Source organism: Choloepus didactylus, chromosome 2, assembly GCF_015220235.1.
Source record: "Choloepus didactylus isolate mChoDid1 chromosome 2, mChoDid1.pri, whole genome shotgun sequence".
NCBI classification, from domain to species: domain Eukaryota; kingdom Metazoa; phylum Chordata; class Mammalia; order Pilosa; family Megalonychidae; genus Choloepus; species Choloepus didactylus.
Genome location: NC_051308.1, coordinates 195353955 through 195426043, shown reverse-complemented (window position 1 = coordinate 195426043; position 72089 = coordinate 195353955). Strand labels below are relative to the sequence as shown.

Sequence of the window (72089 nt, the reverse complement as noted above, 5' to 3'; positions counted from 1 at the left end):
CAAATAAATTCATCACCCTCCCCCCAGCGTGTGTCAGGACCCCTCAAATGAATGAGCCTTCCTGGCGATGTGGGACACAGATTCTGGGAATGAGCCTGACCCTGGCATCAAGGGATTGGGAATGACTTTTTGACCAAAAGGGGGAAAAGAAAGGCAACAAAATAAGGTTTCAGAGGCTGAAAGAATTCAAATAGAGTCAAGAGGCTATCCTGGAGGTTACTCCTATGTCAGCTTCACCTGGATATGCCAAATGACCACAGTATGGTAAACCCAAGTCAACAGTAGTCCCGAAAACCCTAAAGAATACCTGGATCCCTATCTGAGACTCTATAGAAATTTCACTCACCAAGTTTATTCTTCAGAAACTTAAATCCTTCAGAGAACTCCTATGCCAGCTAAGTCCCAAAACCCAGAGGCAGTAGCCTCTTCAAGGACATCAACCAGATGCGTCCCCTTTTCTCTAAAGTCGACACCCCTTTTCTACATAAACAAAAGTTAGGGTGGTCACTGCTTAGACATCCCTGAAGATCAAGAAACTGATTAAATTAGAGGAAGGTGCAGCAACAGACAAGAAGGAATTTAACAAAGGATTATGAATACTGAATCTCTGTATAATTTTCTTTTTCTTAGTTGCTAGGGTATTAGAATAGCTAGAAGGAAAGAATTGAAATGGTGGAACTGTAACCCATAGCGTCCTTTGAAATTTGTTACATAGCTACTTGTTAAATTGTAATTTGAAAGCTATCACCATTTTGTGTATATGTTATATTTCACAACAAGGAAATAACTGAAACTGTGGCGCTGTAACCCATAATATTCTTTGAAATTTGTTCTCTAGCTACTTGTTAAATTGCACTTGGAAAGTTATCACTTCTATGTATTTACATTATATTCTACAATTTAAAAAAAAGAATCAAGGCTACTGGGTTGCAGTTTGACAATTTCAGGTATTTAGGAAGGCATAGATTGTAGTGAAAGAAATACACATGAAAGTATTTTGAAAATGATAAAGTGTCATATCCATGTTGATTATTATATAAAGATCCTTAAAACTTTGACATGAAACAAAGGTTTTAGATTCCTCAGATGGTCAAATGTCACAGTAATCAGCTTGATTTGTGTCCAGTGGAGAGAATTCTGATTTCTGGTATCAACAGCAGGAAAGAAGAAACTGGATAAAAGTAATAAATTGTGCTTTCAAGCACAAAAGAAAGAAAGAAAGAAAGAAATCACGTTTGTAATGTCCCTCCACTATGTCTTAGTTCTTTAGCATTCATTATAACATTATATCATTCATTCATTTCACAAAAATTTGTTGACCACTCAGTGTGTGCCAAGCACTGTTCTAGGCACAGAATATACAAAGGTGAATGAAACAGACAAAACCTCTGCTTACATGGAGCTTATGAATCCTATGAGGGGAGACAAACAATGAAGTAAGCAAAATGAATAAGATAATTTCAGATATGATAAGCATATTTATGGAAATAACCCAACAAAATAATGAGTTATAAAGTGACTGGAGGAGGGGGCTATTTTAGAATGATTAATCAGTGACAGCCTCTCTGAGGAAGTGATATTTGAATTGAAACCTGATGGATGAGAAGGAGTCAGCCCATTTTAGAGATGAGGAAATTAAGGAGCTTAGAGGACAAGTGATCTCTCGGGGGAGACTATGGCAAAATGACCAACTCCAAAGCTTTCTCTATCTTGCAGTGTGTTTACACAGCAGTGGTTTGGGCACAGCTAAGGTCTGTGGGCAGGGTTCTCAGTGTCAACAAACTCACCCTGGGCACCAAGTTCTCCTTTGGTCTCATCAGTTATCACCCACTGCTGACCAGTCCCCTTTCAGGACCACATCTGTTAAATAAGGAAATTGACCTAAAATAAACTCCACGGTTTTCTAAAGTAAGCCAGTGTAGGATAATCAAAAGGACATAAGCTTTGGAATCAGACAGGTCTGAGTTCAAATCCAGCTTTCACCATCTGCTAGTTGTGTGACTGAATTTTTTTGATCACAGGTTATTCATCTGTAAAATGAGAATGATTATTACTTCATTGGCCCTTTGAGGGGGTTAAATTAAAAGTGTTAATAAATGTAAAATAAGTGGTTCGAGTAGGAGATTCAATAACATCAGTTACATTAGAGAACTAATAGCTCTTATAACTAAGTAGAACATCATGCTTGCCAATGATTTTCCCCTTCAAATACGTGTCCAGAGAACTGAAAAACAGTTCCTACTCACTCAGAATCTATAAAATAAATCAGGATACCTTTGTAATTTTGGAAGAACATCTCCTATTTTGTCTTCTTCAGAGCACTTGCTAAGGAAGGTTGATAAGGCTGCCCTGTGACCCTTCCCAAAGGTTCAGCCTCATGCTCCCCCTTATGTTCCAAGTGGGAACTGCATCCTCTCCACCCAGACCAGTGGCCGTGGTGCTGAAATCAGCCTAGGTACAGGGGCTGAAAGCAAGAATGGAAGGCAACTAACATTTGATAAGCATCTACTATATGCTAGGAACCTTATAAAGTGCCTTTCATAGAGTACCCATAGAGTACTCTCATCAACCATTTAACAGAAGAGGAAACTGAAGTTCAGCAAGTTTAAATAACTTTTCCAAGTATCCGTGGATAAGAGACAAACCAGGCCTACATGAAGGAAAGAATTGGAAAAATCAGTGGTGTAAATTGCACTATGACATAAAACCCAACCTCCTTAGCAAACCCTATCAGGTTCATGATTTCCTTTCTAGCTTTGTCTCCCACCAGGAATCCTGTGGGTCCTTATTGTCTGACCACACAGAATGACCCAGAGTTCCTGGAAACTGCTTTATTCCTCAGTGTTTTTGTACTGGCCTTGGCCTTTGCCTTGAGTGCCTTCCTCAGTACCCCTCCTTTATTTATCAGATTCCTTCCTACCCATCTGCCATTCCATCCTTCCTACTTGGAGAGAATCTAATCACTCCCTCTTTTTACTTCTTCTGGACCATTGACTTGCTGTTGGCTCATGGTGGCTAAAGTGCAAAGTCCAGGCTATTCTTTCATGCAACAATTTTTTATTGATGGTGCACCAGTCCCAGCTTCAGGTATTAAGCACTGGAAATACAATGTTGAGCAAAACAGACACAGTCCCTGTCCTCATAGAACTTACATTCTACTGGGGAAAGCAGCCATTAAACAAATAATCACATCAATAATTAGTTACCATTGTGATAATTGTTTTGAAGGAAATCAGTGGGGAGATATAAAAGAAAAAGCAGTTTTGGTGGGATGATCAGAGAAGGTTTCACAAAGTAACATAAAGGTGGGATTTCTAAAGAATGAGAATTAGGCAAAATCATGGTGGAAGAACATTCTAAGAAAAGGACCAGCATGTGTAAAGTCCAAGATGAATTTGCCAAATGGAAAAAAAAAGGCATGTGTGGCTAAAATATGTGAGAGAATGAGGGAGTGAAGTTGGATGCAATGAAGTTGGAGAGAGAGTTGGGTTACAACCATGTCATCCATTTAAACAAACTTAATGATTTTGGACTTTATCTTGAGAGTAGTGGGAGAGAGATAATAATGAATTTCAAGTAGGAAAATGCCATAAGCAGACTTATATTATAAAAAGAGCAATCACTGTGGGGAATGTTTAGAGAGAGGGGCAAGGATGCAAGCAAGGAGACCACCTAAATAGCTATTCATTTATTAAGTCATCCCAGAAATATTTATTGAATGCCTACTATGTGCCAGTTTCCACATTAAGCTTTGAGGATAGATACAGCAGTGAACAAGACAGACAAAAACCCTGACCTAATGGATCTTACATTGCAAAAGTCTAGGTGACATAGGCTGGTGGTTTAGACCATGGAGAGCAGAGGACAGATTAAAAATATTTAGAAGAGAGAATGAATAGTAATTGCTGATTAAGGAGTGAAAGGGGAGATGTCAAGGATGCTTCTCAGGTTTCTGTCATGTAAAACAGTGGAAGGTGGTGTTATTTACTTATTTGATAAAGAACACTGCTAGACAGAAAGAAAGGACCACCAGGATCCATTTCCTCTTTTTCAATAGCTGTGGTTTTGGGGGTCTTGAAACAATATACAAGAATATAGTAGTTTTGCCAGCAGTGAATCAGGAAGTTTGTGGCACATGGTATCCCATATGCATGGGGTTAGATCAAGCAATAGCCATGCAAGTCTGAATGCAAAAGAGAACTTTCAAAAACAAATTTACAGTAAAAAATTCCCCACTCATTTTCCAATTCCAATTCCCTTAATGGGAAGCATTTGGGTGGAGTTGTGAAGGCAGAGCCAGAGTAGAGCTGTTAGAAGGTTGAAGAGAAAATGAGAAGTGAGGAAAAGTTAACAGCATGGGTCAGGCTGAAGAGACACAGACAGTCCACCGATGGCTAGTTTTTAGATGAGAGATTTCAGTGCTTGTTTAAATTCTGATGGAGATTATCCAATAGAGGTAGAAAGAATGATGATATAAAATAGAGATAAAGGAACATTTATGACAAAAAATTTTTGAAGACAAGGAGGGGATGTCTCCAAAGCTCAATGGAAGGCTCTGAAAAAGTAGGGGCCACCTTCTTCACTGGTACAGGAGGGAAGGAGGACAGGATAAGACAGTCTATATTTACTGGTTGAAAGTAGAGGGAGTAACACCAGAAGATCTAGATAAGGACAGCATGTAATGGAAGATATTGATAAATTAAGTTGAAAGGACAAACAGGTGGTTGTGGTCAGAGAGTGGAATTTATGAATGCAAGATTTCAGGGGTAGAACAGTACTTCAACAAGGTGAGGCCATTGGAGTAGGAGGCTGAGAAAGAGTAGAGGTCATTGGTGATGAAGAAGTCAAATAAATGAGGGGCCAAGATGTTACATGATGTTTCAATTACAATGCCTTTGGTAGCAAGTAGCAGGAAGCTGAGCTTCAACTGGCTTAAATGATAAGGGATGTATTAGCTCACATATCTGGAAGTCCAAAACAAAGTGGTATTCAAGGCTGACAATCCACTGGCTCCAACTGTGTTTCTCTGAAGTTTTCCCTGTGTTTCCCTCCTCCATGTGTTGACTTTATTCTCAGTCTGTTGGCAAGTAAAAAACTATTCCCTGTGAGACCTCTCAGAATTTCTAAAATATTAATTTGAATTATAAATCATTCAAAGTGATGCACTGTTATCCAAACTTATTTAACCAAGGAATCCTTTCCTGAGGGGACTAGTGTTCCATGGAATACACTTTGGAAGATGCTGTTAAAACCTTGTTAAACAACAATTATTGACTACTATACCACTCACAGTTCTTAGTGGTAAGTCACGGAAACTTACTCTGGCTTATTTAAGGAAGACAGTAATTTATTAAATAACATTGAATAGGTCCTCAAATACCCAGGGAAGCTGGAGAACCAGGTCTGGAGTACACAATGCTGACATGCTGGGGATGATATCACTGCTGCTGCTTCTGAGCACTAAGCTTGTACTACCCACACCACTAGCCCCAACCCTGGGCACCCCTACTGGCACCAATGCCACTGCTGACCCAAGAAGTCAACCTCCCAGCAGTTATCTCTGCTGCCAGAGAACTTGGGGGAAAGTATATCAAACTGGCTGAGTGTAGGCCACGTGCCTATACTTTAGCTGCAAAGGGGGCTGGGAAAGCGATCATCCAGCTTCTAAAATGGAAAGGGGGCTGGGCCTCCCTCCAAAGTTTATAAGGTGAAATATTTCCTGAACCTAAGAAGTGATTTTAATGCTGTGACCAAAAGAGAATTTTAAATGTCCACATAGTCCACTACTTTGTTTGGCTACATGACCTATATCTTTGTTCCTTATATTTATACTTTAAAAACATAGCTAGGAGAGGCAGGGCAAGGCAGCAGCATAGAGAGGTGTGCAATTTTGTTAGTCCCCTAGAGCAACTAGTAAATAGCCAGGAACAACTAGAAAATAGTCTGGAACAACTGTCGGACGACATCTGTGACTGTACAACATTGTACACAAGTCAGGAATGGGTGGAATGGCTGATATCACAGAATAGAACTTAATGAAAATGTTCAAAACATTGATTGTGGTGATGAATGTACAACTATGTGATAATACTGTGAACAACTAACTGATTGTACACTTTGGATGATTGTATGGTATGTGAATATATCTCAATAAAATTGCATTTAAAAAAAAGTCTAAAATAAGGGCACCCAAACCAGGTAGGCCACCATATAGAAAATGAAAGGGACTTGCATAATTTGGAAAATGTACTAATCCAAGCAATTGACGGAAAGTGACCCAGTGAGTGATAAAAAAGTTTTTCTTAAACTTGTTCTCAAGGATGAGTGATCCAAAGAATTGGGAGACAAGTCATCAGAGTGGTTAGAAGGAGAGGTCAGAATCATACCTGGCTTCAAAACCTGCCTTTGCCACTGTTTGCTCTGTGAGTTTTGAAAAGTTATTTAATCAGAACCCAAGTTTCTCATGCATGAAATGGGGATAACAAAACCTACTGCATCCATTGAGAAAATTAACTAAGATGATGAATGTGAAGGGTTTGGCAGTACCTGGCACATCAAGCACTATAAATGAGAGTTGTTAAAACTGGAAAAAAAATTTGCCTAGAATAGACACACATATATTTCCTTGTTGCATCAGCTGAAAGGGCCTGGAAGCAACAACACCCAGCAGCAACAAGCACGCCGAGCACCCAGATTGTGGCTTCTACTGCCATTCTCCTCAACAAAAAGAACCAAAGCTCTTGGGAGAAATAGCTGATTCTAGGACTGGGGCAGATCTCATGCAAGATAAGCCTGGAGTATCCTGCAGTGCTAAAAAGCAAAGAAGTGCTCAGAAAAAAAGACACACACACACAATGATGGGGGTATATCAAAGGGGCACAGTCAACTGGAAAACCTCCCCATCAGCAAAGCTGCAACAATTTGAGCAACGAAATATATTAGTATTGGATTATGACCCAAAGTATAAAATAAATACCCATTTGTCCACACTGATACAATTAAATAACTGAATAAATAAATAAATAAGGCAGAAGAAACAAATCTCCTGTGCAGAAGATGGCCAAATAATTTATGTAGATATGTTGCACTCAAGAAGGTGGAGCATCCCAGGGGTGTAAATCTCCCTGGCAACATGGGACATGACTCCCAGAGATGAATCTGGGCATGGCATCATGGGACTAAGCAAGTCTTTTTGACCAAAAAGGGAGAAGCAAAATGAAACAAAATCAAGTTTCAGTGGTTGAGAGATTTCAAATAGAGTCAAGAGGTCATTCTAGAGGTTATTCTTATCCGTTTATACAGATATTCCTTTTTAGTTTTTAGTTTATTAGAATAGCTAGAAGTAAATACCTGAAACTGTCAAACTGCAATCCAGTAGCCTTGATTCTTGAAGACGATTGTATAACTATATAGTTTACATGGTGTGACCATGTGATTGTGAAAACCTTGTGGCTCACATTCCCTTTATCTAGTGTATGGACAAATGAGTAGAAAAATGGGGACAAAAATTGAATAATAGGGGAATGGGGGGGATGGGATGTTTTGGGTGTTCTTCTTTACTTGTATTTTCTTTTTATCTTTTTTTGGGGAGGGAGTAATGGAAATGTTCAAAAATTGATTTTGATGATGAATGCACAACTATATATGATGGTACTGTGAATAACTTTGTACACCGTGGATGATTGTAGGATACGTGAATATATGTCAATAAAACTGTATTTTAAAAAATCTAGTTAATATAATGCAACTGAAAATGCAACTACTACCCACTCACTGAAAGTGGTGCAACACAAAATCTTTTCATTTATTATTTACTACATCCATTTACAAATCTAGACCCTCTAAGTGATGACCATTTTCCCTCTAATTCCCTAAAAATCACATCTATATATTTGATATCTTCATCAGAAATCTCACCACTATAACCAGCAGGGTTCTTTTGCAAATAATAGAAACTATTCTAGCTATTTAAGCAGAAAATATTTAATACAGGGAATTAGTTGCTAAAAAAAGCATTGGAAGGGCTGGAGGAACAGACACGGGGCTTGGCTTCAAAGACTTTGACTCCCAGAACAGCACCGAGGACTGTCCTCAAAAGGAAAATGAAAACTTGACGTCAATCAGAAGGCAGGGAATCCGGATTCTGCTCTCCCAGGATTATATCACTTTAGCTACATCTGGGAATAAGGAAGTGATAGTCCTCCTGGAACACACTGTCAAAGCTGAAATCAGGTTATCAGGAAGCTGCTGCCAGAATTGTTGATTCCAGAGCCATACCATACCTAATGAATCACACCAACAAAATGGGGGATTTAGACTCTGCCACGTCTCTCCCTATACCTTCCAGTTCAGGCCTCCCATGATAGTGTCACTATAAAGTGAGTTCCCTGCTCAGAAGCCATACTGAGCACAATGCTATGGAGAAGGAGCCAGGTAAGTCCACAGATGGTGGTGCAAGCAGAAGTTTGGTGGGAGGGGAATCTGGTTGAGGTCAAATCACTGCTTCATCCATGATGGAAGGAATCCAGTGTAATCAAATGGACACTAAGTGCCTGGTTGGTCCCCCTGGATTGTGACAGCAAGTCCACAGACTCATTGTTAGTTGCTCTGCTGGCAAGTTAGGTCAGCCCTGGAGGGGCTGCATAACTGTAAGCAGTGACCCTGGTGGTATACTGCTTTTCATGGCCCAGAGGGGCATGGGAGAGCAGCCAAATTTTCCTGCTCAGTGAAGGGAGTGGAAGTGGTGCTAAGAGGAGTCGGTGAATATGCAGGGGCCTTGCTGACAGGGTAAAGGGGAGAGTAGACTGATATGAAAGAAAAATAGACATCTCAGCAGAAGCAAACATGGAAGGATGCACAGGGATCAGGTAGATGCCTGCAAGGGCAGTGCCTCCTATCTGATGTCATGATACTGTAAAACACTTAAAATTTAGATGCCACCCAGAGGAGGAAGTAGAAAAAATTCCTGAAGTTGACTGAGTTTAAACCTCAACTAACAAAAACCTCGGACCTGATGATAAAAAATTTCTGTCTTCATGCAGAATAGGGGTTTGAAAAAGAATTATTACTGGGAAATACAATTGTGTTCTTTTTTCGTAATTACATTACTTGGCTTGAAAATTTATACCTGCTACACTAGCTATTCTTCAATTGATTGACTGGAATACAAGTTGCCTGGTATAGAATAGTAGTTAGAAGCTGGATTCGGGAGACAAACTGCCTGCATTCAAATATCAGCTCTGATAACTTCTTACTTACATGTTGTTTGCCTCAGTTTTCTTATCTGTAAAGCAGGAATGATGAGGATGATGATGGTAGTTGAACCAAATTTATCATGTGGTAAGAATGAAGAGTTGATAGCAGCAGAGGGTTTAGAACAGTCCCTGGCACATAGTGCTAAGTAAGTGCTTGCGTCATCAAGTGAGGAATGTTTGAAATCAGTAGCCTTGAAACATCTTGGCTTGCATAATCTCCGAAAGAATTTTGGAAAACTATGTACTCCCTCACATACTTTAAAGTTGGCATCTAAAAGTTTCATCAGAAGTTTAATTGTGAAGGACATAATTTCTGGTGTACTTATAAATATTAACAATTAAAAATAAAATGGTTACATAACTTTAAAAAATGTATCCACCAGAATCTAAATACCACAGAAATGTGATACCCACCTTATCGACTGAAAAATGATAACATGCACACGCTCTTAACAGTTGCAAATTTTTATATCATTTTATTTCTTCTTAAACTTGTATTTCTTTCCTTCTACCAACAGAATTTTAACCCAATATAATGCATTTATTTGCTTGAAAGTCTCATCAATCACCATATCATACTTCTCTATATTAAAAGTGTTTTTAATTGGAATTAAAATGTTAAAATTTTCTGTGACTACAAGAAGAATCTAAATTATGCTGGACAATTTTTATACTCTATTTTACAAACACTTGACTTTTTTTTTTTTTCCCTTCAGCTGTTGCTGTGGCAATCAGTTGCATTTGTAGCTAAGGACACTTTTCTATACTACCCCCACCCCCACTTACTTTGGCTTTTCCTCCTCTGCTTCACTTTCCCCAGTCCTTCCTGCCCCTTCCTATTCCCTAGAAGCCCTTCCCAAAATATACAACCTGTACAGAGGACTTATCTCCGGTTCTGCTTTTTGAGGAAGCCAAGCTAAAACAAAAAAGTTAAAAATTTTCTTCCAGATTCAGTTATCATTACAAGAATTGGTGGCATGCCAATAAAAACAACAAACATGACAAATGTTGATAATTATTAAGCATTAAAAGTAAAATTTTACTGAAATGTATCTCTTAAAAACTCTGATTCATTGTAAACATAATTAATGGCACATTTTGTATTTGAATGTGGTTAAAAAGGGGAATTTTACATTGTATATATGTTACTAGAATAAAATTTTAAAAACACACACACACATATAGGACTATACATCACAAATAGTGAACCCTCATGTAAAACATGTACTACAGTTAACAGTACAAATAAAATAATATTCTTTCATCAATTGTAACAAATGCACCACACTAATGCAAGGTGTTAATAAAAAGGGGGAGTATATGGGAACTCTGTATTTTCTGCATGACTTTTCTCTAATAAAAAAAAAATCTGGTTCATGTATCTCGGACAACATGTTACTTAGGGCTAGAATGAGACAGGTTTCATCATTAAATCTACTTTTCATGTCAAAAGTAATTCTCAAAATATTAAAAACTTAGTTCTCAAACGGACTCTCAGCACATGCCCAAATTTTTGATTAACTCGTTAATGAGGACCAGCATGATGACAAACCAATTCAAAGGGGGATACAAGAAATTTACATATATACTGCCAGTGACAAAAAGGAATCCTGAAACAAAACTGCTAAATCAAATAAATAAATAACATTTGAGCTTATCTTCTTGGGACAGAAATAATTTTCATCTTACTAGTTTTCTACAATTTAGCACCTAACTCTATATAGAGTTGTAAAACGTCCAGACTCTAATTAATAATAAATAGTAAATCAAATTAAGTTATATTCTCCTAGAAAATCAGACACCCCTTAGGCAGGCTTGTTAGACAATGCTCTAAAATGACATTAAAAGTTTTGAACACTTTTCTTAACATTAGTTATTATTTTTCAAGATACGAATGCTTAGAAATGGTCACATAAATAGGTATATTGGAATAGAGGAGTTCTGTTATTGCAATAACATTAAATTCTTTGTATGCCAAAAATCAGTTATCTAAAATCAAAAATTATTTTAATGATATATCATTTGATAATTCAATTAGGTTCTCTTTCAGTCATGTTGTAAGCAAAGTAGATAACACCTAACTTGCAAAGGAATTCATTACCCATTCATTAGGATCATTCTTTTCTCAATTGCTGGAAAGTATACCAAAAAGACTTATCAAATATCTGTTAACTATATCCCAGACCTTTTCACTATTATTCGAGATACCTTGCATCACCCAAATTCCTCAGAAAAAGCTAAGCAAATATTTCTAATACAGTATGCTTTGATAAAATGCATTTCTCTGATCATTTTTATCAAACACTTCATTTAATTTATGGAAAAAGTGTTAAATATTACCTAATTGGCCAAGCCAAGTCTCTACTGTCAAATCAATCAGCTAATTCTTTCAGAAAAATTGGCTTCATTTTGGAGAATGGCAATAAGTGTTTTAAAATCAAATTATGTTACAAATTACATATAATAAAACACATTTAGTTTACAGTTCAGATGAGTTTTTGCAAATGTGTATACCTGTGTAACCATCACAGTCAACATTCCGATCGACACAGAAAGCTCCCTCTGTGCCTTTGCAGCCAATTCCCTTCCACCCCCCAATCCCAGGTAACCACTGATCTGGGTTCTCACACTGTAGTTAAGTTTTGTCTGTTTTAAAATGTCATGTATACTTTTTTGTCTGACTTCTTTTATTTAGCACGTTTTTGAGATTGGATGTATCAGTAGTTTGTTCCTTTTTATTCTGAGTAGTATCCCATTCTATGAATATACCACAATTCATCCATTTACTTGTTGATAGACATTTAGATTGTTTAGTTTATGGATATTATTAATAAAACTGTTATGAATATTCTCATACAAGTTTGTTTTGTTTTGTTTTTGTGTGTGTAGACCTGTTTCATGTAATCCACAGTCACATAATCCTGAGATTGTTAGGTAACATAGTAGTATATTTACCTTATAAAACACAGCCAAACTGTTTTCCAAAGTGGTTGTGTACCATCTTACACTCCAACCAGCAATATATGAGAGTTCTAGTTTACTCCAAATCCTTGCCTACACTTGGTACCATCAGTCTTTTTAATTTTAGTAATTCCAGTGGGTGTGAAATGGTATCTTATTTTGGTTTAAATCTGTATTTCTCTGACGCCTAATAAAATCACACATTTTCATGTGCTTATTGACCATTTGTGTATCATATTTCGTGAAGTATCTCTGTTCAAGTCTTTGCTCAGAGCAACATTGTAACTAACTTCATTTTTCAATTCAAATAAACATGTTACTATGAATCCCCATGATAGCTATCTTAGTCCCAAATTCTAAGATCGGTAGATGAGAGGTGAGTTGTCGCAAGTTTGTCACTGGATGACTTCACTTTTTTTCCTACACTCCCTGAGAACTCTCCCTCAGGGAAGAGACCTTCTTTAATAATAGCTGGGGAATGGAAGAGCAAATTTTCATCACTTCCATATGTCTGAATTCTACATGATTGAATTTGAAACATCCCCAAATGACCCAAACTACCCCATTTCTAATGCCAGGTTTTGCACTTGACAGAACTTGTGCATAAGACAGAGCAATGTACAAGACAAAAAGCCACTAATTAAGGAAGCTTAGTATTATGTCAGCTTCTCTTTGATGCCCCAGAGGTTTTTAAAATGCAGGGTGAGAAGTATGCCTTTTCTCTGTAAAGTGGGAAAACGTGAATAGAGAAAAGGTGGGAAAGAACTATCTTGATGATGTTTTCTGGAAAATAATTTTTAAGATCAAGATATGGAAATCAATCATCTTTAAGTTTCTGTGCCCATGTACCTCTTGTAGTCTTTATGTACTCCAGATTAAAACTTGTTTTAATCAGTCATGCCTTGGAATTTAAAGGAAGTAACGCAATGTGTGGTGGGAGAAGCCTGAGCTTTGGAGTCAGACAGTTGTGACTGGAATCCAGTACTTACTTAGTCTAGGAAATGAAGGTGTCACTTCCCTCTCTGAAGTTTCCTTTTCCATAAAATGAGACTAATAATACTTCATCCATAGACCACTGATGGGATTTAAAGAGGATATATAAGAACTTACCATAGAGCTTGGCAATTCACTTGGAAGTACACTGTTTTGGGTTCCTGGAACACAGGGCAGAGGAATCCACAGCTTCTGCCCTAAAGGAGCATGGTACTCCAATGGTGACCAAAGATGTGCAAATAGAAAACATCAATATAATGTGGTGCAGGACTATGCAGCACATTAGGGGATGCATTAAGAGATGGGACATTTTACCTTCATGAGAAAGGTCAGGGAAGACTCTCTGGAAGAGGTGGCTCAAAATGGGTAGTGCAGTACGAGTAGAAATAAAAGATATTTCAGGCAGAGGGAGCAGGCTGAGCAAAGACACAAAAGCATAAAAAAGTATGTTGTAAAGAGAACTTGGTGCAATTTGGTGCCACCATAACACAAAACGCAAAGAATGAATGGGTACAAATAAGATTGAAGGGGCAGGCAGCTTCTTAAAGGCCATGTTAAAGATCTTGACTTTATCCAGTGCTTCAGTTTCTTCATATGCTTAGAATTCTTCTTCTGTAAAATGAGGATTACAATAATATCTTTCTCACAGGGCCAGCAGGACTAAAGGGAAACTAAATGGGGGTAAAACACACAAAGTACTTAGAAGAGTGCCTGGGATAGACTGAGGTTCAAATATTTGCTATTTTTAATACTATTATCCTGAAAGTGGCAGGAAACTCCTGAAAGGCTTTAAGAAGGGGGCATGGTCAAATCTGCATTTTGGAAAAATCAGTCAGGGGGATGCAAGGAAGATTGATTGCAGGAGGAAAGAATATCGGAGGCAAATCGACAGGTTAAGAGACTGTCACAATAAATAGTCTAGGAAAGAGAAAAGGCCCACTCTGTGCTAAGATGGTGATAATAAGGATGAAGGGAATTTAAGGTATTTAAAAAGTAGAACAGATATGAGCCCTGGTGCCCATCTGAATGTGGGAGTTGGGTGAGAGGATCTAGGATGATCCTAGATTAGGCCCTCAAGGTTAGTTTTTTTTTCCTGAAGTGATCACCATTCCTCCCTCCATTTTCCAATAACAAAAAGGCCACCACACATTTCCTTTTTTAGTTTCATTAAAGTTTAATGGAACAATTACTTTTCTTTTTTTTTTTTGTTAACCCCGGTACAAAAATATACTGATGACTTGACAAAAACGGCTCCACATAGGGCTTTGACAGTTTGAGTTTCTTCAACAGTAACAAGGGAAAGCATGCTTCCGGCTGGGACTGCGTCCAAACGCACAGCCACTCCTGCACACACATGCGTGCAAACAGGGAAGCCCAAGCAGGCAACAGGAAGGAAGTTGCAGGAACTGGGGAAGAAGCCACAGATGATTCCCAGGAGTAAAAGAAAAAAAAACAGGTGGTATCCTCAGGAGAGGCTAGAACTACTGATTCACATTTAGGATTTTTTTTTTTTTTTTAATTGATAAGCTACTTCAGCAATTTTAACATTTTAGAAAAGAGGCTACTAGTCTGTTTTCACCACCAAGGTGAATAAAGCAGGAGGAAATGGAAAAAAGATTCAAATACTTAAATGTGAGTAGTAGACCTCCAAGTGGCTCTTAAAGTTTTGGTCGAAAGGGTTCATTCTTTACATTCAATGACATCAACATTTAGGTGAGGGGGGCAGGAAGTCCGTGAGAGAACTCCTTCCAGTGCAGAAGCAAGGTGTATTGGTCGTTTCAATGATTTTGTGTGATTCTTCAATATTCCCTTCACTGCTGCTTTCCTTCCAGAACCCAAAAACTTGGATGAAAGAAGGAATATATCCGTATTACAACTCATCTTCAAGATGCTTTTGTCTGAAGGCATCACCCGTCAGCCTTTCCTGGGCATCCTTCATTCCCTGAACAACTGTGAAATAAAGGTTGGGGGAAAAAGCATGAAGTAATCTTTAATACTTGACATTTGATTTCCAATGTAGACTTTTTAAATGTTTAAAATGAGAAATATAGGTGGGGCAAGATGGCGGACTGGTGAGCTGTATGTTTTAGTTACTTCTCCAGGAAAGTAGGTAGAAAGCCAGGAACTGCGTGGACTGGACACCACAGAGCAATCTGACTTTGGGCATACTTCATACAACACTCATGAAAACATGGAACTGCTGAGATCAGTGAAATCTGTAAGTTTTTGTGGCCAGGGGACCTGCACCCCTCCCTGCCAGGCTCAGTCCCATGGGAGGAGGGGCTGTCACCTCCGGGAAGGAGAAGGGAGAACTGCACTGGCAGCCCTTATCGGAAACTCATTCTACTGATCCAAACTCCAACCATAGATAGACTGAGACCAGACAACAGAGAATCTGAGAGCAGCCAGCCCAGCAGAGAGGAGACAGGCATAGAAAAAAACAACACGAAAAACTCCAAAATAAAAGCGGAGGATTTTTGGAGTTCTGGTGAACATAGAAAGGGGAAGGGCAGAGCTCAGGCCCTGAGGCTCATATGCAAATCCCGAAGAAAAGCTGATCTCTCTGCCCTGTGGACCTTTCCTTAATGGCCCTAATTGCTTTGTCTCTTAGCATTTCAATAACCCATTAAATTTCTGAGGACGGCCCTTTTTTTTTTTTTTTTTTTTTTTAATCCTTTTTTCTTTTTCTAAAACAATTACTCTAAGAAGCCCAATACAGAAAGCTTCAAAGACTTGCAATTTGGGCAGGTCAAGACAAGAGCAAAACTAAGAGAGCTCTGAGACAAAAGGCAATAATCCAGTGGCTGAGAAAATTCACTAAACACCACAACTTCCCAAGAAAAGGGGGGTGTCCGCTCACAGCCATCATCCTGGTGGACAGGAAACACTCCTGCCCATCGCCAGCCCCATAGCCCAGAGCTGCCCCAGACAACCCAGTGTGATGGAAGCGCTTCAAATAACACGCACACACCACAAAACTGGGTGTGGACATTAGCCTTCCCTGCAACCTCAGCTGATTGTCCCAGAGTTGGGAAGGTGGAGCAGTGTGAATTAACAAAGCCCCATTCAGCCATCATTTCAGCAGACTGGGAGCCTCCCTACACAGCCCAGCAGCCCAGAAGTGCCCTGGGGGGACGGCACTCACCTGTGACATAGCACAGTCATCCCTCAACAGAGGACCCCGGGTGCACAGCCTGTAAGAGGGGCCCACTTGCAAGTCTCAGGAGCCATACGCCAATACCAAGGACTTGTGGGTCAGTGGCAGAGACAAACTGTGGCAGGACTGAACTGAAGGATTAGACTATTGCAGCAGCTTTAAAACTCTAGGATCACCAGGGTGATTTGATTGTTAGAGCCACCCCCCCTCCCTGACTGCCCAGAAACACGCCCCATATACAGGGCAGGCAACACCAACTACACACGCAAGCTTGGTACACCAATTGGACCCCACAAGACTCACTCCCCCACTCACCAAAAAGGCTAAGCAGGGGAGAAGTGGCTTGTGGAGAACAGGTGGCTCGTGGACACCACCTGCTGGTTAGTTAGAGAAAGTGTACTCCACAAAAATTAGAGATAAGGATGTCAGTTGGTCTACAAATCCTAAAGGAACCCTATCAAGTTAAGCAAATGCCAAGAGGCCAAAAACAACAGAAAATTATGAAGCATTTGAAAAAACCAGACGATATGGATAACCCAAGCCCAAGCACCCAAATCAAAAGATCAGAAGAGACACAGCACCTAGAGCAGCTACTCAAAGAACTAAAGATGAACAATGAGACCATAGTACGGGATACAAAGGATACCAAGAAGACCCTAGAAAAGCATAAAGAAGACATTGCAAGACTAAATAAAAAAATAGACGATCTTATGGAAATTAAAGAAACTGTTGACCAAATTAAAAAGATTCTGGACACTCATAGTACAAGACTAGAGGAAGTTGAACAACGAATCAGTGACCTGGAAGATGACAGAATGGAAAATGAAAGCATAAAAGAAAGAATGGGGAAAAAAATTGAAAAAATCGAAATGGACCTCAGGGATATGATAGATAGCATGAAACATCCGAATATAAGACTCATTGGTGTTCAAGAAGGGGAAGAAAAGGGTAAAGGACTAGGAAGAGTATTCAAAGAAATTGTTGGGGAAAACTTCCCAAATCTTCTAAACAACATAAATACACAAATCATAAATGCTCAGCGAACTCCAAATAGAATAAATCCAAATAAACCCACTCCGAGACATATTCTGATCACACTGTCAAACACAGAAGAGAAGGAGCAAGTTCTGAAAGCAGCAAGAGAAAAGCAATTCACCACATACAAAGGAAACAGCATAAGACTAAGTAGTGACTACTCAGCAGCCACCATGGAGGCAAGAAGGCAGTGGCACGATATATTTAAAATTCTGAGTGAGAAAAATTTCCAGCCAAGAATACTTTATCCAGCAAAGCTCTCCTTCAAATTTGAGGGAGAGCTTAAATTTTTCACAGACAAACAAATGCTGAGAGAATTTGCTAACAAGAGACCTGCCCTACTGGAGACACTAAAGGGAGCCCTACAGACAGAGAAACAAAGACAGGACAGAGAGACTTGGAGAAAGGTTCAGTACTAAAGAGATTCGGTATGGGTACAATAAAGGATATTAATAGACAGAGGGGAAAAATATGACAACCATAAACCAAAGGATAAGATGGCTGATTCAAGAAATGCCTTCACGGTTATAACGTTGAATGTAAATGGATTAAACTCCCCAATTAAAAGATATAGATTCGCAGAATGGATCAAAAAAAATGAACCATCAATATGTTGCATACAAGAGACTCATCTTAGACACAGGGACACAAAGAAACTGAAAGTGAAAGGATGGAAAAAAATATTTCATGCAAGCTACAGCCAAAAGAAAGCAGGTGTAGCAATATTAATCTCAGATAAAATAGACTTTAAATGCAGGGATGTTTTGAGAGACAAAGAAGGCCACTACATCCTAATAAAAGGGGCAATTCAACAAGAAAAAATAACAATCGTAAATGTCTATGCACCCAATCAAGGTGCCACAAAATACATGAGAGAAACACTGGCAAAACTAAAGGAAGCAATTGATGTTTCCACAATAATTGTGGGAAACTTCAACACATCACTCTCTCCTATAGATAGATCAACCAGACAGAAGACCAATAAGGAAATTGAAAACCTAAACAATCTGATAAATGAATTAGATTTAACAGACATATACAGGACATTACATCCCAAATCACCAGGATACACATACTTTTCTAGTGCTCATGGAACTTTCTCCAGAATAGATCATGTGCTGGGACATAAAACAAGCCTCAATAAATTTAAAAAGATTGAAATTATTCAAAGCACACTCTCTGACCACAGTGGAATACAATTAGAAGTCAATAACCATCAGAGACTTAGAAAATTCACAAATACCTGGAGGTTAAACAACACACTCCTAAACAGTCAGTGGGTTAAAGAAGAAATAGCAAGAGAAATTGCTAAATATATAGAGACGAATGAAAATGAGAACACAACATACCAAAACCTATGGGATGCAGCAAAAGCAGTGCTGAGGGGGAAATTTATAGCACTAAACGCATATATTAAAAAGGAAGAAAGAGCCAAAATCAAAGAACTAATGGATCAACTGAAGAAGCTAGAAAATGAACAGCAAACCAATCCTAAACCAAGTAGAAGAAAAGAAATAACAAGGATTAAAGCAGAAATAAATGACATAGAGAACAAAAAAATAATAGAGAGGATAAATATCACCAAAAGTTGGTTCTTTGAGAAGATCAACAAGATTGACAAGCCCCTAGCTAGACTGACAAAATCAAAAAGAGAGAAGACCCATATAAACAAAATAATGAATGAAAAAGGTGACATAACTGCAGATCCTGAAGAAATTAAAAAAATTATAAGAGGATACTATGAACAACTGTATGGCAACAAACTGGATAATGTAGAAGAAATGGACAATTTCCTGGAAGCATATGAACAACCTAGACTGACCAGAGAAGAAATAGAAGACCTCAACCAACCCATCACAAGCAAAGAGATCCAATCAGTCATCAAAAAGCTTCCCACAAATAAATGCCCAGGGCCAGATGGCTTCACAGGGGAATTCTACCAAACTTTCCAGAAAGAACTGACACCAATCTTACTCAAACTCTTTCAAAACATTGAAGAAAATGGAACACTACCTAACTCATTTTATGAAGCTAACATCAATCTAATACCAAAACCAGGCAAAGATGCTACAAAAAAGGAAAACTACCGGCCAATCTCCCTAATGAATATAGATGCAAAAATCCTCAACAAAATACTTGCAAATCGAATCCAAAGACACATTACAAAAATCATACACCATGACCAAGTGGGGTTCATTCCAGGCATGCAAGGATGGTTCAACATAAGAAAATCAATCAATGTATTACAACACATTAACAAGTCAAAAGGGAAAAATCAATTGATCATCTCAATAGATGCTGAAAAAGCATTTGACAAAATCCAACATCCCTTTTTGATAAAAACACTTCAAAAGGTAGGAATTGAAGGAAACTTCCTCAACATGATAAAGAGCATATATGAAAAACCCACAGCCAGCATAGTACTCAATGGTGAGAGACTGAAAGCCTTCCCTCTGAGATCAGGAACAAGACAAGGATGCCCGCTGTCACCACTGTTATTCAACATTGTGCTGGAAGTGCTAGCCAGGGCAATCCGGCAAGACAAAGAAATAAAAGGCATCCAAATTGGAAAAGAAGAAGTAAAACTGTCATTGTTTGCAGATGATATGATCTTATATCTAGAAAACCCTGAGAAATCGACGATACAGCTACTAGAGCTAATAAACAAATTTAGCAAAGTAGCGGGATACAAGATTAATGCAGATAAGTCAGTAATGTTTCTATATGCTAGAAATGAACAAACTGAAGAGACACTCAAGAAAAAGATACCATTTTCAATAGCAACTAAAAAAATCAAGTACCTAGGAATAAACTTAACCAAAGATGTAAAAGACCTATACAAAGAAAACTACATAACTCTACTAAAAGAAATAGAAGGGGACCTTAAAAGATGGAAAAATATTCCATGTTCATGGATAGGAAGGCTAAATGTCATTAAGATGTCAATTCTACCCAAACTCATCTACAGATTCAATGCAATCCCAATCAAAATTCCAACAACCTACTTTGCAGACTTGGAAAAGCTAGTTATCAAATTTATTTGGAAAGGGAAGATGCCTCGAATTGCTAAAGACACTCTAAAAAAGAAAAACGAAGTGGGAGGACTTACACTCCCTGACTTTGAAGCTTATTATAAAGCCACAGTTGCCAAAACAGCATGGTACTGGCACAAAGATAGACATATAGATCAATGGAATCGAATTGAGAATTCAGAGATGGACCCTCAGATCTATGGCCGACTGATCTTTGATAAGGCCCCCAAAGTCACTGAACTGAGTCATAATGGTCTTTTCAACAAATGGGGCTGGGAGAGTTGGATATCCATATCCAAAAGAATGAAAGAGGACCCCTACCTCACACCGTACACAAAAATTAACTCAAAATGGACGAAAGATCTCAATATAAAAGAAAGTACCATAAAACTCCTAGAAGATAATGTAGGAAAACATCTTCAAGATCTTGTATTAGGTGGCCACTTCCTAGACTTTACACCCAAAGCACAAGCAACAAAAGAAAAAATAGATAAATGGGAACTCCTCAAGCTTAGAAGTTTCTGCACCTCAAAGGAATTTCTCAAAAAGGTAAAGAGGCAGCCAACTCAATGGGAAAAAATTTTTGGAAACCATGTATCTGACAAAAGACTGATATCTTGCATATATAAAGAAATCCTACAACTCAATGACAATAGTACAGATGGCCCAATTATAAAATGGGCAAAAGATATGAAAAGACAGTTCTCTGAAGAGGAAATACAAATGGCCAAGAAACACATCAAAAAATGTTCAGCTTCACTAGCTATTAGAGAGATGCAAATTAAGACCACAATGAGATACCATCTAACACCGGTTAGAATGGCTGCCATTAAACAAACAGGACACTACAAATGCTGGAGGGGATGTGGAGAAATTGGAACTCTTATTCATTGTTGGTGGGACTGTATAATGGTTCAGCCACTCTGGAAGTCAGTCTGGCAGTTCCTTAGAAAACTAGATATAGAGTTACCATTCGATCCAGCGATTGCACTTCTCGGTATATACCCGGAAGGTCGGAAAGCAGTGACACGAACAGATATCTGCACGCCAATGTTCATAGCAGCATTATTCACAATTGCCAAGAGATGGAAACAACCCAAATGTCCTTCAACAGATGAGTGGATAAATGTGGTATATACACACGATGGAATACTACGCGGCAGTAAGAAGGAACGATCTCGTGATACATATGACAACATGGATGAACCTTGAAGACATAATGCTGAGCAAAATAAGCCAGGCACAAAAAGAGAAATATTATATGCTACCACTAATGTGAACTTTGAAAAATGTAAAACAAATGGTTTATAATGTAGAATGTAGGGGAAATAGCAATAGAGAGCAATTAAGGAAGGGGGAACAATAATCCAAGGAGAACAGATAAGCTATTTAATGTTCTGGGGATGCCCAGGAATGACTATGGTCTGTTAATTTCTGATGGATATAGTAGGAACAAGTTCACAGAAATGTTGCTATATTAGGTAACTTTCTTGGGGTAAAGTAGGAACATGTTGGAAGTTAAGCAGTTATCTTAGGTTAGTTGTCTTTTTCTTACTCCCTTGTTATGGTCTCTCTGAAATGTTCTTTTATTGTATGTTTGTTTTCTTTTTAACTATTTTTTTATACAGTTGATTTAAAAAAGAAGGGAAAGGTAAAAAAAAAAAAAAAAAAAAAAGAAAAAAAAGGAAAAAAAAAAGATGCAGTGCCCCCTTGAGGAGCGTGTGGAGAATGCAGGGGTATTCGCCTACCCCACCTCCATGGTTGCTAACATGACCACAGACATAGGGGACTGGTGGTTTGATGGGTTGAGCCCTCTACCACAGGTTTTACCCTTGGGAAGACGGTTACTGCAAAGGAGAGGCTAGGCCTCCCTATGGTTGTGCCTAAGAGCCTCCTCCCGAATGCCTCTTTGTTGCTCAGATGTGGCCCTGTCTCTCTAGCTAAGCCAACTTGAAAGGTGAAATCACTGCCCTCCCCCCTACGTGGGATCAGACACCCAGGGGAGTGAATCTGCCTGGCAACGTGGAATATGACTCCCGGGGAGGAATGTAGACCTGGCATCGTGGGACGGAGAACATCTTCTTGACCAAAAGGGGGATGTGAAAGGAAATGAAATAAGCTTCAGTGGCAGAGAGATTCCAAAAGGAGCCGAGAGGTCACTCTGGTGGGCACTCTTATGCACACTTTAGACAACCCTTTTTAGGTTCTAAAGAATTGGGGTAGCTGGTGGTGGATACCTGAAACTATCAAACTACAACCCAGAACCCATGAATCTCGAAGACAGTTGTATAAAAATGTAGCTTATGAGGGGTGACAATGGGATTGGGAAAGCCATAAGGACCACACTCCACTTTGTCTAGTTTATGGATGGATGAGTAGAAAAATAGGGGAAGGAAACAAACAGACAAAGGTACCCAATGTTCTTTTTTACTTCAATTGCTCTTTTTCACTCTAATTATTATTCTTGTTATTTTTGTGTGTGTGCTAATGAAGGTGTCAGGGATTGATTTGGGTGATGAATGTACCACTATGTAATGGTACTGTAAACAATCGAAAGTACGATTTGTTTTGTATGACTGCATGGTATGTGAATATATCTCAATAAAATGAAGATTAAAAACAAAAAAAAAAAAAAAAAAGAAAAAGAAGGGAAAGTTAAAAAAAAAAAAAGAAAAACAAGGAAAAAAAGATGTAGTGCCCCCTTGAGGAGCCTGTGGAGAATGCAGGGGTATTGGGCTACCCCACCTCGATGGTTGCTAACGTGACCACAGACATTGGGGACTGGTGGTTTGATGGGTTGAGCCCTCTACCATAGGTTTTACCCTTGGGAAGACGGTTGCTGCAAAGGAGAGGCTAGGCCTCCCTATGGTTGTGCCTAAGAGCCTCCTCCTGAATGCCACTTTGTTGCTCAGATGTGGCCCTCTCTCTCTGGCTAAGCCAACTTGAAAGGTGAAATCACTGCCCTCTCCCTTACGTGGGATCGGACACCCAGGGGAGTGAATCTCCCTGGCAACATGGAATATGACTCCCGGGAAGGAATGTAGACCTGGCATCGTGGGATGGAGAACATCTTCTTGACCAAAAGGGGGATGTGAAAGGAAATGAAATAAGCTCCAGTAGCAGAGAGATTCCAAAAGGAGCCGAGAGGTCACTCTGGTGGGCACTCTTACGCACACTTTAGACAACCCTTTTCAGGTTCTAAAGAATTGGAGTAGCTGGTGGTGGATACCTGAAACTATCAAACTACAACCCAGAACCCATGAATCTCGAAGACAGTTGTATAAAAATGTAGCTTATGAGGGGTGACAATGGGATTGGGAAAGCCATAAGGACCACACTCCACTTTGTCTAGTTTATGGATGGATGAGTAGAAAAATAGGGGAAGGAAACAAACAGACAAAGGTACCCAGTGTTCTTTTTTACTTCAATTGCTCTTTTTCACTCTGATTATTATTCTTGTTATTTTTGTGTGTGTGCTAATGAAGGTGTCAGGGATTGATTTAGGTGATGAATGTACAACTATGTAATGGTACTGTGAACAATCGAATGTACGATTTGTTTTGTATGACTGCGTGGTATGTGAATATATCTCAATAAAATGAAGGTAAAAAAAAAAAATTGAGAAATATGAGAGGAGTACAGACATCTAGTTCTGCATTTTAGCCCTGAAAAGTTTACCTCTTTGAAAGCTGATACACAGTTATCAACAGCCTGGCAATTTAGCCACGAGGGGACACATGGCAACTTAGCAATCTCCTTTATACAGATGGGGGGAAAAACTTTGGAAGGAAAATCATGAGTCCCTGATATGGATTCCAACCCCTGCGTCCAGCACGATTGTACTCAAGGACAGAAAAGCGTGACATACTTGTGATTTCAACCTTTCTTTACCTGTTTGTGCTGATGCTGTGCCATCTATTGGGAATATGTTTTCACCTTCTGCTGGCTAGGTCTCATTCTTCAGGACTCAACCCAGTCACCGTCTCCTCTAGAAGCCCTGTGGACCCTCCATGTTATGCTATGCCCTCCCTCCCACTTCTGAGGCTTGAAATGTCTTCCTCGTATCTGCCCACAGAGACAAATCCTTATCCTTCTAGGTCCACTTAAAGTCTAATAACTATGAAACCTCTTAGACTTGTTCAACTAACAGTTGGTATTCCCCTGCCTCTGAATTCTTATAGAAAGAGTAGTATTAGTGTAGTGTGACTTACTGACTGTGAGACCATGGGCTCATATGTGAGATTACATCTTTGAACTTCAGTTCTTTACGGTTTCCTGTGGGTCAGTTAGCTTTCCCAACTGGATTTGAAGTAGCTGCGGAAGGGGCTCAGTCTTGTCTTTCTCCTATGTCCTAAATAGGATCTAGTCAAGAGCTAGTCATGCAAGAGATGCTCAGCTAACACGGTGAATTGAGTTTTCTATCATAGATCTTACATGTGGTTCATCCTAGCGAAACCTAGCAGCAACCCTCCCTATTCCTTTCAACACAACTGTACCTTGCTCAGCATTGATGTAGAAATACTTGTAGCTGGGGTTTCCATTTTCATTGATGATTTCAGGACGTACCTTGCCACTGGGATCTATTACAGACAAAATAACACAGGTGTTATAGTAATTATGACAAGAGGTTTTTAAACACTATGTGGTATACTAGGCCCTCTGGGAAAGGGGGCCTGACAATTTTTGTAACCCATTAACTTACCACTACCCACCCTTGCCCTTTATGCTCCAAATACAATGAATTCCTTGCAGTTCCCTGAACACAAACCTCCATGTCTTGACACATACTTTTCTCTCTTCCTAGAATGTTCCTGCTACGTTTTCCGCCTGATGATGGCATGACCCTACAATTTGTATCCCCCATAGAACCTAGCAGAATGCAAAGATTAGGTGGATCATTAAACATTTGTTGAAAAATTGTAGAAAGACATTTGTCTGGTTATACCGCTCCATGGCCTAAATCTCTTCACAGTCTTCAGCTCAACTATGGAGTCAGGGGTAGGAATGGTGGCTTATATTAGTCCCCACAGTGACTAGCACAGTTCTTGGCATATGGCTGATGCTCAAATGATGGCTAAATGAATAAATGGAAGATCAATACTCCGTTACTGATCCCAAAAGCAATTAGTTAATGGGAAAAGGTTTTCATCAAACTTGCAGTTCTGGCATTCAGAACTCCTCTATTCTCTCTTGAAACTTTTTTTTTTATTGTTGTTGTTGGTTTTTGCCATCTTAGTACACCATCATTAGATGGAGTCAGTGCCTTGATTCATTTATCTTTTCTTCTATACCACAGATTCCCAGAGTAAAAGATCTTGTGCCTTACCCAAAAAAAGGATTCGTGGAATGTAACCCCCATCAGGGCTGAAATCTTCATCCTTGGGCTCCTCTTCATCCTATTAAGATTCAATGTAAACTGTAAATCAGATCGTGTCTCTATTCTGCTTAAAACCTTTTAGTGGCTTCCCAACTTGCTCAGGGTAAAATCCCAGATCCTCCCTGATCTGCCGCCTGGGCACTTCTCTAACTTCATGTCCTACCACTCTCCCCCTCATTCAGTCCTCTTCAGTCACACTGACCTCCTTGAAAGTGCTGTCATTAAATAACCCAGGCATGCTCTTACCTCAAGCTTTTGTACTTGCTCTTCCCTCTGCTTGGACTCACTTCCCTCATTATCCACATAGCTCGCTCCCTTATCTGCTTGATCTCTGCTCAAATCTCATCTTCTTTTCTCACCACCCATTTAAAACTGCGAACCATCCCCTCCTCTTTTCATTTTTAGCCATAGCATTTATCATCATCTGACCTATTTTATTCTACTTATTTGTTTGTCTCTCCCCACACTACAGAGTACTCTCAGAGAGTTCTATTTTGTTCACTGCTATATTCCCAGTGCCTACATCACTGACTTACACCAGCTTTCTTGGACATATGCAGTGACAAGACTGGCATTTTAGTTATAATTGTGGAGCTACAGTTCTACCAAGAGATATGACCACACAATCAGCTCTCTTTTTAAGAGAGCTCCAAAGCTGGAAAATGCTCACTGAAGACATTTCTGTTTCCTTTGAGTGGGAATCCTAATTTTACCACAGAAAATGGTGAGGAGATCATGTGTATGGCAAACCAACAATAATTTATAGTTTATGGTGTGGTTCCCAGTTCAGGAAAGTTCAAACAAGATCATTTCTTCAAACTGTAATACAACTTTGCCTTGAATGAGGTGTATCTACATTCAGACTATCCACTGCTATATAAGTAATCCCTTAGCTGCCTCAACATTAACTGTTAATGTATTCAGATTTCCAGTGCTGTGTTTAAGTGAACATTATCTTACAGAAACTTATGGCTAGAAGTACCATCATAAAGCATTCGAGAAGGACGTGACTTAAGAGTCAGCATGACTAGGCCTTAGTAGTTGTTTTTTAAAAAATTACTTATGATCTTGAGCAAATCACTCAATTTTTTCAGGTCTAAGATGCTCTTTTTATAAAATGAGGATAGTACCAGTGGCCTAAAAATCCCTTCCAACTCTAAGATCTGATATTCTGTGACCTGGGATTCCAAGATCTGCAGTCTATGTGAAATACATAAAAGATATGTCATGATGAAACAGGAAAGCATATTTTGTGGGGGGGTGAGAGGGGTGTGGGTGGGTGGGGTAGTTATGTCCTGCATGTGTGACTATACCTTTAGTTCAGCTATACAAATATGTAAAATATGTCTAATCACAGACTAAAGATGAAGGAACCTTAAAATTGAGTCATTTGATCCAATCTCTCCTCTCTTTCTTCCTCCCACAAGTGGATGATGGGTGGCTTTCTAACATAAATGATGCGAGCCTCAGCATAACAGGTCAAGAGAAAAACAAATACACACAGGTATTCAGCTCTACTAAATACGCTTTTATGCCTTTGATGATGTTGACTCTAAAACAGCAAAGTCTTAAAATCATAGCAGAAAGGAAAAACTCTCGAACTCTTACCTCAAGATTTACCATAACAAAATTATGGGAAAGTTCTGAAATTTCTGTAGATTCTGCAAATTTGGGCTTTAAAGCTAGGGGGAAAAACAAATTTTGGAATAGAAGAAAAACATCATTGTCACATCCAAACCCTAATGAGCATGAGCATCAGAATTTATCTTTGGTAGTTCAGGCACTTCCTAAGTTTATTCATATAACTGAACCTTCTCTTTCTTTTTTTAAAGAACCAGAAATCAGGGAACTTGGATTCTGGTTCTGCTTCTGCCACTTTCTCACAGAGTAATGTGACCTTGAGTGACTTACTTCATTTCTTTGAAGCTTTTACCTCATTTATTAAATTAAAGATAATGCATACAAATTAAAAAAAAAATTACTATTTGCATTTTATAGCCACAGTTCAGTATCTTCTGTTGAAGAATAGACAACAGAGTAAAAACAATCTACCATTTATACATATTACACTATTTACACTAGTTTTACACTCCTTTACCAACTAGGATTTTATTAAGTGCAACAAACCAAACAAAAGAAAAAACCTGGCTAAGTTAGTGGCAGGATAGTGTAGCAGAAAGAACACATGCATCAGACTCAGATAACCTTGGATTCTAACTTGGTTAAGATTTCTCTGATTACTTCTCATGTCTGTTTCAATGTCCTCTAATACTTATTGCCCATACAACATATTTTAGCACTTCATTTCATACTCTATGCAACTGTATCTTAATTGCCTCCCAGTATAACCCCCTACAAATAAAATTGTAAATTTCTTGAAGGCAGCTAATTTGTCATATTTTTCTTTAGTATCCCTTAAAGCAATCAGAAGTGCTGGGTCAGAGTCAGTGCTAACATCTGTTAAACATTAGTATTTGAGAACACTTCTGAAATTTAATTTTAGATTGAACACTTGCACTTACCTTTACAAGCTCCACACCAGGATTTATGGATAATCACCATCAGGGGCAATCCACTTAAAAACAAAACAAAAAAATTAAGTCTAGTAATTCTATTTCAGTTTATGGAGACCAAGATTTATGTACAAGGAAGCTCATGTAGTATGCTTGCCATTGGGAAAATCTTAATACAATCTAAATACTCAGTAATAGTACATTATTACATAACAAAATTATTGGTAAATTCCAAAATTTCTGTAAATTCTGCAAATTTGAGCTTTAAAGCTATGGAGAGAAGATTGTGGAATAGAAGAAAATATCAAATTACAGTATTTCCAAATGTGGTATTATAATCACTAAAAATGTTAACGAAAAATTTTCATTGGTATAATGTTAAATAAAAAATATATTAAATTATTATCTAATTGTCTCATTTCAATTATATGAATACAGAGGAAAGAGCCCAAAAGGAAATGTGTCAAAACACAGCAGTTATGTATGGATGATGAGATTATGGATTTTCCCCCTTTTTTTTTCCACTTTCTACAATTAATTTTTATAAATAGGGAGTTTGTTGTTTTTAAATAATGAGCAACATAACCCACCTTAACCAGTCATGGCCAGATGAAGCTATTAAACCCTTAAGGCTCAAATGCCAACTTGTAGGTCCCTGTGTGTGCAGCCACTGCGTTTCTCCATCACACAACCCGTAACCCCTTGTATCACCGTATCACTATGTATTATAACTATTGCTGTACTTGCCATATCAATCTATATCTATTATTTACCCATCTTTCCCCCCTAGACTTGGAGCTCCCTGAGGGAACTGTCTCTATATCCCCTTTACCTAGCAAACAGAATATTATCAATAGTAAACATTCTTACAGGACTTACTATATACCAGACATCATTCTAAATATACATAAACAAACTCATTTAATAAGTGTCAAATGAATCATTCAACTGCCTCACCTTAGGTCTACTATAAATCTGGGATGGATTTGTGCCCCCACCATCCGTAAGAGCTTGTAAACAAATGAGCAGGGCCAGTTTAGGTAAGTAGGATCAAAATGACCATAGTAAGAGACAAACTGTGTTGGACATTTACTATGTGACAGATGTTCTACATGATTTGTATGTATCATTTAAATCCTCACGACCCTAATGGTAGGCACTATTAGTGTTCTCGTAATAGAAATGAAAACACTGAGCCTCCCAAGAGATTATTCAGTCACATAGAATCTAGGTTCTTCCACTTACTAGCTGAGAAGTCTGACTCTGAAACCAATGTTCTTCCTGACCACTATTGTCTACTTTAATTTAGAATGGCAATCTGGAATCCATAGGCTTAAATCCAACTCAACCAATATCAACCAGCTTACAACTGGAAAATGAAGGCTGGAGAGGGCCTTAGAGATTGCCTACTCCAAACCTCCATCTCCCCCAGGAAGCCACTGGTATATCAGAGACAACGAGATGGTCCAGACTGCCTGATCAGCAAGCAACACACTCAACCAAGACAGCTCATCTATCCCACCTTTTAACAGCTCCATGTACTTACAAAGAAGTTTAGAATGCCTTGCTCTCTCTTTTCTCCCTGGTAAACTCCTATTCATCCTCCTAGAGCAGGGGTCAGCAAGTTACAGCCTTCAGGCCAAATCTAGCACGCCTACCTGTTTCTGCAGGGCCTGTGAGTTTTACATTTTTAAATGGTTGAAAAACAAATATAAAGTTTAGCATTTTGTGAAATGTTAAAATGAAATTTAATTCACATCTCAGTGTCCACTGAAACACATCCACTTATCTAAATGTTTACTGTCTCTGGGTACTTTCGAACTACAGCAGCAAAGTCAATTAGTTATGACCGAATATATGGCCCACAAAACTTAAAACATTTACTATTTGGCCCTTTACAGAACACATCTGTTGACTCTTTTCTAGAGTGACAATTCAAATGTTAACACCTCTGTGAAGCCTTCCCAAGACCATCTTCTCTCAGCAGCTAGATATTCCTTCCCTCCTCTGGGTCCCAAAGCATATTGTCATCATTCTCTGACCACCAGCCCTTTTCACCCTATAATCATCTGTTTACAAATTGTCTGTATTTCTCACTAAAGTATTATTTCCTCAAATACAGGGCAAAGACTGTATATAAATCATCTTTGAAAATAAGAAGCACTGGTAAATAGTAGGTACCTACCATAATACATGTGTATCTAAAATCCTACATTAATAAGTTGTGTAAAGGAGAGGCTAGGCTTCCCTATAATTGTGTCTAAGAGCCTCCTCCCGAATGCCTCTTTGTTGCTCAGATGTGGCCCTCTCTCTCTAGCTAAGCCAACTTGAAAGGTGAAATCACTGCCCTCCCCACTACGTGGGAACAGACACCCAGGGGAGTGAATCTCCCTGGCAACGTGGAATATGACTCCCGGAGAGGAATGTAGACCTGGCATCGTGGGACGAAGAACATCTTCTTGACCAAAAGGGGGATGTGAAAGGAAATGAAATAAGCTTCAGTGGCAGAGAGATTCCAAAAGGAGCCGAGAGGTCACTCTGGTGGGCACTCTTACGCACACTTTAGACAACCCTTTTCAGGTTCTAAAGAATTGGGGTAGCTGGTGGTGGATACCTGAAACTATCAAACTACAACCCAGAACCCATGAATCTCGAAGACAATTGTATAAAAATGTAGCTTATGAGGGGTGACAATGGGATTGGGAAAGCCATAAGGACCACACTCCACTTTGTCTAGTTTATGGATGGATGAGTAGAAAAATAGGAGAAGGAAACAAACAGACAAAGGTACCCAGTGTTCTTTTTTACTTCAATTGCTCTTTTTCACTTTAATTAGTATTCTTGTTATTTTTGTGTGTGTGCTAATGAAGGTGTCAGGGATTGATTTAGGTGATGAATGTACAACTATGTAATGGTACTGTGAACAATCAAATGTACAATTTGTTTTGTAAAAAAAAAAGCCGAATCATTTGATTACAACAGATCATCCTAGCTTATATATAAAATTTTTAAATAAGTTTAAAAATAAATCAATAAATAAAATGAAAAAAAAAATAAGTTGTGTAAAGTAAGAAGCAAGGATGCCAGCAGACTCTTCTTTTAAAATATTTTATTAGAGAAAATAACATAGTAAATAAGTCTTTTACCTCTACCAATAGCAGAGCGTCCCAAGGACAGTAACAAATGGATTCATCTGTGACCCCAGTGTGCAGGACAGAGACTAGCACAAAGCAGGTACAATACTCAAAATTAATTTTTGTGCTATGAAAGAAGACCACCGCAGATGCAGGACTATGCCATCTTCACATTTCTTTTCACAATTATTTAAAAACAATCTATCCATGCAGTCTGCTCTTCCACAACTCTCAATCAATGGTGTGTGACATCCCAAGTAGAATCCAATCTAAGGATCTGCTGTCCACCTGTGGTCTGGAGGAATTTGCCAGGATCTTTCAAGCCAGTTCTCCATTCTCTCTAGTCTCAACTTGTGTTGTAAACTCCAGGTCTGGCACAGAAGCATTCAGAAAGTTTGAGTGAATCAGTCACAATAACTCTAGTACCACACATCAGTATGCTCTAGTGCCACACACAGACCTTCAGACTATTCCAGTGAAAGAGAGAGCAGTGGAGGTTAGAGAGGCTTTCTCCCTAGCCCGTCTGGTTACTGCAGGCTCTGGCTCAGGTACTGCAGAAACATGTTGGCCAATTGTGGCAAGTTCTCATTGTTAGGATGCATTTTGGTGTAGGAAATAAACTGGCGACGAAGGCGGCTCAGTTCTGCCATGGTCAGGGGCCGGGTAAACCGCAGGTGCTCCGTGGTGCCAGGAAGCGAGAGTAAGTCCCCAGGGACAGCACTCTTCTGCGCTTCCAATAATCCTGCCAATACTTGGCTCGTGACCTGGTCCAACTGGTGAAGAAAACTGCCGGAGGCGAGGGGCTGGGACTGTGTAGACTGATGGGGTGGAGGGGCCCGATTCTCAAACAGGGCAGCCCGGATCTCCGCCAGGGGCAAGGGCTCTTCTAAGCTCACCAAGGTGAAAAGGGGCCGGTCCCAGCGGTTCCGAGAATCGGGAGCCTCGAAGCGCAGTTTTAGGGCCTCCAGAAGTTCGGGAGGGTAAAAGGCACTAGACACACGTTCTGCAGATTTCTCGGATTCCGGAGCCACGAGAGCTGGAAAATCAGGGCCCCAGGTTTCCTCCGGCTCCAGCTTTCTGGGAACCTCGGCTCGGGGTCTCCCATTTACTTCGGAGACCACTGCTTGTGGTTCCCTGAAAACACCGGTGCCCGTCACCTTAGGTCTCCCGCCCTCCTCAGCGCATGGCCGCCAACTCACACTGACGTTCCGGCCCTCGCTCTCCTCCGCGCCGGTCTGATGATGCCCCCGGTTCTGAGCTCCGGGCCGCAGGCAGTGGACTAGGCAGAGCGGTGTGCGCGCCGCCCGCGCCAAGCAGTAAAGCTCGTAGCGGAAGCCCTTGATGTAGTTAAGCGAGTCGAGGATGACCACAACGTGGCGATTCAAGCGGCGCTCTACAGCAGCTCGCAAGGCCCCACGCAACGCCTTCTCACGGGCAGAATCGCCGTACACTGTCGCGTCCTCTGCGCCCAGCACCGCTGCGTCGTCCACGATGTATACCTCGCGGCCCTCGGCAGCTAATACCCCGCACAGCTCCTCCGCGCGCCGGCTCCTGCCGCTATGCGGCAGCCCGCAAAATACCACGAGCGGCATTCTCCCAGGACGCGGCCATTTACGACCGCGCCGCATCAACTTCCGGATTGTCTTGAGTCACCAGAATAAACCGGAAATGCAAACTGCACTTCCTGCTTCCCATGACTCTTGCAGGATCTCTTGTCGTTATGGAAACGGGAGTTATGCGCCGACTAGGCCTAAGTCCAGTTTCCTCAAGGAGACGCAGAGCCTGTAACGGCAGCCTCTGCTTTCCGTTTTGTGCCGCAGTTATTTATGTGAAATGTTATAGGCCCCTGGAAGCTGTGATCTCCTCGCACCCAAAGACTATCCCCATCCATTTATTAATGGGGCTTTAGTGAGCATTAAATATTGCAAAACAATTAGCACTACATTTAGAATATAGAAGCCAATTGATAAATGCTAGTTTTCCTTCACCTATTTCACCCAGGGACTCTCAGTAAATATTTATTCAAAAATTATTTCAATCATTCAACGTCTTCATGGCTGGAGGTACAGAGATGAATATGAAACCGTTCCCCTCTAGGAGACCAAGGGTCTAAACAGGAAAAGTCAGTAGACTGATTTAGAACTTGGAAGAGTAATAGCAATTTTTCTTCAGGGTAGGGTTGTGAGATAAAAGAGGATGCCCAGTTAAATTTTAATTTCAGGTAATTTTTTTTTAGTATGTGTGTCCCAAATATTGCATGAAACTCATTTATACTAAAAATATTGCATAGGACATACTTAAACAATTAATTATTTGCTGTTAACCTGAAATTCAAATTTAACTAGGTGTCCTTTAACTTTATTTGCTAAATTTGACAACCCTACTTCTGTGGAAGGTGTAAGACCCAAGGCCGTGAAATCGTAGGACCAATTCTAAGAACAACAAGCTCTATAGTTTGGTAGATGCAGAAACAAGTGCCTGTGTGAATATGTATTAAGGTAACTGCACATATTTTGGAGTGGAAGAGATCATTTTATCTCTCCAGTACAGTATAATAGAAAATATTCAAGTCATGTCTCTGCCACTTACTAGCTGTGTTACTAAGAGCAAGTTAAGTTATTTAACCCTTCTGTGCCTCAACTTCCTTATCTATAAAATAACAGTTCTTCATAGGCTGTACCAAATTCATAGGTTGTTGTGAGGATTAAATCAGTTAATACATGTTAAATGCTTAGACCAGTGCTTAGCAGAATAAGCACTGAGTACATGTTAGTTATTGTTATGATTATTTCTATTAGTAGTGATAGTATGGTACTACCTAACATAATAATATAATATATACAAGGTAATATATATAATAATATAATAACAATAAACAGTATACAGTAAGCACTGAGTAACTGTGGACTGAATTGTGTGAATCTACATTTTATAAATCTGCTATAAGCCAACATCCTGATAGCTCTGTCTACACAGACTAAACAGAATATTAACATAACTACCTTCTAAAGCCAATAAAGAAATTTTCTCCAAACTCATTTTCAATTAAAATATCCAAATGTCTATGATTGACAATTATAGGGTGGCAGCATGAAGGTTAAACACATGGACACTGGAGACTTAAGAATGGCATTCTTTGATTCCCAACCCTTACCATTTATTATCTGGGTGATTGAGAGCATATTCTATCACTTATCTGATGCTAAGTCTCCTCCTCTGCAAAATATGGGGTTTTTCTAAGGAATAAAAATGCTTTATTGTACAATTCCACGGCAGGTTCCAGGCTGAGGAGGGTAAGCCCGCAGCCCAAGCCCATTCCTGGCTCTGTGCTTGCTCTTTGATCCCCACCCTGGCCTGGAGTGCCAGGGTCTCCTGTGGAGTATACTGCAGTCTGTAAGTGATGTTAAGATAATTAAATGAGATAATGCATTTAACTTAGTTTGCACAGTGCCTGTCATATATTAAGTGCTCAAAAATAATAATTTTTATTATTATTAACAATACTATCATTATCGATCTTGCTTCTTCACCAGTTCTCAAGCCAAACATTTGAACATGCTATCTGTTTAACAGAAAGTTTGGGATTCCTGCCTCTCTGTGGAAAGGAAAACAACTAAAGCCCTCAGTTGGTAAGATTTGGTCTATATGAATCTTCATTCATTTTTTTAGTTGCCGTATAACTTACTTTAATTTTCTTTGAAGAAATAGCCTGGAACAGAAAATTAGCAAAACCTAAGAATGCCAGAGGCTTCAGATATAGAGTAAGAAACACGGAGAAGCATATGGGTTCACCTGATCTTACCAGCTGTGGGTACACTCTCTCCTTCAAATTCCCACAGCACTTTACTTTTCCCCCTCCTGTGACACATATCATAGTCTAACTTAGTCTTATTGCAATGACTTATAAGGATTGAGGACTGAGACTTATATCTTAGTTATCTTTTAATCTCTCACAACTCCTGACAAGGTGTCTTACACACAGTAGACCCTATCTGAATATTTGCTAAATGAATGAATTCTCATTAGAGAATGTCTGGTATTTGACTGATACGCTCGATGCGACAGACTTGAAGCTTTTCAAATTTATAGTGAAACAATGATTTAGGAACTTGACAATTTTAGATCAGTTGAAAATGGCTTTTATGAGCTTCTATGTGTTTAAAATCCAGGAGCCATTAACAGAGTTAGAGATTCTAAGAAGACCGTGTCTCAAATATTAAAGACCATCTGAAGGGATAAAGGGAACTAAAGGAAGAGAAGAAAAGCATCACATCCTATGTCCTCATTTTAGCCTCATTCCTGTGGCCCAACACTAACAGGCAGGAACAGAGAGACAGCATTATGAGTATTTATCCTGTTAGATGCCACAGCAGTCAACAGCTTTTTTACCCAAACTTGAGGCATGGTTCACTTCACCAGTTTCCCAATATTCAGTGGCAAAGAGAGAATAATGATGTTGAGAGACAAACATCCAAAATGTTAGCAAAAGAGACCTCATGGACCGATCACTCTTACCCAAAAGTCAAAAAGGCATAAACACAAAATAAAATAAACAATTAATTAATTAATTAACTTTAAAAAGGGAGAGATACAAAATGGATAAACCTTGAAGACATCATGTTGAGTGAAATAAACCAGAAACAAAAGGACAAATATTATGATTCCACTTATATGAAATACCTAGAATCAGCAAATACATAGAGACAGGAAATAGATTACAGTTTACCAGGAGTTGGGGCAGGGAATGGAAATGAAAAGTTATTGATTAATGGGTATAGAGTTTCTGTTTAGGGTAAAAATTTTGGTAACGGATTGTGGCAATGGTACCACAATATTATGAATGTAATTACTTTCACTGAACTGTTCTCATGAAAGTGGTTAAAATAGGAAATTTTGTGTTGTACATATATTACCACAATAAAAATTTTTTTAAAGAAGTCATAGACATTTCATTTCATCCCATTATCAAATTGTTAGCGGAAACATCATACCCGTAACTTGGAACCTAAATTCTCAAAAAGCCTTCCTTGTCTTGCTTTGCCTTGTATTCTTCCTTTTTAGGAGTTGTCTGTACACAGGCTAAACCAATTCAATTGGAGACTATTAAACAATATGGTAATTTGGTTGAGAGGGCAGGTTCTGCAGCTAGAGTGCCTGCTCCTGAATTCTAGGGTTTGCCACTAGTACTAGCTGTGTGAACTTGGGCAAGTTACTTAACTGCTCTGTGTCTTAGTTTTCTTATCTTCTAAAACGAAGATAGCAGTACAATTCTTTAAAGAATTGTGAGAATTAATAAATTAGTTAGTTCATATAAAAGGCTTAGATAAATGCCCAGTGTGTAGTAAGCTCTTAATAGATCTTGGCTAGCATTGTTGTTATCAGGCAACTACTCGGTTCTCACTTTGCCTTGGCATAACCCTTCACTTGAAATTAATGCTAAATTGATGGCTGGAAAGTATTTTACACCCACAAATGGCCTCAAACCATGTCTTTTACCTGGCAGCTGCTTCTTTCTTCCCGTCTTCTAGTGTCCTCCAATGAATGTGATCTCCAAAACCTGGAAGGAACGAGCCTTATAAACATTCACACAATGAACAAAGGGCACAGACCCAAAAAAGAAGTGTGGCATCCTCACAAAGTACCCACACAAAAAAATCCTTCCTCTATCATCAGCCTGGTGTTCAAGACTCAGCTCTACCACTTTCTAGGTGGGTGGGAACTTAGATAGTCATTTAACCTCCCAAACCGCAGTTTTCATATCAGTAAAATGGGGATAACATCAACTAATTCACAGTTTTCGTGGAGATTAAATGAAATAATGGCTGTGAAATTTTTGTAAACCATGACAGAGTATGCTGATACTACTATAAGAATGGATGAAAAATTTCCACATATTAAACATAAAGCAGGTCACAACAAACCATTACTATCTGGAGGCAGTACAATTCAGCTCTAGAGTCAAGAGACACATGAGCCCATGGCTCCACTTCCTATTTGACTTTGTGTGAGCGAAGTAAACCCTCCCAGTCTCAATTTCTTCATCTGTAAAATCGAGATAATAATGCCTACCTCAGAGTGCTGGTGTAAGGATTAAATGAGATAATGTGGTTAAAGCTATTGTTTTTATTCCCCCACATTTCAGCTAAAGTGATATCACATCACTGCTGGGCAAAAACCTTTCAGAGGCATTCCAATGCCCTAAAGATTAAGCTCAAATTCTTATAGTGGGGCTTAAAAAGCCTTACAGAATATAGCAAGTGTCCACCTCTCCAGTGTCATCACTACACTTTTCCTAAAACCTTTACACATGAAACTACTTTCATTTCCTTAAATGCAGCAGGTACTCTCTCCCCTCCACGCCTTCTTAATCACTGCTCCCTCTTCCTTTCCTCTCACCCTCACCTCCAGCTCCTTCAGGTACCAGCTTTGAAGGCATTTCTTTTTGTAAATCTTCCCTGACTCCCAAAGCACCATATTCTTGCCCCATCATAGCACTTCTCAGACTGAAGTGTAAATGTTTATGTCTGTCTACTACACTCACAGGTGAGTTCCCTAAGGGCTGGGACCATATGTTTTGTTCCCTCTCATATCCCTAGCATTTAGCACTACACAAGGCCACAGTAAATACACAACAAAATATTCCCAGAGCAAATGAATCTTTTTTTAGGCTCGATTACATAAATAATTTTATATCAAGAAAACGTTAGTGATCATAATAATGCTAGCTGCTATTTATTAAACACCTAATATGTGCCTGGGATACTGCAAGTTATTGCATTTAAATTTGATCTTAAAATATAACCCACTTTTACCTAACCTCTCTAAACTTCAGTTTTTTTCCATGTTAAGATACCTATATCTCATAAGGTTCTTACTGAATATTGAATAAGAAAATATATGTAGAGAAGTTAACACAGCACATACTGTCAAAGATCAATAAGTAGTAGTTATTGTCATTATTTACAAATAACACCTCTAAAACTCAGAGAAGTTACATAACCTATCCCAGGTCACATTTCAGGTAAATGGCCAAGGTGGGATTAAACTTTGATTCTGTGACTTACCTGTTACTACACTTTCTTCCAGACCTGTCTTTCCCAGAAATAAATTCAAAACTAATTTCTATACCATATCAGCACTACCACAGAGAAAAAAACGCTCATCTAGACCAGAGCTTGAAGTCTGTTAATACAATATGCCAAACACTATTCTAAATAATTTACAATATTGACTCTCATAACAACTCTATCAGGTAGGTACTCTTATTAACATCCCTATAAGGTAGATACTCTTATTAATCTCATTTTACAGATGAGAAAACCAAGGGACAAAATTTAAGAACTTTCCCAAGGTCACACAGCTAGTAAATGTCAGAGCTGGGATCTGAACCGAGGCAGTCAGTTCTAAAGTACTTGCTTCTAAGCACTACACTGTGCAATCTTTCAAAGTGAAGGAGGTAAAGATAAAGAGGCAAAGAAGACAACAGACAATGCAGGGCCTTTCAGGCCACTGTAGACTCTGGCTTTTAATCAGTGAAATGGAAGCTGTTGCAGGGTTTTGAGCAGAGTAGTAATGTGCTGTGACTCATGTTTTAACAGGATTTCTCTGGCTTCAGTGCTGAAAATAGACTGTAAAGGGTCAAGGCAAAAACAAGGAGACTAGTAAAGACGCTACTGAAATAATCCAAGCAAGAGATGATGGTGGGTTTGGTAGTAGAGGGAGTAAGTTATTACTGTACTCTGGATATATTCTGAAGGCAAAGTCAACAGGATTTTGCTAAGGATATGGGGAGAGAGCAAAGGAGAAGTCAAGGGTGACTCTATGGTTTTTGGCCTGAGCAACTAGAAGGATGGAGTTGCCAATAACAGTGATGGAGAAGAGAGCAGCTAGGGTGGGTTTTGGAGAGGAACATTAAAAGTTTGGATTTGGATATGTTAATTTTGAGATACTTATTAGACCTCCAATTAGATAGGTAGAATAACTGAATATTTGAGTCTGGAATTCAGGGAAGAGTTATCAGCAAATGGATGTTTCTTAAAGCCTAAGACTGAATAAGATCACCATAAGAAAGTGGGCATAGATGGAGAGGGAATCCAAAGGCTGGGTTCTGGAGCACTCTGAAGTTAGGGAAAATGAAGAATCAGGCGAGGACATGAGAAGAAGCAGCCAGAAAACCAGTATGTCGAGTCCTAGAATCCAAGTGAAAAAGATGTTTGAAGAAGGAAAGATGCTCAACTGAGTGCAATGCTGCTGCTAAATCAGAACTGACTGAGCTAGCAAATGGAGAATATTAGTGACCCTTACAAGACCAGTTTCAAAACAGGAGTGAGGATGAAAGCATAATTAGAGCAAGATCAAGATGCCCCAGGAAGAGAGGAATTAGAGAGCAAGTGCATACAAATTTTTCAAAGAATTCTGCAATATTGGGGCAATAGCTCTAGTGGCCTGAGTATTGAGAATGGGTTTTTATTCAATATGGAAGAAAGTATAGGATGTTAGAAGCTGACAGAAATGACACTGTAAAGATAGGAAAACTGATGATACTGGATGAGAGGAGAGCATGATAAAATTTTGTTGAGTAAGTGAGAGGAGATGGGATTTAGTACTCAAACAGAGGGATCAGTCTTTGCTAGGAGCCTGGCTAGTTTATCCAGCAACAACAAAGAAGGAAGACTACAAGGGCACTGGAACTAGAAGTAGGTAGACGGAGTAGGGAGAATTTTTGAAAGGCCCCTCTGATTCCTTCTGTGTTCTGTTAAATAGGAAGCATGGTTACCAGCTGAGAGTAAGGATTGGGAAAGACATACCAGAGATTTGAAAAGAGAAACGGAAGTATGAAATAATCTTCTCAGAAAGAAAAGTTAAAAGGGCAAAAAGATAAAGAGGATAAAGGCATAGCTAAAGGACACATTTCAGGAAGGAAGTTATCCCAGAATAAAATCTAGATACCAAAAGAAACAGTAAGCAAATAAACTGGTAAACATGTAGAAAAATTTAACTATTGTTTGTATAAACATTTTTAACACTCAATTTGTAGAGTTAAAAGACAACTAAAACACTGGACAATGATTGCTTATAAGTAAGGTGGGGATGACTAAACTTAAAATGTTCAAAGGCCTCCTCACTGTTGGGAACATTCAAGGTATTAATGTTAGAGTTTGTTAAGTATGTGAGATACAAAAATTCTTGAATAATCACTAAAGAAAAGAACTAGAGTACCAACTTCCAAGTTAATAAAGAACATAACAAAATAAGAAAATAAAAGAAGAACAAACAATACTCAAGCCCCCAAAGAAATGGCAAAGAAAGGAGAAAAAAGCATAGAAAATGCGGTAGAGATGGAACTGAATTGGAGAAACAAGACCAACTCTGTCAATAATCACAACAAACTTAAGTGGACTACACTTGCCTGTTAAAGTCAAAAGACAGAAATTGCCAGATTTTTTTTTTTTAATCTACCTCTATGTTGTTTACAAGAGCACACCTAAAACAGAAAGACTTGTAAAAGTCAAAAGTAAAATGATTGAAAAATATATACCAGGCAAATGTAAACTAAAAGAAAGTCAGGGAAGCTAGATAAATATCAGGCAAAATGAAATTTCTTCATAACACTGGGCTACTCAGAACGTAAGTGACAAAGCTTACAGTCATAAGAGGTTACTGCTGAGAGACTCTGAAGCAGTACTGTGTCAATAGGACATCGGCTATTGAGCACTAAAAATATGGCTAAAACAACTGAGGGGCTGAAGTTTTATGTTATTCTATTTGAATTAATTTTAATTATAATTTAAATAGCCACTTATGGCTGGTGCTACTGTATTGGACAACATAACCCTAGAGATAAAGTAGTCCAATCTTCTCATTTTACTGAGGCCTAGAAAAGGGAAGAGGCTATGCAAGACAAAAAGAAAACTAAAACCAGAATTTAGGTCTCCTGACTCCTTAATAGCATCCTTTGCCAGCACCCCAATAACTCTCAAGCTGTTCTACTCCAGTACCCCTAACAGTAAGTCGAGGGGTGTAATTTGAAACAGTCCACTGAATGTATAAAATTCCTTTGAAAAAGTATATTTCCTTTAAAAAGTACACTTGAAAATCTTCATAACCTTGGATTTGGCAGTGAATTCTTAGCTATGACACCAAAAGCATGAGCAACAAAATTAAAAATAAATATACTAGACTTCATCATAATTAAAAAACATTTGTGCATCAAAGGACATTATCAAGAAAGTGAAAAGACACTCTACAGAACTGGAGAAAATAATTGCAAATCATATATCAGATAACATTTTAACATCCAGAATTTATAAAGAACTCCTACAACTTAACAACAAAAAGGCAAAAAGTCCAATTAAAAGCTGGGCAAAGAGACAAACTGTGGCAGGACTGAACTGAAGGATTAGACTATTGCAGCAGCTTTAAAACTCTAGGATCATCAGGGAGATTTGATTGTTAGGGCCACCCCCCCTCCCCGACTGCCCAGAAACACGCCCCACATACAGGGCAGGCAGGCAACACCAACTACACACGCAAGCTTGGTACACCAATTGGGCCCCACAAGACTCACTCCTCCACTCACCAAAAAGGCTAAGCAGGGGAGATCTGGCTTGTGGAGAACAGGTGGCTCGTGGACGCCACCTGCTGGTTAGTTAGAGAAAGTGTACTCCACGAAGCTGTAGATCTGATAAATTAGAGATAAGGACTTCAACTGGTCTACAAACCCTAAAAGAACCCTATCAAGTTCAGCAAATGCCACGAGGCCAAAAACAACAGAAAATTATAAAGCATATGAAAAAACCAGACGATATGGATAACCCAAGCCCAAGCACCCAAATCAAAAGACCAGAAGAGACACAGCACCTAGAGCAGCTACTCAAAGAACTAAAGATGAACAATGAGACCATAGTACGGGATATGAAGGAAATCAAGAAGACCCTAGAAGAGCATAAAGAAGACATTGCAAGACTAAATAAAAAAATGGATGATCTTATGGAAATTAAAGAAACTGTTGACCAAATTAAAAAGATTCTGGACACTCATAGTACAAGACTAGAGGAAGTTGAACAACGAATCAGTGACCTGGAAGATGACAGAATGGAAAATGAAAGCATAAAAGAAAGAATGGGGAAAAAAATTGAAAAACTCGAAATGGACCTCAGGGATATGATAGATAATATGAAACGTCCGAATATAAGACTCATTGGTGTCCCAGAAGGGGAAGAAAAGGGTAAAGGTCTAGGAAGAGTATTCAAAGAAATTGTTGGGGAAAACTTCCCAAATCTTCTAAACAACATAAATACACAAATCATAAATGCTCAGCGAACTCCAAATAGAATAAAACCAAAAAAACCCACTCCGAGACATATACTGATCACACTGTCAAACATAGAAGAGAAGGAGCAAGTTCTGAAAGCAGCAAGAGAAAAGCAATTCACCACATACAAAGGAAACAGCATAAGACTAAGTAGTGACTACTCAGCAGCCACCATGGAGGCAAGAAGGCAGTGGCACGATATATTTAAAATTCTGAGTGAGAGGAATTTCCAGCCAAGAATACTCTATCCAGCAAAGCTCTCCTTCAAATTTGAGGGAGAGCTTAAATTTTTCACAGACAAAGAAATGCTGAGAGAATTTGCTAACAAGAGACCTGCCCTACTGGAGATACTAAAGGGAGCCCTACAGACAGAGAAACAAAGACAGGACAGAGAGACCTGGAGAAAGGTTCAGTACTAAAGAGATTCGGTATGGGTACAATAAAGGATATTAATAGAGAGAGGGAAAAATATGGCAAACATAATCCAAAGGATAAGATGGCCGATTCAAGAAATGCCTTCACGGTTTTAACGTTGAATGTAAATGGATTAAACTCCCCAATTAAAAGATATAGATTCGCAGAATGGATCAAAAAAAATGAACCATCAATATGTTGCATACAAGAGACTCATCTTAGACACAGGGACACAAAGAAACTGAAAGTGAAAGGATGGAAAAAAATATTTCATGCAAGCTACAGCCAAAAGAAAGCAGGTGTAGCAATATTAATCTCAGATAAAATAGACTTCAAATGCAGGGATGTTTTGAGAGACAAAGAAGGCCACTACATACTAATAAAAGGGGCAATTCAGCAAGAAGAAATAACAATCGTAAATGTCTATGCACCCAATCAAGGTGCCACAAAATACATGAGAGAAACATTGGCAAAACTAAAGGAAGCAATTGATGTTTCCACAATAATAGTGGGAGACTTCAACACATCACTCTCTCCTATAGATAGATCAACCAGACAGAAGACCAATAAGGAAATTGAAAACCTAAACAATCTGATAAATGAATTAGATTTAACAGACATCTACAGGACATTACATCCCAAATCACCAGGATACACATACTTTTCTAGTGCTCACGGAACTTTCTCCAGAATAGATCATATGCTGGGACATAAAACAAGCCTCAATAAATTTAAAAAGATTGAAATTATTCAAAGCACATTCTCTGACCACAATGGAATACAATTAGAAGTCAATAACCATCAGAGACTTAGAAAATTCACAAATACCTGGAGGTTAAACAACACACTCCTAAACAATCAGTGGGTTAAAGAAGAAATAGCAAGAGAAATTGCTAAATATACAAAGACGAATGAAAATGAAAACACAACATACCAAAACCTATGGGATGCAGCAAAAGCAGTGCTAAGGGGGAAATTTATAGCACTAAACGCATATATTAAAAAGGAAGAAAGAGCCAAAATCAAAGAACTAATGGATCAACTGAAGAAGCTAGAAAATGAACAGCAAACCAATCCTAAACCAAGTACAAGAAAAGAAATAACAAGGATTAAAGCAGAAATAAATGACATAGAGAACAAAAAAACAATAGAGAGGATAAATATCACCAAAAGTTGGTTCTTTGAGAAGATCAACAAGATTGACAAGCCCCTAGCTAGACTGACAAAATCAAAAAGAGAGAAGACCCATATAAACAAAATAATGAATGAAAAAGGTGACATAACTGCAGATCCTGAAGAAATTAAAAAAATTATAAGAGGATATTATGAACAACTGTATGGCAACAAACTGGATAATGTAGAAGAAATGGACAATTTCCTGGAAACATATGAACAACCTAGACTGACCAGAGAAGAAATAGAAGACCTCAACCAACCCATCACAAGCAAAGAGATCCAATCAGTCATCAAAAATCTTCCCACAAATAAATGCCCAGGGCCAGATGGCTTCACAGGGGAATTCTACCAAACTTTCCAGAAAGAACTGACACCAATCTTACTCAAACTCTTTCAAAACATTGAAGAAAATGGAACACTACCTAACTCATTTTATGAAGCTAACATCAATCTAATACCAAAACCAGGCAAAGATGCTACAAAAAAGGAAAACTAACGGCCAATCTCCCTAATGAATATAGATGCAAAAATCCTCAACAAAATACTTGCAAATCGAATCCAAAGACACATTAAAAAAATCATACACCATGACCAAGTGGGGTTCATTCCAGGCATGCAAGGATGGTTCAACATAAGAAAAACAATCAATGTATTACAACACATTAAAAACTCGAAAGGGAAAAATCAATTGATCATCTCAATAGATGCTGAAAAAGCATTTGACAAAATCCAACATCCCTTTTTGATAAAAACACTTCAAAAGGTAGGAATTGAAGGAAACTTCCTCAACATGATAAAGAGCATATATGAAAAACCCACAGCCAGCATAGTACTCAATGGTGAGAGACTGAAAGCCTTCCCTCTAAGATCAGGAACAAGACAAGGATGCCCGCTGTCACCACTGTTATTCAACATTGTGCTGGAAGTGCTAGCCAGGGCAATCCGGCAAGACAAAGAAATAAAAGGCATCCAAATTGGAAAAGAAGAAGTAAAACTGTCATTGTTTGCAGATGATATGATCTTATATCTAGAAAACCCTGAGAAATCAACAATACACCTACTAGAGCTAATAAACAAATTTAGCAAAGTAGCGGGATACAAGATTAATGCACATAAGTCAGTAATGTTTCTATATGCTAGAAATGAACAAACTGAAGAGACACTCAAGAAAAAGATACCATTTTCAATAGCAACTAAAAAAATCAAGTACCTAGGAATAAACTTAACCAAAGATGTAAAAGACCTATACAAAGAAAACTACATAACTCTACTAAAAGAAATAGAAGGGGACCTTAAAAGATGGAAAAATATTCCATGTTCATGGATAGGAAGGCTAAATGTCATTAAGATGTCAATTCTACCCAAACTCATCTACAGATTCAATGCAATCCCAATCAAAATTCCAACAACCTACTTTGCAGACTTGGAAAAGCTAGTTATCAAATTTATTTGGAAAGGGAAGATGCCTCGAATTGCTAAAGACACTCTAAAAAAGAAAAACGAAGTGGGAGGACTTACACTCCCTGACTTTGAAGCTTATTATAAAGCCACAGTTGCCAAAACAGCATGGTACTGGCACAAAGATAGACATATAGATCAATGGAATCGAATTGAGAATTCAGAGATAGACCCTCAGATCTATGGCCGACTGATCTTTGATAAGGCCCCCAAAGTCACTGAACTGAGCCATAATGGTCTTTTCAACAAATGGGGCTGGGAGAGTTGGATATCCATATCCAAAAGAATGAAAGAGGACCCCTACCTCACCCCCTACACAAAAATTAACTCAAAATGGACCAAAGATCTCAATATAAAAGAAAGTACCATAAAACTCCTAGAAGATAATGTAGGAAAACATCTTCAAGACCTTGTATTAGGAGGCCACTTCCTAGACTTTACACCCAAAGCACAAGCAACAAAAGAGAAAATAGATAAATGGGAACTCCTCAAGCTTAGAAGTTTCTGCACCTCAAAGGAATTTCTCAAAAAGGTAAAGAGGCAGCCAACTCTATGGGAAAAAATTTTTGGAAACCATGTATCTGACAAAAGACTGATATCTTGCATATACAAAGAAATCCTACAACTCAATGACAATAGTACAGACAGCCCAATTATAAAATGGGCAAAAGATATGAAAAGACAGTTCTCTGAAGAGGAAATACAAATGGCCAAGAAACACATGAAAAAATGTTCAGCTTCACTAGCTATTAGAGAGATGCAAATTAAGACCACAATGAGATACCATCTAACACCGGTTAGAATGGCTGCCATTAAACAAACAGGAAACTACAAATGCTGGAGGGGATGTGGAGAAATTGGAACTCTTATTCATTGTTGGTGGGACTGTATAACGGTTCAGCCACTCTGGAAGTCAGTCTGGCAGTTCCTTAGAAAACTAGATATAGAGCTACCATTCGATCCAGCGATTGCACTTCTCGGTATATACCCGGAAGATCAGAAAGCAGTGACACGAACAGATATCTGCACGCCAATGTTCATAGCAGCATTATTCACAATTGCCAAGAGATGGAAACAACCCAAATGTCCTTCAACAGATGAGTGGATAAATAAAATGTGGTATATACACACGATGGAATACTACGCGGCAGTAAGAAGGAACGATCTGGTGAAACATATGACAACATGGATGAACCTTGAAGACATAATGCTGAGCGAAATAAGCCAGGCACAAAAAGAGAAATATTATATGCTACCACTAATGTGAACTTTGAAAAATGTAAAACAAATGGTTTATAATGTAGAATGTAGGGGAACTAGCAGTAGAGAGCAATTAAGGAAGGGGGAACAATAATCCAAGAAGAACAGATAAGCTATTTAACGTTCTGGGGATGCCCAGAAATGACTATGGTCTGTTAATTTCTGATGGATATAGTAGGAACAAGTTCACAGAAAGGTTGCTATATTATGTAACTTTCTTGGGGTAAAGTAGGAACATGTTGGAAGTTAAGCAGTTATCTTAGGTTAGTTGTCTTTTTCTTACTCCCTTGTTATGGTCTCTTTGAAATGTTCGTTTATTGTATGTTTGTTTTCTTTTTAACTTTTTTTTTCATACAGTTGATTTAAAAAAGAAGGGAAAGTTAAAAAAAAAAAAAAAAGAAGAAAAAAGACAAACAAGGAAAAAAAAAAAAAAAAGATGTAGTGCCCCCTTGAGGAGCCTGTGGAGAATGCAGGGGTATTCGCCTACCCCACCTCCATGGTTGCTAACATGACCACAGACATAGGGGACTGGTGGTTTGATGGGTTGAGCCCTCTACCATAAGTTTTACCCTTGGGAAGACGGTTGCTGCAAAGGAGAGGCTAGGCCTCCCTGTATTTGTGCCTAAGAGTCTCCTCCTGAATGCCTCTTTGTTGCTCAGATGTGGCCCTCTCTCTCTGGCTAAGCCAACTTGAAAGGTGAAATCACTGCCCTCCCCCCTACGTGGGATCAGACACCCAGGGAAGTGAATCTCCCTGGCAACGTGGAATATGACTCCCGGGGAGGAATGTAGACCCGGCATCGTGGGATGGAGAACATCTTCTTGACCAAAAGGGGGATGTGAAAGGAAATGAAATAAGCTTCAGTGGCAGATAGATTCCAAAAGGAGCCGAGAGGTACTCTGGTGGGCACTCTTATGCACAATTTAGACAACCCTTTTTAGGTTCTAAAGAATTGGGGTAGCTGGTGGTGGATACCTGAAACTATCAAACTACAACCCAGAACCCATGAATCTCGAAGACAGTTGTATAAAAATGTAGCTTATGAGGGGTGACAGTGGGATTGGGAATGCCATAAGGACCAAACTCCACTTTGTCTAGTTTATGGATGGATGTGTAGAAAAGTAGGGGAAGCAAACAAACAGACAAAGGTACCCAGTGTTCTTTTTTACTTCAATTGCTCTTTTTCACTCTAATTATTATTCTTGTTATTTTTGTGTGTGTGCTAATGAAGGTGTCAGGGATTGATTTAGGTGATGAATGTACAACTATGTAATGGTACTGTAAACAATCGAAAGTACAATTTGTTTTGTATGACTGCGTGGTATGTGAATATATCTCAATAAAATGATGATTAAAAAAAAAAAAAAAAAAAGCTGGGCAAAGCATAATATTCTTTGAAATTTGCTAACTACTTGTTAAATTGTACTTTGAAAGTTTTCACTTTTCTGTATGTAAGCTATATTCACAATAAAAAATGTTAAAATAAAATTGGGCAAAGGATTGAATAACCATTTCTCCAAAGAAGATATACAATGGCCAATAAGCACACAAAAAGATGTTCACCATCATTAGTCATTGGGAAATGCAAATCAAAACCAAAAGGAAATATCACTTCACACTCATTAGGATGGCTATAATCAAAAAAAAAAGGAAAATAACAAGTATTGATTATGGATGTGGAAAAATTGGAACACTTGTGCATTGCTGGTGGGAATGTAAAATGGTGTAGCCACTGTGGAAAACAGTTTGATGGCTCCTCTAAAAGTTTAACATAGAATCACCATATGACCCCAATTCCACTCCTTGGTATCTACCTAAAGCAATTGAAAACAGGGACTCAAAGAGATATTTGTACACCAATGTTCATAGCAGCATTATTCACAGTAGCCTAAGGGTGGAAACAACTGAAGTGTCCATGAACAGATGAATGAATAAACAAAATGTGGTATATAAATATACAATGAAATATTTTCAGCCATATAAAAGAATAAAGTTCTGATCCATGCCACAACATGGACGAACCTTGAAAACATTATGCCAAATGAAAGAAGGCGGACATAAAAGGACAAATAGGTATGATTCCACTTGCATGAAATATAGAATATGCAAATTCATAGCGATAGAAAGTAGATTAGAGGTTGCCAGGATCTAAAGGATAGGGGGATTGGAATTATTGCTTAATTGGGTACAGAGTTTCTGTTTGGGGTGATGAAAAAGTTTTAGACATGGAGGGTGGTATGGTTGTACAACATTGTGACTGCACTTAATGCTACTGAATTTTATACTTACAATAGTTAAAATGGCAAATTTATGTAATATATATATTTACCACATTAAAAAAAAAATTAAGTAGTCTGGAGTGCCCACCCCAATCAAGATGGCGGAGTGAGATATTTCAGGGTTCTGTCACTCACAGAAGCTCTGAACAACCAGCAAGAATTAGCATAAACATCTTTCTGAAAGCTCCAGAAAACAGGTAAAGGATTACAGTAATAGGGAAAGTGCAGAATCAAGAAAAAGGCTACCTAAAAGTAGTAGGGATGAAGCAGGGAAAGTAAGATGGCAGCACAGGGAGTTCTAGGATTTAGTTTGTCCTCTTGGGCAGTTAGTAAACAGCCAGGAACAGTCTGAAACAACTGTATGGGGACTCCAGAGACCAGATGAACACCATACACCGTCCAGTGAAGAGTGGAAGGAAGAGACTGACAAACTGTGGTGAAAATCTGTGAGTAGATCTCTCCACACTGTGTGGGCTGATGCCCATTCCCCACTGGTGTAGTGGGCTGCCTTGGGAGCCACTTCATGGGTGGAAACAGAAGTCCTTTTTCCCAAAAATGTTGGGGGGGGACACAAGACAGGTAATGATAGTGGCATTTGATTAGCAATTTTGGATTATTGGGTTCTAGCTCCAAGGGTAGCTAAAATTTCAACCCACCCAGGACAGAAAGCAGTCGGCACTCTGTTTCAACATCACCCCAGGCAGGTGAGGAAGCAGGGCTAATTTAGTGACACATCTCGGGGTGGCCCAGGGTGGCCGGGAACAGTTTGCTGAAGTGTGGCTCTTCCCCAAGAAAAGGCAGGGGGCATGGCTGGGCACTCACTATGGCTTTTGATTAGCAAATTTTGATTATTGGGTTCTAGCTCTGAGGACAGATATAGTTTCAACCAGCCCAGAACAGAAAGCAGCTAGCAGTCTCTATTTCAACCCCATCCCTAGCAGGAGCAGAAGTGAGGCTAACTGAGAAACACAGTGCCATCATGGGGCTGCAGGGAGAAGTTTGCTGATGGGCAGCTCTTCCCCAAGAAAAGGGGAAGGCACAGCCCAGTGCAGTATGCAACTTTTGATCAGAGAATTCAGATGGCAAGGTCTGGGACCTGAGCAACAGTTTCAACATGCCCTGGCCAAAAACCGCTGGCAGCCTTTGTCTCAACCAACCCCCCAGCAGGGGCGGAGTCAGCTGAGAGTTAAAGGCACAGTACCACCTTAGGATTGCAAAGAACTGTTGGCTGAAGAATGGCAACTGCTGGGCAGGCCAGGAAACCACAGACTTGGGGAGCCATCAAAGACAAGATTAGCATGCTTCCAGGTATTCTCCCCAAGGCACTTTGGAACCAATCTGCACTCCCTTTGTGGGTTCCTGGGCATGTTTTGACTGGGAAAAACTGACTTTGGAAAGTACTTTCCGGCAGGACCCTCCTCCCAGAATTAGCTAGCCCTTTAGGTAAAAGCAGCTAGAGGTAATGAAAGGAGTCTTAAATATATACAGAGGCAAATAAAAAACTAACAAAACACATTAACATTCCCAGAGGAGGAGAAGGGAAAAGGAAGCTTTCTCCTGGGGGTGAAACAATTGCACAAATAGTACAATCTCAAAAATTGTACCATATATCCAGAGCAAGAGTCAGATGAATAAGAGCTAAAAAAATCTGATCAGTTAAATACAAGTTATTCTAAAAGTCTAGCATAAGTTGAACCAAGTATCAGAGATGAACTTTAGTACATAGCCAATAAACAAGAAAACCCTAAGCAATAGCGAGAAACTGACCTCCAGAGTAAATTCATCAAGAAAGTCAGATGCTTAGACAGCAACAAAAAATTAAAAGCCATACAAAGAAACAGGAAGACATGGCCCAAACAAAGGAACAAATTAAAACTTCACATGAGACACAGGATTTGAAACAACTAATCAATGATGTTCAAACAAATCTCCTAAATCAATTCAAGGAGATGAAGAAAAATATGGCAAAAAAGGTAAAGGATATTAAGAAGAACACTGAGGCAAACACTGGCAAAACAGAAGGGAGTAACAGACATCTCTACAATAATAATTGGAGACTTTAAAACATCACTCTCATCAATAAATAGAACATCTAGACAGAGGATCAATAAGGAAACAGAGAACTTGAATAATATGATAAATGAACTAGACTTAACAGACATCTACAGAACACTTACCCCAAAACAGCAAGATGTGCATTTTTCTCAAGTGCTTATGGATCATTCTCAAGGATAGAACACATGTTGGGTCACAAAACAGGTCTCAATAAATTTTAAAAGACTGAAATTATCTGAAGCATTTTCTCTGATCATAATGGAATGAAGCTGGAAATCAATAACAGCCAGAGAATGGGAAAATTCACAAATATATGGAAGTTAAACAACATATTCTTAAACAATCAGTGGGTCAAGGAAGAAATTGCAAGAGAAATTAGTAAATATTTAGAGAGAAATGAAAATGAGAACACAACATATCAAAACATGTGGGATGCAATGAAGGCAGTGCTGAGAGGGAAATTTATTGCACTAAGTGCCTGCATTAAAAAAGAAGAAAAGAGTAAAATCAAAGACCTAACTGCACACCTGGAGGAACCAAAAAAAGAGCAGCAAACTAACCCCAAAGCAAGCAGAAAGAAAGAAATAACAAAGACTAGAGCAGAAATAAATGAAATTGAGAACAACAACAAAAAAAAAAATAGAATCAACAAAACTAAAAGTTGGTTCTTTGATAAAATCAATAAAATTGGCAAACTCTTAGCTAGACTGACAAAGACAAAAAGAAGATGCAAATAAATAAAATCAGAAATGGGGGAGGGAGGGGGACATTACTATTGACCCCGGAGTAATTTAAAAAAAAAGATAAGAGGATACTATGAACAACTTATGCCAACAAATTAGACAACTTAGATGACATGGACAATTTCCTAGAAAGACACGAACAACCTACGCTGAGTATAAAAGAAATAGAAGACCTCAACAAACCAATCACAAGAGATTAAAATAGTTATCAAAAACTTCCCAACAAAGAAAAGGCCAGGACCAGATGGCTTCACAGGTGAATTTTACCAATCATTCCAAGAATTAATACCAATCACTCACAAACTCTTCCAAAAAAATTGAAAGAGAGGGAACACTACCTAACTCATTCTATGAAGCCAACATCACCCTAATACCAAAGCCAGACAAAGATAGTACAAGAAAAGAAAATTAAAGACCAATTTATTTGATGAATGTAGATGCAGAAATCCTCAACAAAATACTAGCATATCAAATCCAATAGCACATTAAAAGAATTATACACCATAAGCAAGTGGGTTTTATCTCAGATATGCAAAGCTGGTTGACCACAATAAAATCAGTTAACATAATATATTACATTAACAAATCAATGGCAGAAAAAAACACATGATCATCTCAATTGATGCAGCAAAGGCATTTGACAAAATCCAGCATCCTTTCCTGATAAAAACACTCTGAAAGATAGGAATAGAAGGAAACTTCCTCAACAGGATAAAAGACATATATGAAAAACCCACAGCTAACAACGTGCTCAACTGTGAAAGACTGAAGGCTTTCCCTCTAAGATTGAGAACAAGAAGAGGATGTCCACTGTCACCACTGTTATTCAACATTGTACTAGAAGTTCTAGCCAGAGCAATTAGGCAAGAAAATACAACTAATGCAAACTATGGACTATATTTAACAGTAATATTTTAATATTCGTTCATCAATTGCAACAAAGGTACCATACAAATGCTAAGTGTAAATAATAGGAGGGTATAAGGGTATGGGATTTTTCTTTTTGGAACAATGAAAATGTTCTCAAATTGACTGTGGTGATGAATGCACAATTCTGTGATTATACTGAGAGCCACTAATTGTGCACTTTGGATGGACTGTATGATGTGTGAATAAAACTGCTTTTTAAAAAAAGCAGTAGGCTCTCCTGGTGCTCTGGCTGGCCCCTCTCCCATTCCCTTACTGGCTTGGTAGATCACTAGTCTAGGTCCCAGAGGGAAGAGAATAACCCTTGCACACATACTTGGAGTATGTATGCCTGGCCCAGTCTCTCTGGTGATGGCCTGAGGGACTGAACCAGGACACTGGTCACATTCTCCCCTCCTAGAACTTGCTCTACATGTAGAAGGCAGCTCACAGAGATCTCCTACAGAACGCTGTGGGACAGCAGTCAAGTGGATGCCTAGAGCAAGCATTGCTGGCTGAAGGACACACAATGCAGTACCTGGGATCATAAGGAAATTGTTTCCTAAGAAAGAGGGGACATTCCGTGTAGACGGGAAATTCCCCAGGGTCACATGCACATGCCCAAGACAAGACACATGTGCAGAAAGGATCAGAGAAGCCCCTCACTTTTGGCCTGAAGCTATTCTCCAAATTCACTATATGAATAAGCTCTGAAGGAGAGCATTCACATAGGTCAATCTGCAAAGACTGGGAAAGGTGTTTTCTTTTTTACCTTCTTTTTCTTTTTCTTTTTCTCTATCTCTTTCTCCCTCTCTTCTCCCTCTCCCCTACCCACCTCCCACTCCTTCTCCTTCTCCTTCTTTTTTGTTAGCTCCTGGCATTCAAGGAAAGCTCTGTCATAGCACTAACTGGCTACAACCTTAAGCAACAGACACCTCAGAGTCTAAATTCCAGAGATAACACACTAACATATCAAAATGCTCAGGTTTCAATAAAAGATTACAAAACATACAAAGACATAGGAAGCAGTGGCCCATGCAAAGGAAAAGATTAAAGAAACCATCAATGAGGAGGATCAAACCTGGGACAATCCAGAAAAAGAAGTGAAAATAATTGTCTGAAGTATGCTCAAAGAACTAAAGGAAAACACAAATAACTAAAGGAAATCAGGACAACAATAGATGAACACAGAGAGGAGCAATAGAGAGATGGAAATTATGAAAGGAACCAAGGAGAGCTGAAGACCACAGTAGCAGAAATTACAAATTCCCTAGAGGGGTTTAACAGAAGATTGGAGCTGGCAGAAGAAAGAATCTTGAAGATAAGACAATTAAAATCGTGCAATCTGAGGAACAGAAAGAGGAAAGAATGAAGAAAACCAAACAAGGGCTGAAGAACCTGTGGGACACCATCAAGCATTCCAATATACATACTATATGATTCCCAGAAGGTGAAGAAAGAAAGGGGTAAAGAGAATATTCAAAGAAATAATGGCTGAACACTTCCCAAATTTAATGGAAGACTGGAATATACACATTAAGATACTTAATGAACTCCAAACAGGATAAACCCAAACAGACCCACACCACATAATCTTATAATCAAACTGTCGAATGCCAAAGATAAAAGAGAGAATTCTGAAAACTACAAGAGAGAAGTAATGTGTCACATACAAGGCAGCCTCAATAAGAATTAAGTGCCAATTTCTCTTCAGAAACAATTGAGGTAAGAAGGCGGTAGGAAGACATATTTAAAGTACTGAAATCTAAAAACTGCCAACCAAGAATTCTATATCCAGCAAAACTGTCTATCAAAATGAAGGAGATATTAAGACATTCCCAGATAAACAAAAGTTGAAGGAGTTCCTCACCCTAGATGGAGATACTAAAGAGAGTTCTGCAGGTTGAAAGGAAAGGACACTAGACAATAGATGTTAGCTGCATAAAGAAATAAAGATCGCCAGTGAGGATAATGACATGGGTAAATATAAATGCCAGTATTATTATATTTTTGACTTGTATTTTTTACTTCCTACAGGATCTAAAAAGGCATATACATAAAATGTAGTGATAAGTCAGTGGTTCTGGACACATAATGTATAAACTTGTAATTTGTGAATGAGAACTACCTAAAGATAGGGGGACCAAAGAGTATAGGAATATAGTTTGTGTATGCTATTGAAGTTAAGTTGGTATCAAAACAAACAAGACTGTTACAGATTTAGGATGTTAAATTTAAGCCCTATGATACCTACACAGAAAATATTGGAGAACATGTAAGCCCATAGAGACAGAAATTAGAGTAAGGTTTGCTAGGGATGGGGAATAGGAGGAATGGGAAGTTAATGCAAAATGGGTGCAAGATTTCTGTTTGGGGAGATGGTAAAATTTTGCCGGTAGAGGGTGGTGAGGGGACCACAACACAGTGGATGTGATTAATCCCACTGAATGGTATGCTTGGGAGTGGTTGAGATGGGAAAGTTTATGTTGTGTGTATATATATATATTCCCACAATAAACAATAAAGAGCAACTAAAGAGACAATGACAATAATCCCTGGACAGGATCTAACCAGGGAGGAGAGAAAGTTCAAAAGGACATTATTGCAACATATTTAAAAATTGGAATATAGACTATAACTTTAGATCAATGTTAAATTGCTTAAACTTAATAACTGCACTTAAAGTAGATACATAGTGAATATCCTTTTTCTTATCAAATGTACATGGCAGTATTAAGTGTTCAAGGAACAGGATGTATACAATCTACACTCAAGTGTTCAGAAAATGGAATAATAGATAAACACTGACAGGCAGATAGACAGTTAAATGGATAGATAGAGAAATGGATTGATAACTGATAGCACGATACAGCAAATGTGGCAAAACATTAAAATTGGTGGAACTGGGTATCTGTTGGGGAGAGAGGTATGTTGGAGCTCTTGGTATGGGGACTGTATTCCTTTTGTAACTGTTCTGTAAGTTTGAAAGTATTTCAAAATAAAAAGCTTAAATTAAAAAAAATACATCGGAATTTTTCATTATAATAGTAATAATCACCGTCATTTACTGAGTGCTGACTTTATGTGATAATTACAATGATAATATCATGATAACATTAATAATCCCTAATACTTATAAGGCATTTATTATGTGCCAGCTACTGCTTTTCATGCTTTTACACATATTATCTTATTTAATCCTCACAATAACCTTATGAGGTAGAAACTCTTATATTCTCCATTTTATAGATAAGAAAATTGAAGTTAAATAGCTCACCCAAGGATACACTGGCAGTTAGTGGCAGAGCTGGCATTACAACTCTAGTGATTGTGTTGGTTCCAGAGTCTATACATCAACTACTCACTACATTTTACTACCTCTCTGGCACAGATTACATGAATAAATGAAGGAATGCTGCTTCACCAAAGCAGAGTGAGGCTCTGACTTCAGATCAGGAAACCTGGATCCTTTCCTTTTCTTCAAAAATAACTTGAGTGCCCCCTTGAGGAGCCTGTGGAGAATGCAGGGGTATTCGCCTACCCCACCTCGATGGTTCCTAACATGACCACAGACATAGGGGACTGGTGGTTTGATGGGTTGAGCCCTCTACCATAAGTTTTACCCTTGGGAAGACGGTTGCTGCAAAGGAGAGGCTAGGCCTCCCTATGGTTGTGCCTAAAAGCCTCCTCCCGAATGCCTCTTTGTTGCTCAGATGTGGCCCTCTCCCTCTGGCTAAGCCAACTTGAAAGGTGAAATCACTGCCCTCCCCCTTACGTGGGATCAGACACCCAGGGGAGTGAATCTCCCTGGCAATGTGGAATATGACTCCTGGGGAGGAATGTAGACCCGGCATCGTGGGACGGAGAACATCTTCTTGACCAAAAGGGGGATGTGAAAGGAAATGAAATAAGCTTCGGTGGCAGAGAGATTCCAAAAGGAGCTGAGAGGTCACTCGGGTGGGCACTCTTACGCACACTTTAGACAACCCTTTTTAGGTTCCAAAGAATTGGGGTAGCTGGTGGTGGATACCTGAAACTATCAAACTACAACCCAGAACCCATGAATCTCGAAGACAATTGTATAAAAATGTAGCTTATGAGGGGTGACAATGGGATTGGGAAAGCCATAAGGACCACACTCCACTTTGTCTAGTTTATGGATGGATGAGTAGAAAAATAGGGGAAGGAAACAAACAGACAAAGGTACCCAGTGTTCTTTTTTACTTCAATTGCTCTTTTTCACTCTAATTATTATTCTTGTTATTTTTGTGTGTGTGCTAATGAAGGTGTCAGGGATTGATTTAGGTGATGAATGTACAACTATGTAATGGTACTGTGAACAATCGAATGTACGATTTGTTTTGTATGACTGTGTGGTATGTGAATATATCTCAATAAAATGAAGATAAAAAAAAAAAATAACTTGAAAAGGTGCAGTGTTTACCTTGTTACTAAAATCATCCGCTCTCCAGCACCACCTAGGCTCATACCCATGCCAACGTGGAACATCTGAAGACAGTCCAATTTCTAAAAATGTCGCCTGAACAACCATTTAATTTATGCCAGTTATCTGCAAAGTGAGCTAATAGCTCCCATGTCAGCATCTCCTTCTCTAAAACATTAATTTAAAAAGGGGGAAAAAAAAAGGAAAACCGACCATTTCCAAACACAATATTTACATCAGAATCTAAGTACTACATCCTAAAATCTCTTTCAAGAGTATAAATTAAAGACAGCAGAAAATTATTATCCACCCCCCTCCCAGCTGATGAAATCTAAATAACAAAAAAGGTCAAGCATCAGAGCTGGCAGCCTGAGTAGAACAACATAGTGGCTAAACAGATCTGCCTGCAGTCAAATAGATCCGGGTTGGAATCCTAGTTCAGCCACTTAACTCTTTCCACAAATGCAAAATATGGGTAATAAAAATATCTATCCCATAGGGTCATTGTGAATGCGAATAATTATTTTATGGGAGGTAAACACGGCATACAAGTTAGTGCCAAATTTTTATTTGGGAGACTTGACAAAGTCATCCATTTTTTGCTTCAGGCAGGAAAGCACATGAACCGTCCCCACTAACGGCTTATCCTTCATCTGTGAAATATTAATAATGATAAAAAATATCTATCATATATCACTATTAGAACTAAACTAGTCAATATGTGAAAAATGCACAGAACAGTGCATGGAATATAGTAAATATACATTAAACATTAGTCATCCTACTTCTTGCCACAGGTGATGTATTCCAAATTTTTGGTACATGTAGATCAATGAAATTACTTTAGAATTCTATAATGTTATAGCTTGAAGGGCTCTAACTCTCTCATTTAATAAATGGTATCCAGGGCAGGCCACAGCTGGCTAAATTGCTTGACTTTAAAACACAGACTTTCTAATTCCTAGTCAATGCATAGTTCACACCACTGTACCTCCTCTTCTTAATGACAGTGGGTTCATTCAGTCTCTCCTCTCTGCACACCACCAGGCCACATTCTGGAAAGAGCCAGAGCTACTTAAACATCTGGGAAGAAATCCCTTTCATCAAGGTTTTCTTTAACCACTAACTCAGGTCATGCTTCTTTTCCATAATTTATTTCCCAAGACTCCATACCCAAGAGGTACATAAAACAAAAGTTTGAAATATTATTATTCATTCCTTTCAGGATTAATTAAATATACTTCCATAAGAGGAAATAATAAGTTACATTTTCTGAATGCCTTTTAAGTGTGTTACACAATATTAAGTGATCACAACACAGCCCCCGCCTCATGCCCCCACCCCCACCCCACCCATGTGCTCCTGCATAGCAGGCTGTCATGCAAATGCCAAGCTGTAAGCTGCAAAAGAACAGGAATCACAATTTCCGTGCCTACTGTTCATTTCTTCTTTCAATAAATATTCCTGAGCATGAGTGAAGAAGACAGAAACATCTGGCTCACTATGGCAAAGGATACTTTCCAAAGATGGTTGAGACATCTCCCACCCCTTGCAATGTGGCTTGACACTCCTCCCAAGGGAGGTAGGGGTTGGGGAAAACGAGGTTATGTTCCTTCCCCTTGAACCTGCCCCAACAGTAGAAGTGATGCTAGGTAACTCCTGAGACTAGATGACAAAAATACCATGTGTTTATACCTTGATCTCTTGGGACAGTCACACTTGGAATTCAGCTACCATACTGTGAGGAAGCCCCCAAACAAGCTCGTGCAGAAGGATCACCTGGACAGGTAAGCAGCTCAGCTGAGGCCCCATTTTGCAGATAAAGCACTGAGACTTTGGGAGGTTAAGCAACTTGCCAAAGGCCATTCAGTTAGTTGATCAAGGGCAGAACAAATTCCAGCTCATTCTAAACCCGCACTCCCAACACTATACTTGCTTCCCTCGGTACTGAAAAACAGATCAGTCAGGGAGGGTCCTTATAATTTTATACAGCACTCTGTTTTAAAATAGGATTTTCAATATTTAAAACATGCTGGCCTAAAAGTACTCACCAAGATGGAAACCTACACATCGCCTCCTCAGAGAAGCCTTCCCTGACCTTCTTAACTAATGTCAGCGTCTCCATCCCCCAAACCCTTCTACGTCATCAGAGTCTCATTTTCTTCCCAGCGCCTATCTCTAGCTCAAATTATCTTGTTCATGTGTCTACTTTCTGTCTCTCCAACTTGAATATAAGCTCCTGTGAGAGCAGGGACCTTGTCTGTCCTATTCACTGCTACATCCCCAGTGCCTAGGACAGTGCCTAGAATAAGAATGCTCAAATATAGAATGAAGAAGTAACTACATTTAGGAATACTGAATGTCCACCCAATCTCATCACCTACAAAGAAATGTGCAAACAGGGTGGACAAGAAAAAACAGAATTAAAAACAGCAATAAGACTGCAGCAGTCACTTCATACAGTAAGGTCAAAGGTAAAAAACTGGAATGTGGTGGAGGGGGGTCCATGCCCCAGCTCACCCACCTAGAAAAGCATAAACCCTGAGTACACAGTACAGCCAATCCAACTTTCAACTAAGAAAAAGTTGGTGAGGATAAAGTGATAAAGCCTAGAATGAGGATGTAGGTGAGGGGATTGGGTAGGGAACAGGGAAGCAAACTAGTCACATCTTCTGCCCTCAATTCATAACCACTGTCCCCTCCTTAAAAAAAAAAAAAAAATGAGTTTCTTTAGACACACTGGCTGAGCCACACCAAGAAAACTGTTGGTGACTCAGACCACGTAGCCTTCACCTGGTCGTTCCTTATTCACCAGAAAAACCTCCTTGGGATGCTGGTGCTGTCCTCCCAGGGCAAGGAGGAAGCAGTGACCCTCCTCTTCCGGGAAGAGGTGAGGAAAGGAATCTTCAGGCAGGGGTTTCTGCATAAGCAGGTCCCTAACGATCCCATTTCTCCCAAGAGGGAAGGTGACCCTTCCTGAGGGCCTATCAAGTGCTGGGCTCTTAAAATGCTTTTCCTGATTTAAGGACCATTCCTTCCCTCAACCCAAGAATTTAGGAGGCCCCAAGTACAACTTCCCCATCTCAACATTCCCTCAACCCGCTACTCCCTACCTCAAGAAATCTCCCTCAAAATCTTGGAGCGGTTGGACGATAAAAAGAAATCTGGCGTGGCCTCTAAGATAGAACGGGGTGGGGGGCGGTGCTGGGACCCAGGATCAGTAAAGATTAAGATAAGAACGCGTTCTGACCCTTTCCAAGGCCAATGTGTCCATCAGTAGAGGTGGCGAGCAGCAGGAAACAGAAGCCCAAAGCGATATGCGAACAGGTGGCCCCGAAACGAGGCCGTAGCTCCATAACGGTAGGTACGCGGGGCCACCCGGCTGAGAGACGAAGGGTTGGAGCCCTAGCAGAAAGTCCGTACTGTTCTCCGAGCGTGGTCAATCACCCCTCGCGTTCCCAGAATTTTTTTTCCAAGGCCTGAAGGAAGTGATGTTAGACGGATGTGGGTGGTGCCTCCAGGGTCCCGTTTGGAACCAAGTGAGTTTAAAGGTGCAGATCACGTAGGCGGGGAAGGATGGGGGAATTGCCCTTGAGCACGAATTGTTTCCCCCAGATTCGGTATGTCCAGGTCCGGGCACCGAGATGGGAAGTGGCCGAGATAGTGGAAGGGAGCTCCGGAAGACCGTTGCAGGGTTCTGCCCGCCCGCCAGGCTAGCCCCTCCCCCCAGGAACCGCTGTACTTTATATTCAAAATGCAAATCGTTGATCGGTGACGTCAACCACTTCCAACCACGGGCGGGTTGCCCAATGGCCTTCAGTCCTCCTACCCCTTCCTCAGACAAAAATCCCGGAGAGCCGGATTTCATTCTCAAGTTCCTGCTCGGGTCTCCGAGGAGACTTCGCAAATCTGTTCTGTGGTGCATGGTATCGTGCCTTTGCGGGAATGCCCTTCCCAGCTGGAGATGCGCTGGACCTTACTTGTTTTTCCTTGCAATAGCAATTTTTCCACCAGGGGATGATGCAACCTACTAATGCAGCTCAAATAAAAAAAAAAAAAAAAAAAAAAAAAAAATTAACCTTGGGACTCATTGCAAAACTAAACCTACGAGGATCTAGGGAATCAGGACATAAGTCACATTAAAGTGTAAAGCTTCTTCCGGCTAACCCATTGTTTTCTATTGTTTTCAAAACTCCTTGTGGGTTGAGTATTTCTTCCCAATTTTTCTTCTCTGCTGCAAAACAGATTAAAATTTCCCGTTTCTCCTCCTGGCACTAGTTGAGTCCAACAGTATGTACTTAATGCATAGTGAAAGACAGCCAAACAAAAGTATACACCGAACCAAAAATACATGCCCTTTTATTAAGTTCCCTACAAATTATAGGTACAGACAATGGAACGCACCGGAGACTGCAACCTCCAGGATGCAGCGCGGCCACCTGCACCTGCCGCCATCCCATTGGAAGGCGCGAAGCACGCTGGGCTTTATAGTTCCGATATGCGTTCCTGGGATAGGCGGCTCTGGAGAGGGAGAGGCGGGGCCGGCTGTGTCACGTGGATCCCGCTCCCGCCGCCGCGGCCGCCGTCGCCTTTCTCTGTCTCCGCTGAGGCAGCCATCTTGCTCTTGCCGCGTGCTGGTGTTGGAGGACCCTTCCTGCTTCAGGTGAGACCCCCGGCGGTCCCGCCACTCCACGGTCGTAGGCCGCTGCGCACGGTCTCCCCCCGCCCTCTTTTGCCGACACCCGCCAAACTCTTGGGCTGCCACTTCCGCCGTGGCGCGCCGAGTGGGGGCGGAGGCGGCTGGTTTGGCCTGTCGGTTACGGGCGGCGCAGCTGGGGGTCGGCACCTGAGGGAAGGTCCCTAGCACCACTGCCCCTGTGGGGGCGAGCGGACTTGCGCTGTTGCCGCCCAGATCTATTCCCAGGAGGCTGGCCGTTCCCGCCTCTGTCCGGTTGCTTCTCATTAGTCACAACAATGCCGTAAGCCTTATACAGCCTACCTGTTGTCATCTCATTTGATCCTCCCGATGAGGTCATGAAGATCCTTCAAATCAACAGATAGGGAAACTGAGGTTAGCACCCTCCTCGCTCACTTGGGACTGAACTCCGTTACGGCACTCTTCACCTTGTAATAGCAGTATTTGTTTACAAGTCATCGCTCTTCTGTGAGCGCCTTGCCCATCTTGAAGCCCCATGACACTGAAGCATAATAAGCTCCCAGGAAACTTATGATTGACCGATAGGCCCAGTGTCACACAGCTAGTGAATGGCGGTTTCAACTTCCGTTCCCACGCTCTTCCACTATACTATAGCTGTTCCCTCGGGAGTGGTAACAATAGTTACCAATTATTGAGTATCTAATGTGAGCCATATACTGTACTTGATCCTTTAACTTTTAAAACAACTCTGTTAAGTGTGTGTTACACCTTTTGTAAGGGAGGAGGAAAATAAGTTCAGAAAAGTAAACTAACTCTCCAAAGCCCTAAACAGTAGAACCATAGTCCTTTTGATTCCAAAACCTGTTCCTGTCTTAGAGAAACACCTCATAATAACAAGGGGGAAATAAACGTTGAAATATTTCTTCCTGTGAGTGTGATGTATGTGAAAGTGTCTACTACTATGCTTGGCACTTAGGCACTCAATCAATATCGATTATGACCTCATTATTCACACCCTTTCTTGGGGCCTGGGAGAAAGAGTTAAAAGGTCTTTGGATTACTAAGGAAGAACTCACGGTTCACGTGGCCTTAGGAAGTTACTTCTTTTGTGCCTAGGAGGTTACTTACCTATTCAGGGCCCTTATTTCTTAATATATGAAGTTGGGAGTGGGGTGAACTGTTTTATGTGTCTGTAATTTATACCCTGCTGCTGTATTGGCTTCACAAATAAGAATGATAGGTACAATAAAATAAAGGTCAATTGAGGAATAGGGAATTAAACCAGATAATCTTTGAGGTCTGTTCCAGATTCTGAACGTGACATTTTTCGTAGACTGAGTACAATCCTCTTTCCTACTTGAATTCCACATACCCCAACCTAGTCATAAACAAAGGACTGCCCTTCTTCCTCTCTCTACCCCCTTAAACTTCCAACCTCTCCCAAATGCTTTTTCACTGAGATACTTCTTGGGAACAAGTTTTCTTAATTCTCTTGTCCTGACTGCTTGGAAAAGACTCTGTCCTTTCATCTACACATTGATTTAAAGAGCTAATTTTTTTCTTGCTTTTGTTTCAAACAAGTCAGGGCTCTTTATCTTGATTTCCCAACCTCCTCTTCTCTTGGGAATTGTTCCTTTCAAAATGCAGAAGGGTCTCAAAGGGTTTCCTTGTGTCTAGTTCTAATATTTTTTATTTAGCCCCTTTTTTTGCAGGGAATTCCTTAGGCTCTCTGTTATGTTACTACACCTTCACAACTGCATTCCTTTGAGAACAGTGAATATTGGTCCTTTCCTGTAGTCATTTGTGCATAGAGATTGGGATTTACATCAGCAGTTTAGATCTGTGGCAGACCTGAGATTGGCACACACCGACGACTTCTGGTTTTGTACTCTAATCACACTTCTTCCTATAAGGAGTGTTGTCAGTTGCTTGAGCACTGTGATATAATGCTGAGCAAAGATTAAGAAACCAAAGTCTACATGTTTTTTGGAAACTGGACTTTATTTGGCCTAAAAGCAGAAATATATACAAGCTAGTACCCAACTATGATGTCAGAGTAAGAATGGTTAGTAATTGTATAAACTTTCTCTCTTTTTCATCTTTCCAGTGAAGAAAACCGTATCTTTTTCTTCTGAGAAGTGATTATAGAGGAGTTAAGAATTGGTCAAAAAGGTGTGATAGCCTAGACCCTTAATCCCCTTTGCATCTCAGTTATGTTCTATTGATCCACAGAAGAAGTAAAACAAGACTTTTAATATTGCCTTCTATTTCTTTATATAGTGTAGAATGTTATGACCCATTATAAACTTAAGAACCTTTTCCCCCTAAGTTTAATAGGAATATCTCTGACCAGACTGGAATTTATTACTATAATGTTCTTAGAATTTTCAAAATCAAGATTAGCTTTAAAAAGCTTATTTTAAGAGGCCCCCCCCCCAATTTAGTATTACTGTAGTGAAGCATTTTATCCTGTATGTGAGAGTGTCTTGACAAGTATGACATACTATTTCAGTGCAAGGTATTGAATGAGGTCTGTGGAGAGTGCTGCAGAAGCGCTGAATGTCTGGAAATCTGGTTCTGGTTCTCTAATATTAACACACCATCTGACCTTGAATAGAGGACGTGACTACCTCTTATCTTGACAGCTAGATAGCGTATTATTGAATTTCTCCTTTGTCCAGTTGATTTGTGAGTGTGTATGTTTTCTATTTATGGTTATAAGAAATACAGAATGTGATATCGGAGAAAAAAATTTACCTGAAAGTTTTGTTAGTAACATTTGTTAACAGCTCTACTGTAAAAATCTTTGGGAGGAAAAACTGGCTTGCCTATAGAGATTTCATAATTGGTTAGGTTTGACTGGATGCCAAGTAATAAACATGTTTTTAGGGAGGGTTCTTCAAACAGTGACTTTGAATCCCATTTTATTTTTTGTTTGTGTATATGACTCCCTTGTATTATTTAAATTTAGTTCTTTTACTATCTGGTTTATGAAGCTAGATCAAGCTTTGTTAAGAATATAGATAGTATTAACATGATCATGGTGGTGATGCTCAGTGAACCAGAAGGTACTGTTCACATAAACATTTCTTTTATTTTGGTAAAACAGCAACTTTAACAAATCTATTTTTCCCCCCCTAGATTTTTCAACAGCATGAATCAAGAAAAGTTAGCCAAACTTCAGGCTCAGGTCCGGATAGGGGGCAAGGTGAGTGTGGCATAAGCAAATTTGATAGGAGAATGTATGATTATCAGATAGCATTATTATTTTGGATTTGTGGTCATTAAAAATCTAAACTATGTTTAATAATCAAGATCAAACCACATTCCAATTTGAAAATAACTTGTTTAGGTCTAAAATAGGTAACTAGAAGACTCCTCTCTGATGGTACAATGGAAATAGCCACCTTTGTTTGAATTCTAACTTATCTGCTAGTTTTGTGTGGCATGGACATGTTATTCAACCTCGTTAAACCTCCATTTTCTTATTATAAAGTGGAAATAATCCTGCGTGGGATTTTTCTAAAGCACCTAACATGGTATCTGGCAAAGTGGATGCTTTATTAAAGGATAATTTTTATCCTTATTAGACTCACCTTCAGGGTATGCCAGATGTCAGAGTTACACCATCTTGACTGGATATGTATACTCATCATGCACCTACTGCAGCAGAGAGGTTTACAAGAGATTTAAACACTGGAGATGTTCAAGCTGGTTGTACATTTTGTTCATTGCTAGGGTTTCCTCCCACTTTCCTACCTTTTCCATAGGAAAGTGGTTCCTTTTCCAATCTTTTCTATGTTGATGAATATATTGAAACCTCATGAGCTTTCTTATTCTGTGAACCATAAAGCCTAAGGAAGAGCTAGATCAGAGCACCAAAATCTTTGCTATCTTTCAGCTCTGACCTCAGGATCTAGAAAAATATCCTACCTTTGTCTCTGCCCAATACACTCTTTGCAAAAGGGAAAGGAAGAACAGTACTTACCTCAGACCTGGGGAGAGAGGTAGGTAGGATACTACTTTATGTAGCAGCCTCACTATTTCATTTACTTTGAATACAATTAGAACTCCTGGGAATAAGGGTGGGGCAAGAGAAGAAGTGACTCATACTTTCTACTTTCACAATGATACAGTTATATGATTCTGGAGTCATATTAGCACACTCATGTAACCAGAGTAGCCACATTGTAGCATCAAGTGTAATGTAATGTGCCAATGCAAAAACCAGGGATATTCAAGAACCTCAGGATAGACCCAAAAGAGCTTGACACAGCACATCACTGTTACATATTTTAAACCAGGTAGTTGGTACATTCATCAATTTAACTGCTGTTTATTGAACACCTACTATGTAGCACACACATAATACATAAACAAGTCAAAGTCTCCAGCTTTTAAGGATTTCACACCTTAGCTTAGAGACATGCTCACAATTACAATACAGACTATTAAGTGCTATAATGAAGGAAGTAAAGGTGTACTTGCCTAGTTGAGACAAAGAAGTTACCACTGAGGTGAGATCTGAAGGATAAACAAGAATTTATCACTTGGCGGTCAGGTGGGTACTGAGATGACATGGTGCTTAGTTAGAATGGCTTGTGTTAGTTTGGTGCTACTAGAGTTTAGAGTATATAATAGGTAGAGAATGGTAGGAAATGAAACCAGACCAGGTAATTTGAGGTTAGGTCATGGGAAGTCTTAACATTCCATACTAAGGAGTTTTGATTTTATCCTAAAGGCAATGGGCTACTATTGAAGGGTTTTAAGAAGTGAAATGGCAGTCATTTTAGAAAGGCAACAGCTGGCATTGTAGAAGTGGAATGAAATAGAAGTTTGGAGTAGAGGAGAATAATCAAAGACTATTTCTGTAGTGTGTAGGACACATGTTTAAGGGTTGGAATTGACATGACTCAATGACTGATGTGATATGGGGGCTGAAGGGGAGAGAGGAGTCTGGGATAACCCCAGATTTCTGAGTTTAGATGCTGGGTATATGGTGGTGCTACCAGCTATGAAATTTAAGAAATATAGGAAGAATAGGTTAGTAGATTAATAAGCTTTTAGACATGTTGAATTTGAGGTGCCCAAGGATCTTTTGAATTGGAGTATCCAGCAAGCAATTGAGCTATCTCTGAGTCAGGAACACTTCACAAATAGATGACAGTCTCTGGAAATAGTCACTGCTAGTCCACCCTTCAACAAATGTGTGATGCCACAATCTCTCCTGTCAGGGCAGCTACTCACAGAGCTTTCTTCCACTCACATCAGAGTAGCTGAGATTGAAGCCCCTGCCTTTACTTTATATGGCTCATTTCTTGAGACATCTTGCAGGAGCTACCTAGAGATTGAAACCACTCTTTCCCCTTATTCCTACTAGGTCTAAGAAAGATTTCATCCTCGGGGCTAGGCTGCTTTTGGTAGTATTTCAGCTCTGCTTTTGATTACATTTTTGTAAATTGGCTCAGGAACTTAATCCATTATTTTAAATAGTTTATTAATGGGAAAATGTAGTTAGAGTTTCAAAATATCACTTTAGAAATTTTTCTATCTCAGTAAACAATATAATTTTCAACCTCTTTGCTCAGGTCAAAATTCTAAGCATCATCCCAGATTATTCTTTTCCTCATATTCCACATCCAAGCCATCAGCAGTTCCTGTTGGTGCTTCTCAGCATCTGACCACTCACCAGTTCCACTGCCACAACCCTCATCTCTTTCCAGGATTGCTACAGTAGCCTCCTGACTATTCTCCTTATAGTCTATTTTCCATATAGCAACCATAGTCATCTTTAAAACCATTAACTGAGAACAAGTCATTCCTGTGCTTAAAACCTTCCAAAAGCTTCCTGTTGCAGTAGGAATAAAATCCAATTCCTGCCCCTGGCTTTCTTGGCCTCTGTAAATCTGGCCCCTGCCTATCATTCTGATTTCATTTTTCTCCTTCTTTCCCCTTGTTCACTTTACTCTGGCCATGTTGACCTGCTTTCTTTATTCTCTGGAAATGATAAGTTCACTCATTTCCTTCTTCTTGGATCACTCTTTCCCGAGATCTTGCCATGGGTCTCACCTCATATGTCACCTCTTCAGAAGGGCCTTTCCTGAACATAAAGTAGTCCTTCACCCCTACCCATCACTCTTACCACTGTGTTCTTTTTTCTTGATAGTCTTTATCCTGTTTGAAATTATCTAATTTGCTTATATATTTATTGACTTCCCTCCCACTGTAATATATGCTCCTTGAAGTGAGAACTGATCTTTTCCATTCTTGGATTCTCAAATTCTAGAACATTCACATTGTAGGCATTTGATTCTTAATTATGTCATAATCCCCAAAGTTTCAGAATGTCTTTAGACTTTATTGGTAGGGATTGGTAGGTAATATAAAAAAGCATTCCTTATAATGTTTGATAATTATTATAAAGCACACTAAATTTTCTTGAAGTTATGAATTATTTTTTATTAGCAAACAATATTTTGAAATATAATGTGTTGAAATGATAAAGGTTGGATATAGGGTAAGAACTGGCTAGAACTGACCTTCAAAAATTTGGGTTAGGCTGACAGTCACAACTCTGAGCAGCCTTATTAACCGTTTACTATTTAGTTACCCATTTCTTGTGTGGGTTTTAGTTAGATTATTGTGGTGGGTAGGAAGATATGTGATTGCAGTTGCCAGATGCTAGATATGCTAATACTTCTGTTTGGTTATTTTTCAGGGTACAGCTCGCAGAAAGAAGAAGGTGGTACATAGAACAGCTACAGCTGATGACAAAAAGCTTCAGAGTTCTCTAAAAAAACTGGCTGTGAACAATATAGCTGGAATTGAAGAGGTATGATCACTTTGTAAATTTTAAATTATGTGGGCAAATAGCACATTCACAAATAATTGTCTAGACTTTTCAAATGTAAAATATAAGCATAGAGAAATCTTTGATATTGTCACTCATATAAAGGAAGGACTGTAGCTGTTGAATTAGCTTTTTGTATAAAATTGAATGATTATCAAACAGATTTTAGTAGACAGTTCAAGATTTTCTTCATAATTTTCAGACTCAGGTTTTTGCATACGTGAAAAATTGTGGAACTGCTCTTGAATTTTGATGTAAAATAAGATTTTTTTTCCTAATAACATAGAAATAAAGAAACCCCCAATTTTTTCAAATCAGGTAGACTTTTCTTATATAGGCACCTTTCTACTCTACAAACCCTCTTTAAATATTACTTCAGCCAAGAGGCTCTAGCATAGCTCTAAGTGGATTGGATTTCTTACTAAATCTCTTTCAAATATTATTGGTTAAAATTTTTCTCAAAAAAAAAAAAAAAAATCAACAGTTTGTTTTTATTCAAATCCGGAAGGTTTTATGGTTCTTATTATTAGTAAAACTGCTAATGGAGGGGTGGCAGTAATTTTATAAATGTTTTACATTGAAATAAGTAGTTATTTTTTAGCAGTCTTTGACTTCTTTAGACTGTAAGAGTAGTTGTAATGCTTTACTAACTCAGTATTGTTGTAATTGAAATTGTCATAATAAAGTACTTACAGGTAGTCAACACTAGAACATCTGTGTGCCAGGCATGTTTCCAAGGACTTGTTAGACAGTGGTGCATGAGATATTATACCTGGTCTCTGTACTTTGGAGCTTACAACAGTGGGAAGCTTATAATAGGCCACTGGACAACTAAACTAATAAATATGTGTTATCCCATTTTAGCTTTACAATATCTCTTTGAGTTGGTTGCTGTTAGCTACAGATGAGAGAGCTGAGGCTTAGAAAGTTAGGTACCTGCCCAAGATCACATAGCTAATAAGTGCTGGATCCCAGGTTTGAACTAAGGTGTGTCTAAACTAGAGTACATACTGTTCATTAATTTATACTGCTTTTAATCTTCTCAGTTATACTTTCTTATACCCAATCTTGGCCTTTCTCTCTCCCCCTACCTACCCCCACCCCTGAAAGAGAAAATGTATCCTGCATTATAAACACCTGCCATGCAGTATTTATTATTTATGCCATTATAGATATAAAAAATCTCCACCAGTATTTCCAAGGACATTGCTGCTTCTGTTCTTTCACATCTTAATGTAGGTGTTTTTTCCTCCCAGAATATTTCCTGGTAGCACACATAAACATTTGTGTAAAGAACGGTTAGATGCCTTTTCTTTGTGTCTCCACAATGCCCTGTATTTATTCTTTTTTTAAAAAATCTTACAGTGGTAACATATATTTAACATAAGATTCCCCCATTTCAACCATTTTTAAGTGTACAATTCACTGCTATTGTTGTATTTACTTTTATTATAGCACTTATTAAACTGTATTGTGAATTCCTATTTGTCAGTATTATTGAAGTAATTCTAACTTTTTGAGGATTCTTGCCCCCAAAACCACACAAAGAATTAATGATACATAAAAGGTGACTGCTCTCTCATGTGCTCTCTTTCTCTCGCATCTCTCTCTCTTTTCCCTCCCTCCCTCTCTCTCTCTCTCTATGTATGTATATATATATATTCACACACACATACCTATATCTATATGTATATTTATATGTATATGTGTATATGTATATGATTACTAGTCTTCCATTATTATCGACTAATTGTAGAGAGAAAATATATATAAAGATAATTAACAATGCCGGGTAGCAACTATAAAATTTCTAATATTTGAACATAAAACCAAGAGTTTTCTTTTTTTCCTACTTGCCCTCTTTCTAAAATTGATGTTTTGAGAATCAAGATATATTTTGTACATTATATAGCCTTTGCAGATCTAATATAATTTTGTTTCGGAACATCTAGTATATTGTATATAACCTAGTTTGCTCAAACATTGTGTTTTGTGTTATATTTAGAGTAGAATTTATTTTTACAGATTGTTTTTTAAAGAAAAAAAGACATTTTTGGTTAAAAAAATTACTCCCTGAATGTATACGTGAAAACATGTATATGGTTTCAGAAACACTTGTGAAAAAATTTGTCTTAGAATAGAAGAAACGTGTTCAGTACACTTTTGTTAATCAGTTTTACTTAGGGATATTTTAAACTGATTAAAGTACTGAATTCTGAAAAATCTCTATGTTTTGTGGGTTTGGGCAGTTTAAGAAAAGCATGTAAAAACTTGAAAAGAGAATACACCATTGCTTTTGTTGCAAAACAAAAGAAACATTACTATGTTTTTTGTACTTAGACCTTCAAAGTAGCAAACAAGTAGAAAGTATTTATCAGGGAGATCAGTGGCAGGTTTCAAAAACTCATTGAATATACTTTTGCAAGTACAATTCTAATCTCTCTTTAAGGCTGTCAGTATTGGTAATTTTTTTCTCCCTCTATTAAGAAACTTTAAAAACTGACGAATTGTTTGGATTAAGAGAAGTTTCTGTGGTCTTTTATATATTCATTAATATATTGATTAGGTGTAATCAATTATTATCATAGATAGATTTCTTTTATGTTACTGAAGACAGAGAAATCCAAAGCTGTCAAGAAGTAAGGGTAAGGGAAGGCATCAGAGACTTTTTTTTTAGATATTGAGATTTTATTTACAAACAATATCTGAAATGAATGATCCATCAGAAACACAGTTGAAAAAACTCTTCTTGTAGAACTGGAAAGCTATGTTTTGTGAACTCAAAAGTACTTTCCAATTTTAAGAGTAAAGCAAGAATTTCTCTTAAATTTTTAATTTAAGAACCAGAGGGATACATAAATAGTGGCTACCTCTTGTCAGGAGATTGGGGTTGGAAAGGCAGAAGGGGATTGAAGATGACTGGAGAAATGAGACTTTTAGATTTTACTTTATACAGTATATCTATATTGTCCAACTCACACAATAGGAATATATTCATGTATAATTGATATACATTTATTTATGTATATTTATTTAGATAATAATATAAATGTATATTTGTATTTATATATTGTATA

General features: G+C 38.9%; 3 protein-coding genes across 3 annotated transcripts in view; 1 reads left to right on the top strand and 2 right to left on the bottom strand.

Moving 5' to 3' along the window:
• Positions 1-14643: 14643 nt before the first annotated feature.
• On the bottom strand, positions 14644-61174 carry TXNDC12 (thioredoxin domain containing 12). The gene is made up of 7 exons (XM_037827239.1): positions 60756-61174; positions 36953-37013; positions 28332-28384; positions 27418-27491; positions 25759-25828; positions 24929-25012; positions 14644-15158 (listed from the first exon to the last, which is right to left on the bottom strand). The coding sequence occupies exons 1-7, from the start codon at positions 60859-60861 to the stop codon at positions 15079-15081; spliced, it is 528 nt and encodes a 175-aa protein (XP_037683167.1). The 5' UTR covers positions 60862-61174; the 3' UTR covers positions 14644-15078.
• Positions 31383-33174, bottom strand: KTI12 (KTI12 chromatin associated homolog). Its single transcript, XM_037827238.1, has one exon. It carries the CDS (start codon positions 33082-33084, stop codon positions 31984-31986), a length of 1101 nt encoding a protein of 366 aa, XP_037683166.1. The 5' UTR covers positions 33085-33174; the 3' UTR covers positions 31383-31983.
• Positions 61175-62074: 900 nt separating the features above from the next.
• BTF3L4 (basic transcription factor 3 like 4) overlaps positions 62075-72089 on the top strand; it is a 19525-nt gene continuing 9510 nt past the window's right edge. The window contains exons 1-3 of the mRNA XM_037827237.1: positions 62075-62168; positions 65304-65370; positions 68881-68994. Coding sequence (XP_037683165.1) covers positions 65317-65370; positions 68881-68994 — 168 coding nt within the window. The 5' untranslated portion in view covers positions 62075-62168; positions 65304-65316. The remainder of the gene's footprint in view (positions 62169-65303; positions 65371-68880; positions 68995-72089) is intronic.

What these genes read in the sequence shown, in the direction of transcription:
- KTI12 (XM_037827238.1), bottom strand. Translation starts at nt 33,084, where the DNA reads ATGCGGCGCGGTCGTAAATGGCCGCGTCCTGGGAGAATGCCGCTCGTG.
- TXNDC12 (XM_037827239.1), bottom strand. Translation starts at nt 60,861, where the DNA reads ATGGAGCTACGGCCTCGTTTCGGGGCCACCTGTTCGCATATCGCTTTG. An exon ending in CTGGTGTGGAGCTTGTAAAG is followed by an intron (nt 27,492 to 28,331) that starts GTAAGTGCAAGT and finishes TTTTCCCCCTAG; the next exon opens with CTTTAAAGCCCAAATTTGCA. An exon ending in TCCACGAATCCTTTTTTTGG is followed by an intron (nt 25,013 to 25,758) that starts GTAAGGCACAAG and finishes TGTCTGTAATAG; the next exon opens with ATCCCAGTGGCAAGGTACGT.